Genomic DNA, 72,089 nt, shown 5'->3' on the forward strand with positions numbered 1-72,089 from the left:
AAGCTCACGGGAGTGTTATGGGGCCAAGTGTCCATCAAAAGTATGCTTTCTACAGCAGCAAGAGTTGCTTCTTGGGGAATGTTGGTATATAAGGACTCCACGTCTAGACAAATCAATATGTCAGTAGTACCTGAATCATTAATATTATCAAGTAAAACCAAGGTGTCCTTGGTGTCCTTTAAAAAGGTGGAGGTTGCCTGCACAATAGGTTGTAGAAAAAAATCACAAAACTTTGACAGGGGTTCCAACAATGAGCCGATACCAGAAACTATTGGGCGGCCCGGGGGAGGGATACCCTTGTGAATTTTGGGGAGACAGTAAAAGTATGGAGTCCTGGGGTTCTTTGTATCCAGGAACTCAGCTTCTTGGTGAGTGATCCAGCCAGCTGACTCTGCTTCCAAAATCATTCCCCGTATTTCCCGTTGTAGGCGTGGGGTTGGGTCTGTTGTGATCTGGTGATAGTAGGATACATCACTAAGTAACCTGAGGCACTCCTGTCTGTAGTCAGTTGTATCCATCACCACTATCGCACCTCCTTTGTCCGCAGGTTTCAGGGTGATGTCTTGATTTTGTGATAAAGAATATAGGGCAGCACGCTCCAATTTAGAGACATTCTGAAACGATCGGGGTGGTTTGAGGCGTTGGATTTCATGGCGAACCGCTTTCTCAAAAGTGAGAACCTCTAGTGGGACCGTGGTGGCAGGTGGTGTAAAGGTAGAGGGATTCCTTAGATTGGTGTCGCCTCTTGAATCTGGCTTGGGACGATCTTTAAAGAAAAAATGTAATCTGATCTTACGAAACAATGCTGACAGCTCGCAATTCAATCTGAAATGGTCCTCCTTGGGAGTCGGTACAAACCCTAGGCCTTTCTCTAGAACTGCCTTCTCTAGAGGTGTGAGAGTAGATTTTGAAAGATTTACAACTAAGGTCTCTTTTGGATTGTCATACTGCGACTCCTGGTCACCATCTGCGGTTCCTCCTGTGCCCAGTGGACGTTTCTTCCTCTCCTTCTGTTTTTGCCTCTGCCTCTGCCCCGGCCTCTTCCTAAAAAAGGATTAAAGTTATACTGTGGCTGCGGATGAAAGAAAGGCATAGGCATAGCCTGCCACGGTGGCATCTGTTGGTATGGGAATGGAGGGTTGTAATGGGTCGGCGGATTATAGCGATTGCGGTTCTGTCTCTGTCCCTCATCGCTGCTCCAATCATCCGAGCTAGAGCTGTATTGTGGTGTGCGAGATTTGCGTTGAGGGGTCTCAGAATCATCTGAGGTCTCTGAGGCTCCTTCATATTGATAGTCATCTTTCGTGTAGGGGTAGATCTTTTCTCTGCTAAAACGTTTGATATCCTTTTGTAATTTGTTGATTTTCTGTCTTGTCAAGTATTCCTTTGTCTCATTGAGTTCTAAATTAATCTCAGCCAAACGAGACTTGAACTGAGACAATTGAATCGTGGTTTTCATGGCCGCTTCCGTGATAGAAATCTGGATAGTCATGGAGTCAGCCAACCGTTTGGAAGTGTTGATAATCAAGATCAACCAATCCCGAGTACACTTCCATTAAATTTGTGACCAATCAAGTCGAAATTGTAGGTCCTGTAGAAAAATCCTAGGGGCATTAGTGACAATTAGGCCGTTGGGTGAAATGTTGGCCCTAAGATATTCTGTCATATTCTGTCATAATTGTCCCGTGCAGGACGGTCTTTATAAGTTCCTTCTTCAAAGCTGATAATTTTGTCCAATCTTCTTTAGCACCAATAGAGGGACCACTGTTTTCATCTCCAAGGATGGATGGGGTTTGCAGTATGGCCTGTACCATGCTGTCATCATAACTAAGACCTTGTAGGTCTGACATGTTCACCACCAGATATAATTTTATCGGAGTGTACTTAGGAATGCCCCGTAGCCCAAGGGCTATGCTAAATCATCAAAAAAACAACAAAAGAGGGGGCCAAAAAATGGGAAATTTGGAGACAGGCTTTGCGAGATAATTTACCCGTTGGTCAGTTTCTTAGGATACGACGCAACTGCTCTGATATCAGTGACTTCCACACCCAAGCCAACATGTTGTGTCACAAACTTTCTGAGCGCAACTATCCGGCGAGGAATATTAGACAAGCGAAGAAAAGAGCCAGCAACATCCCCAGGGAGTCGCTGTTGGTCGACAATTTCCGCACACCACAATCTAGACTTACCTACGTGACCACTTTCACTCCTCTAAGCAATTGAGAACTCATACCAATTGCCGCACAAAAGACTGTATCTATATGATCACGTGTCCTTGTGACCTTAGATATATAGGTATGACAACCAGAATGGTGAAAATCCGCATTAATGAGCATCGCAGTACTATCAGATGTAAGAGGTCCTCCACAAAACTGACTAATCACTATATTGATAAACAACATACTCCTGATGACATTAAATGGATTGTTCTAGAGACCATTAAAGACAACAGAGATTGTACCACGAGACTTTTTGAAAAGGAACAGCGGTGGGTTTTTAGGCTTAAGACCCATATCACTGGACTCAATGATGATATTCAATGGACCAGCTTCATCCACTAATTACCTTACACATTGGTTGTCCCTATTCTTTTCCTATTGCCTACTATCTTGGGGTCCGAATCTTGTAAAATAGATCTTTTTTTCAGGTGTCTTGTTTTAAGATACCCGAACTGGGTCCCTTTTTTGTATTCTGACAGACCTTGTAAGTCATCTATTATATCCCTACCTCATAATATCTGCTGTGCTGGTTCCCTGTTTAATAATGGCCGACACAATCCTGTCCGCCTCTTCACTTTTTTCACTAGAGTCCTTCTTCTCTTTTAGTCACTCTCTGTTCTTTTTATTACCCTGACTGTATTCACTCTCCCTAGTTCCGGGGAACATCGTTGAAAGTAGGTCACCCGGCTAGGGCGACTCCACCACCAAGTAAGTGCTTCTTTGGGTATTTTTTGTAGGCCTCTTGGTACCTTTGCCTTGAGGCGATTAGCATAACGTTCTGCACGGCGCTATCTAGCGCGGTTTTTCCTTTACTTTGGCCGTTACTTATACAGCCTCTGTATCCGTTGCAGTTTTGAGGTTTTCATTGAAGAGACTGAGACCGCGCTATACAGCGCGGTATACTAGAGTTCCGGCCGCCTTTTGGTTGCGGACCGGATCAGAGTGGAGACGAGTTTGATCTCCATTTACTTCACGTTCTGCCCTGACTTTGGCTACACCCGGCTTCAGGCTTGAGCAGGGTCAGGACTAGTTTGACGACCTGCCTCTTATTAATATCAGACGCACTCACCGAGGCGTCCCATCTACTAACTATAAATTGGTCTCCTGATATTTTCGATAGTTTTTCTTCCCTTATTCAAGGGGGACAATTAACCCTTGAACATAGCTTTTCTACTCATAGAGCATACAATGGACGAAGGAATTAACTACTTATACATTTCCTGATCAAGTATTCATTAAGTAACGCTGTCAAGCATTCTTTCCATTGACCACGCTTGACAATATTCCGTTATTACAAGTAATGTTCATATTAAACTAGATGGGATATTGATTATGCTTTGACTATTACATGCGTGAACACCTTATCTCACCAGTGCTATCTTATTACTTTCCTGATTCGAGTTGCACAGCCTTATGTCACTATGATATGACTTATGATTGCGTCTAAGACAGGAGAAAGGGTTTGTTGTACTTTGCTTGTCATCATCTTTGCATATTTCTTTGATAAACACCTCAACAACGAACTACACTAATATGTGTTGTCAGGTCTGTTTACTTTCAATTTTAATTTTTATGCTTATGTATATACCTAGACCAGAGTGGATTGCTTCAAATAGATGCTCACCCCGATGAGGCCCTGCATTTAATTTTTGTGGGTAAGCATTGTGATATACATGCATAGGAATTTTATACCATTTCACTTGTTGGATGTTAAAGCGCATGGCACCTTAGGGGTTTCTCACGAGTGTATGGGGTATTATTTCCAGTCATCGAGCACATGTTACTTTTGCCAACAACTATTTCTTTTGACACGTGTTTCTTTTACTCTTATAGACTTTGTTCTCCCTAACATGGGAGGTCCAAGTGTTTAAAGGATTAGGTACGTCTTTAAGGTCCTGACGAATCACGTAAGATCATTTATTGACTATAAATTAGCGAGAAACATGTTGACCTATGATGTAGAGTAACACAGGGGATCCTGTGTCTACTTGTTTTGTTCCTACTACCCCCAATGTGAGAGTTAGTAGCTGTAATAGGAAATTCTTTTTTTATGGGGAGTGTAGACATTATTTTACTATATCCCTATCTATTGTTTTTAATCTTGCCAGAGGTACCTATATTGAATTAAATTTATGATCATATCCTACCTCTAGGTATTTTTAACCATTATCATACCAATCCTCGAATATTTTTTTGACCGGCTGTACATTTTCTTCCAAAAGATCTCCGGCAAAGAGCCCCCATGTGGGGCCCGTCAGGCATTGCAGCGCCAGCCTGACGAGGAGCACAGCCCTATGATGAAGCATGTCACCGGTAGGTGAGTGAGGGCTCGTGCTTCAAAAGAAAAATTTGTTTCCCTTGGTATGCACAACCTTTTGGTCTAAAAGGAACTCTCTTTTTGGAATTGTGTGTGCAATTTTTGATTTGTACTGTTCTGGGAGCTTCACACACGGGACCAGGAGCCCTGTCTCCAAATTTCCCATTTTTTGGCCCCCTCTTTTGTTGTTTTTTTGATAGTGAGAAGGGTCACCTACAGATTGGGGGACAACCATGAAGAGCAATTGGTTGAGAAGGGAGACAAAGAGGATTTTGGGATTACAGTCACTTCCTGATTTTTGATTTTTGAAATAAATTTGTGAAAATGAAGTTCTTCAAAGCTTTAAAACTGCTCTTAGGGGAGATGAGTATATTCCGGCTAGGAGAGGAGAAATATGTCTGCCTGGAGGTACTCCGGCATATATTGTAAAAGAGGAGAAAGGCACCAGAGCATGTCTTTAGTTAAAACATTGGATTAAAATCACAGAGAAGGAGGGGTGTTTAGTGTTTCCTGAAAATGGTACATTCAGTTTGAGAATTTTGGAGAATCTGAGACAGGTGATGTATGGTCTAAGACCTCCACCAAGACCAGCTCAGTTCAAGGCATTAGCGATCTGGGAGCTAGACAACAACAAGTGTTGAAATTTGAGAGAAAAATGAGAAGAGCATAGAAGCCACTAGCAGAAGCTAGGTGGGATAGTGAGCAGAGATAGTGGAGACTCGATACCTTACAAGGTGTTAGGTTGTTTCCTGCAATGTCTGAAGAAAGTGAGAAAGATGCAAAGTAAATTTCAAAGAAATCTAAAAAGACTTCTTCAGTTGAAGAGAAGACATCAAAAGTACCTGAAATGGTCTTTGATTAATGAGGAGGAATCAAACGATGATGAGTTTATTACACAGATTTTGAGACATCATCCGCCACCTTATGTGGCTCAAGAAGGTTTGAGTACAAGTTGTACAAATCCTACTGCATCAATACAAACTGTAGTGACACAGAGTCCAGTACAGAGTAACCATAATATGACTGACAGTTGTTTACAGGTTAATCCTCACTTGAACCAGAGCTCAGTACAGACTAGTCTTTCTGTACAAATACCGCTGCAGAGCAGCTTCAATCTGCCAACAGACAATAGACAGCTGCCACAACTTATTGTTCCTAGGATTTACCCAGATGTACAGATTGTAAGTACAACTACTAATCTAGCAGTATCCTCAGGACACACTTTACAGGAGCCGTTGCTGATTTAATCAGAGCCGGTGTTAATGTCTCAAATGCAGAATGCAGGAGTAATGCAATCTCAGAACGTAGAGACCAGATTAAGTCCAGATGGAGTATTGGTACCTATTAAATTTGGTCCAATTAGTCCTTTATATGCCCAAGGAAAAAAGAGTGCAGATAACTAAGGAGTTCAAAACCAGAATGAAAACACTGGGTTAATGTTGCCTATGAGACAGACTCTAAATAGAACAAGGTTGTTATTAGATTTAACTACTATTAGAAATTCAGAAATGGCTGAATCTTGTAATAGTCCAGAGTTAAAAATCTTGACACCTCAATGCGTGAGCCCATTACAGCAACAATTGTCGCGTGAGCGACCTGGTAATATTTAATAACAGGGTTTGACTGCTCAACAATTAACAAGGTGGTTGGAAGAATTAGATGTTTCAAACATTCCAGAGAGCCAATTCAAAGGTGTCCCAGAGAATCAGTTCAAAGAAAAGGTGTTTATAAACAAAACAAGATTGTCGATGGAAGCAGGTGAGCTTCTTGAGGGACAATGGGAGTAAACCGACTTGAGTCTTAAACAAAAGTTGAGTTGAGATATTTGTGTCCATTAATTAGAGAGGGAGCAGCTGAAGTACATGAGCAACTACAGGAGTTAGCAGATAAATATGATATAGATCTTATGAAAACAAATAGTCTGAAAAGAAGTTATAGATTAAATTCTGAAGCTGAAGATTTTGAACTCATGAGGTCAGCAAAGATGAAAACACATCTTAGAAAGTTACTCGAGAGAGTACAAAGTTTGAGAGCTTTAGAAAAACGGGAAGGCAGATGGTTCAAGAAAAGAGAAAGGCTGAGAAAAGGTTCAGATACTCCTCCTGTAGATGTAACACAAATTAAAGAGCCAGTAAAGGTTTTACCAATGAGAGAGATTCCAGGAGGGAATTTTGTACACGTCCCTTGGAGCAGAAGTGATATTTTATCATTTACAACCACTACCCCAGGTTGAGGGAGAAACCAGTGGAATGGTACCAGCAAACAGATTGGTTTGTGAAGCTTGTGAAATGCCTGTGGGTGGATTTAAATACTCTTTTAGAGATAGTTGTTCAGGCAGACAAGAGGAGTGTAGATTGGCCCACAAGTGAGCTGCCAAGCAATCCATCAACAGGTGCACCATCTCCTGAAGCAATGAAGTATTACGATAAGGTCATTGAATTCGTGAAAATGAGATTTTTGCTGAAAAACATTGATTGGCAATGCATAGATAGGACAGGTCAGGAAGCAAAAGAATCAATTTATGCATACTATGAGAGGTTGTTAAAAGCATTTAAACATTACAGAAACAATTGAGCCGAAAGACATGATTCACTTTGTGTTCAGATTTGTGGAAGAATTGAGACCAGAAATTAGCCAGGTGATTAAGAATCATTTGATTTGCTGGCAAGCAAAGATGATTAATGAAGTGCTGCAGTATGTGAAATACTGTAGTGATGAAATGGAAATGTAACAGAAAAAGTTGAAGGAGAAAGTGATGGTGATGCAGATCAAGGATGCACAGACAAGAACTCAGAGATGTTTTCAGCCACAATAGCAGCAGGGAAATGGGTTTTTTCAGAGTCAAGGTACGTTTCAGAATCAAGGCAGAGGTAGAAGTCATTTTGGAATTGTAAGTGTTAATCTTGATCCTGATTTGAATACAGTAATGTTGCAAGGAGAGCCACAAGGAAAGAGAATGTTTCTTTGTCACATTTGTGAAGGCATTGGACATTGGAAACAGCAGTGTCCAATGTTCAATCAGGGAGGTGTTGTTCAACAGATGAATGGTGTCAATGCTTTTTAGAATATGAGAGGACCAAGAATGAGATGTCAAATTCAAAATGTCCAAAATAATATAAATCCGATGCAGGGTTTTCAGCCTTTACAACCCATGCAGCCTGTGCAAAATGTGCAACCGCAGGTACAACAGGTACAATTGCCCTAATTGCAACAGATGCAGTCACCAGTGCAGATGGTGCCTGCACAACAAATTCAAATGCCTAGACAATTGCAAGAACCGCAGTCTCCTATGGATCAGTAACAGGTGATGCTTTCTCAGGTGGTCACTAGTCAGATAGTAAATCAGAGTAATAATGCAGAACACCAATTTATTTTACACAGTGAGAATGGAATAAACAATGTCTGGCTGTCAGATAGTTCAGATGAGGAAGACTGTAAGATGGCTGATTCTTTAGAAGTGGATCAGAAAGGTCCTTATGTTAAGGGAATAGTCCATGGTCACAAAGGTCCATTTCTGGTTGATACTGGAGCTACATGCTAAACAGTGAGATCTGCGGAGGTTCCAGACCTGCCCTTATAAGGGAAGACAGTTCAGATTGTGGGAGTTGCAAATCAATATTTGACGAACCCAATTACAGAACTAGTTTTGCTTAAAATTGGCAATTTTAAAGGGTTTTTTTCTGCTTTGATGGTTTATGACCGAATAAAGCTTGTGTTATGAAAAAATAAAAATAAAAGGTTTGCACAAGTTTGTGGTTTGTGATTCAAGACCTGTGTTTTTACTGGGAAGGGACTTACTGTGCAAAACACGATGTTTGATTACCTGTTCTGATGAAGGAATTGAAATTCAGACAAACAGTGATGATGAAGAAGACCCAACACGTACTGCAAGCAATGAGTCGGTGTCTTAGGAATTTCCTTTGATTAGTTTTGATGAGCCAGTGATTGAAGATTAGCCAGTGAATGAGGAAGCTCCTTTGATTAATTTCTTTCCAGTTTTTGAAGTGAAAGATCTTCCTGTTGATTTGCAGAAGACTGTTATGTCTAAAGTTTGGGATCTTTTGGGAAAGGACATTGGGTTTGTTAAAGGAGTAGAACCAGTCAGAGTCCCAGTGAAGCCTAATGTGGTTTTCTCTCAGACTCCACAATATCCAATGACAATTGAAGCAATTGAAGGTGTGAAACCCTTAATAGAACAGTTTGTGGAGAAAGGAATTTTGAAAGAAATGTTGAGTAGCCCATGTAATTCACCAATAATGGGTTAACGAAAACCATGTGGGAAAATTTGTCTTGTGCAGGATCTGAGAAAAATAAATGACATAGGCGGTCATTACAACATTGGCGGTAAAAGCCGCATACCGCGGTACAGAAGACCGCCAACACACCGCCACACCAAAGGTCAGTGATAAACTGGCGAAAACAAATCCTCCACCGTCACGCCAACAGAAATACGCCCACACTATCACGACACACGAATCCACACGGCCTGTCTTTCAACCGTGGTATTCCATTGGCGGTACACACCGCCGCGCTCAAAATTCACACACATCTACAAAACACTACCACATTGGACAATTCGAAATACACACACCTGATACACATACACACACCACTCCCACACACCCAATACAATATAAAACACACACCCTCATCACCCACAAACCCCTACGACCACAATTACTGAGAGAAGGCCAGAGAGAGACACCACCATCAACAATACTAGCATCCACAGGCACACAACACCATCACTCACAGAACTTCCACGCACCTCACACTACACACCACTACATATCAGCACACTTATCACCCCACACACCACCCCACACATCACCTACACCACCCCATGGCACGGCAAAGACACCCCAGGTTCTCGGAGGAGAAGCTCAGGGTCATGGTGGAGGAAATCGTCTGGGTAGAGCCACAGCTATTCGGAGCACAGGTGCAGCACACCTCAATTGCAAGGAAGATGGAGCTATGGCGAAGAATAGTGGACAGGGTCAATGCAGTGGGACAGCACCCAAGAAATTGGCAGGACATCAGGAAGAGGTGGAACGACCTACGGGGGAAGGTGCGTTCCGTGGTCTCAAGACACCACCTGGTGGTTCAGCGGACTGGCGGCGGACCCCCACCTCCTCCCCCACAACTAACAACATGGGAGGAGCAGGTCTTGGCGATTCTGCATCCTGAGGGCCTCGCAGGAGTAGGTGGAGGAATGGACTCTGGTAAGTCAAATCTTAACTATTACATCCCCCACCCTACCTGCATGCCAGCACATACCCCCACCCTCACACCCATCACTCTAACTCCTCACAAATGTCCCAACATCACAAACCACACATCCTAACACCAAGCCCTGCATCCAACAACAAAGCATGGACACCCATAACTAAAGCATGCCCACTGCACATACCCATACACCCCCCTAAACCATCATTACACAAGGTCCCACACAGGAATGCAAGCACTGGGGTACACGGTCACCCACCCATTGCACACCATGGCACACACAGATGTAATAAACATCCTTTTATACCCCTGCAGGACCCCTACCCAACGTCACCGGACAGGAGGGTCCACACATGTCCACACCACCAACAGAAGAGGCCCACAGTGATGACAGCACCTCTGTCCAACTGGATCTAGATGACCCGCCCAGCCCATCGGGGACCTCGGGACAGTCTGTTCCCCTCACCCAGTCACAGGCCACCACAGACCTTCCCCCCTCTAGAAACACCAGCACAGCACCCACCCAGTGGGCCCATACCTCTGTCCCCAGGACACGTCAATCAGCAGTGTGTCCACCATTACAGGGAACCCAGGCTAACCCACCACCCCAACAACACCAGGGACCTGGGGACAGTGGTAGTGGGCACACGGTCCAGGGGACGGAGGCCCAGGAACACAGGGGAACTGGGAGGGCTGCTGTGCGACAGGGGGCGGACAGGCCCAGGGAACCCACTCTCCACGAGGCCCTCTCCAACATCATGGGAGCATACCACCACTCCCAGGAGACAATGGCAACGGTACTGGCCAAGTTTCAGGAGACCCAGCGCCTGCAGGAGGAACAGTATTTGGGCTTCAGGGAGGAACTCCAAACCATCAATTCCACCCTGGGCACCATCGTAGGGGTGCTGAAGGAAGAACTCAACACCAGGAGGGACACTGTGGCACAACAAGGGGCCCCTGACACTAGCCTGGACGATGAACTGCTCACCACCTCCGCTGGCGATACTGGACAGGAGGCACCGCCACAGGACCACCACCCCACCCCCTGCAGACGGAGAATCACCTCTCAAATGGTCCCTGAGATCCAGTACAAAGACAGAGCACGATGCCAAAACCCCCGCCAAGAAATGAGACCACCCTGATTGTCATCCTACCATCCCACTTTGTCACCCTGTCCATCCTTAAACTGCCCCAGCTCCACTTCCTATGCCCATTTGGGCAATGCACCTGTGAGACTAATAGACTGGACTCTGACATGGACATTCCTCCGCCATCACCCCTCACCATTTTGCTACCCCCTCCAATTTTGAGCACTAAAATAAACACCCTTAAAGCACAAAACAATCTGAAGTCAGTCTGTGATTCCGAAATAGTGTATTAGCAATTACAGTGTCAAAATGGTCTTTCAAATGTAATGTCAACATACCTATGTCACACAGCTCTAGTCCATGAGGAAACAAAGCAGATATCACACCGTAGGACCCACATATGTGAAATCGTAAGGGAAAGTGACAACTCAGTGACCATACACTGGGTGAAAACGACAGACAGTAGAGAGGTAGTAGTGTTAAAGTACACGTAGTAGGCAGGTTTGTATTCTTCCCTGTGATTCACTGGAAATATTGCTGGATCACTGAGTCCCAGTTGTCCATGTCTTCTTCTTCTGCTTCCTCATCTTCACTGTCCACAGGCTCCACAGCTGCAAAAACACCGCCATCTGGACCACCCTCCTGCAGAAAAGGCACCTGTCATCGCAAAGCCAAGTTGTGAAGCATACAGCAGGCCACGATGATCTGGCACACCTTCTTTGGTGAGTAGAATAGGGATCCACCTGTCATATGGAGGCACCTGAACCTGGCCTTCAGGAGGCCGAAGGTCCGTTCGATCACCCTCCTAGTTCGCCCATGGGCATCATGGGCATCATTGTAGCGTTCCTCTGCCCTTGTCCTGGGATTCCTCACTGGGGTCAGTAGCCATGACAGGTTGGGGTAACCAGAGTCACCTGCAAATGGCGAGGGACAACTGTTAGACACACACTAACCTGTAGGGATATCCCCAGACCCAGACAACCATTCCCACTGTCTTGCTTCCAGGTGCTCACCTAATAGCCACACACGGTGCCTCTGGAGTTGACCTATCACATACAGGATGCTGCTATTCTCCAGGATGTAGGCATCATGCACTGAGCCAGGGAACTTGGCATTCACATGGGAGATGTACTGGTCGGCCAAACATACCATCTGTTCATTCATTGAATGATAACGCATCCGGTTTCTGTACACCTGTTCACTCCTGTGGGGGGGGTACCAAAGCCAGATGTGTCTCATCAATGGCACCTATGATATGTCCCAGGGCATGGAAATCACCTTTCACTGTAGGCAAATCCTCCACATGAGGGAAAACGATGTAGCTCCTCATGTGTTTCAGCAGGGCAGATAACACTCTGGACAACACGTTGGAAAACATAGGCTGGGTCATCCCTGATGCTATGGCCACTGCTGTTTCAAATGACCCACTTGAAAGGAAATGGAGCACTAACAGCACCTGCACTTGAGGGGGGATTCCTGTGGGATGGCGGATAGCTGACATCAGGTCTGGCTCCAACTGGGTACACAGCTCCTGGACTGTGGCATGGTCAAGCCTGTATGTGATGATCACATGTCTGTCCTCTATTGTCGACAGGTCCACCAACGGTCGGTACACCGGAGGATACCGCCATCTCTTCACATGCCCAGCGGACGGTGCCTATCAAGGACAACAGCGAGCACAGAGTCAAACAACTCAGAGGTACGTAGCCACAGCTTACACAGAACACCAATCATATTCTAAAAAGTGGCCTGTATCAGTGTAGAGTCTAGGCCTAGGTATGTGTGACGCAGTTGAAAATGAAGCCATTTGGGCCCCTGAAATGGCGGCTGCCTGACCTCTAAAGTGGGACAATGGGATGTGAGGTAACTGCGCTGGCGTTGTACACCGTCGCGGTAGGTGGTCTAAGACCGTGGCGCAATGCTGAATTGGTTAACATTGGACCCTATGGGTCCCAGGAGCCAATGACGATGTACGCCGGCGGTGATGGTACACACCGCCGCGGACATGACCGCCATTTTCTATCACTTCAATCACTCGATACCTGATCTTCGACAGGAGAGGACCTACACTGCAAGTGCTGCTGTGACCTCGGTCTGGAATAGACAATGGCTCGAGTGTCAGGGGAAAGGGCCCCTGCCTTCACATCGGAGGAGTTGGAGAAACTCGTGGATGGGTTCCTCCCCCAGTATACGCTACTCTACGGTCCTCCAGACAAACAGGTAAGTACACTGGGAGCATGCTGTATGGGCTATGCCTGTGTGGAGAGGGGTGGATGTAAGAAGGAAGGGGGGAGAATGCGGCGTGCATGAAACGACGGTGAGTGCATGTGCCACATGGCAAGGGTAGGGATGGGGGCCAATGACTGTGACGGTGTAGTTGGTAATAAGTTTCTCTTCCCCCTGTACAAATCATGTAGGTCAGCGCCCACCAGAAAAAAAATATTTTTTTCGGGCCATCGCCAAGGACATCCGAACCCTGGGGGTCTACCACAGATGGAGCACCCACTGCCGGAAAAGATGGGAGGACATTCGTTGCTGGAGCAAGAAGACGGCGGAGGCTCAGCCGGGGAGGGCCTCCCAACGTGGGAGGGGTGCCCGTCGCACCATGACCCCCCTGATGTTCAGGATCCTGGCTGTGGAGTACCCGGAGTTGGATGGGCGCTTGAGGGCATCACAGCAGCCACAAGGGGGTGAGTACACTCTCATTCTGCTGATTTTGCACGCAGTGGAGGGGTCTGGGTGGGGGAGGTGGGCTGTGGGTTTCCCGAGGCCAGGTTGAGTTCTGTACGCAAGGTCCCTCCGTAAAGCAGGCCATGTGGCACCCCACCGCACCTCTGTAGAGTGCCAAGTACACCTAGTCATGCTGCTGTGTCAACCATGTGTGCAGATGTCGTCCATAGCCTAGTAGGCCATTTCCCAGCAATTGAACAGTGGAGCCCAAGAGCGCGGCGTAGTGCAGGGGGGCTGTCGTGTCTGCCAAAGGTAGCGGTAATGCATGCACTCAACATGTCTTTCTTCTGTCCCCCCCACTTTTTGTGGTCTCCCTGTTCTTGTGTGCATTAGCATCATCAGGCGGGGGAGCAGTGACATCGGAACACCAGGGGGCTGCATCCCACATGGCCATGGAGGGCCACACTACGGACTCGGACTTCACCAGTGGGACGGAGGGCGAGGGGAGCTCCACGCCGGGGACAGGAGCTGACACCAGTGACACGGACTCATCCTCTGATGGTAGCTCCCTTGTGGTGGCGGCAACATCTGTGCCAGCCCCATCTACAGGTACAGCCGCCACCCCCCCTTCCAGCACCACCCTCCCAGCAGCCCCTCAGCCTTTGGGCCGTGCCCGCTCACCCGGGAGAGTGGGCATCACCTTCGCCCCAGGCACCTCAGCCCCTGCCCCAGTCACCCCTGCTGCCCTCAGTGAGGAGGCCATTGACCTCCTCAGGTCCCTCACTGTTGGGCAGTCTACCATTTTGAATGCCATCCAGGGTGTAGAAAGGCAGTTGCAACAAACAAATGCATACCTGGAGGGCATTAATTCTGGTCAGGCGGCCCTTCAGCGAGCTTTTCAGACTCTGGCCTCAGCACTGATGGCAGCCATTGTCCCTGTGTCTAGCCTCCCCCCTCCAACTTCCTCCACCCAGACCCATTCCCCTGTACCCCAGCCTATCCCAAGCACAACTCTAGACCAGCATGCACACACGTCAACACACAAGGGAAGCTCAGGCAAACATAAGCACCCCGCATCCCACAGGCACTCACGCAAGCATCAGACACATGCAGACACACCAACATCCACTGCCTCCACTCTGTCCCCCTCCTCCTCGTCTCCCTCCTCCCTCCCAGTCTCGTCTACACTCACACCTGCATTCACTACCTCTACAGCCACTAGTACCATCACCAACACACCCACCACCACACCCCGCTCATGTGCAGTCACCACCCCCACTACCATTCGCACTTCCCCTGTGTCCTCTCCCAGTGTGTCTATGACGCCCCCTCCCAAGATACACAAACGCAGGCACACACCCACCCAACAGCCATCCACCTCACGACAGGCTCCAGCGCATGCACCTTCAACCAAAGTCACCAAACGTACACCTCCTACAACCACAACCTCTTCCTCCACTCCCAAGCCCCCTCCAGTTACCCGTCCCAGTGTCTCCAAAAAACTTTTCCTGTCCAACCTTGACCTCTTTCCCACACCTCCCCCGCCCCATCCGTCTCCTAGGTCCCGAACTAGCACCTCAGCCACAACATCTCCGGGACCAGTGGTGCCTGTAGTCACCGGAATATGGAGTGCACCGGCCACCAGGGCAGCCAGTGTGGCACGGAGCCACAGCACAGACAGTCCCCCACCTGTGAAGCATCAGAAGTTGGCCAGTGCCCGGCGGGAGAGGGGGAAGACTCCAGCCACCAAAGCCACTCCCAGGGGTACAGGCGGGAGTGTAGAGTCAGCTGCTACACCTTCCAAGGTGGGGAAGGGGCACAAGAAACTCAGCAAGTCTGGGAAGAGCAGCACGGCGGAGAAGACTGCCATCATCCCTGCATCCCAGGAGACCACCGCCAGCACCAGCCCTGCTGCCCAGGAGGCCACCGCCACAAGCCCTGCTGCCCAGGAGGCCACCACCAGCACCAGCCCTGCTGCCCAGGAGGCCACCGCCAGCACCAGCCCTGCTGCCCAGGAGGCCACCAGCCCTGCTGCCCAGGAGGCCACCGCCAGCACCAGCCCTGCTGCCCAGGAGTCCACCGCCAGCACCAGCCCTGCTGCCCAGGAGGCCGCCGCCAGCACTAGCCCAGCTGCCCAGGAGGCCACCGCCACCAGCCCTGCTGCCCAGGAGGCCACCGCCAGCACCAGCCCTGCTTCCCAGGAGGCCACCGCCACCAGCCCTGCTGCCCAGGAGGCCAACGCCAGCACCAGCCCAGCTGCCCAGGAGGCGACCGCCATCATCCCCGCTGGGACAGAGAGGACTGCCAGCACAAGCCCCGCTGCCCAGGAGGCCACCGCCACCAGCCCTGCTGCCCAGGAGGCCACCGCCAGCACCAGCCCTGCTTCCCAGGAGGCCACTGCCACCAGCCATGCTGCCCAGGAGGCCAACGCCAGCACCAGCCCAGCTGCCCAGGAGGCGACCGCCATCATCCCCGCTGGGACAGAGAGGACCGCCAGCACAAGCCCCGCTGGGCCATGAAGGACCGCCAGCACAAGCCCCGCTGGGCCATGAAGGACCGCCAGCACAAGCCCCGCTGTGCCAGAGAGGACCGCCAGCACAAGCCCTGCTGGGCCATGAAGGACCGCCAGCACAAGCCCCGCTGGGCTAGAGAGGACTGCCAGCACAAGCCCCGCTGGGCCATGAAGGACCGCCAGCAGCTGAGTCACTGCAAAGGAGACCGCCGCTCCAAGCACCGCTGAACAGGGCACCGCTGTCTCAAGCACCTCTGAACAGGGCACCACGTCTCAAGCACCGCTGACCAGGGCACCGCCGTCTCAAGCACCGCTGAACAGGGCACCGCTGTCTCAAGCAACGCTGGCCCATGAGCGCCAAGTGCACTGACGCTACTGAATCCGTCACGGGCAGAATGAAGCACTCTGGACACCATGCCCCCTCCAGAACCAGTGGAGGGATCCATCCACTACCTCTGTCCTTAGCAGGATGAAGCACTCTGGGCACCATGCCCCCTCCAGAACCAGTGGAGAGATCCATCCACTACCTCTGTCCTTAGCAGGATGAAGCACTCTGGGCACAAAGTCCCTTCCAGAACCAGTGGAGAGATCCATCCACTACCTCTGTCCTTAGCAGGATGAAACACTCTGGGCACAATGCCCCCTCCAGAACCAGTGGAGACTGTTATCCACTTGAGAGACTGTGACTTTGCACTCCCCAGGATGGAACAGTGGGCAACCCACCCACTGTAGAGACTTGTGAGACTGTGGGTTTGCACTCCCCAGGATGGAACAGTTGGCAAACCACCCACTGTAGAGACTTGAGAGACTGTGGCTTTGCACTCCCCAGGATGAAACAGTGGGCAAACCTCCCACTGTGGAGACTTATGAGACTGTGGCTTTGCACTCCCCAGGATGGAACAGTGGGCATGTGGCCCTCTCGTGGATTTGGCGCGTGCACTCAACCGGATGAGGTGCCCCCCCTTTCCCTCCCCCTGAGGTGCCTGTTTTTTTCTCTCTGATGCCCCTGCAGTGTTCTCTCTGTCATGGTCGGGGATCTTGTGTGGGCCTCGCCCATACCGTGTGGGCCCAGTGTTCCACGGACTTAATTGGAGCACTACCTGGACTACTATGCTTGGTGTATTTTTTGTTAATGGTGTACATATATATTTTTGCCTACTTGCTTTTAATATATTACAATGGTTACATTCATTTTCTTTTGTCTTTGCATCCTTCCAGCGGGAGTTGGGGGTGTAACTGTGATGTATCAATATGTATTAGTGTGTGTGTTGTAGTGGGTGAGGGTGGGGGTGTAGCGTGGTGCGTGTGTGTGTCCCTGTTTTTTCCCTCCCCCCTCCCCTGTGTCGTAGGTGCAGTACTCACCATGGTCTTCGGCGACGGCGTTTGTGCTCCTGGTAGAGGAGCAGGAAGACTATCGCAGGGAGAATTTGGAGTTCCGGATCCATGGTGTCCTAGTTCCTCGTGGGGTGTGTAGAGGTGAGCGTTTTCCCTTCGGAATCCTGTTTCCGCCGTGTTTTTATCCGCGGTGAATCCGCCCCAGAAAAGGTGGCGGATTGGTAGGTTGTGATACTGTGGGCGATACTTTGTCTTCTGCCTGTCTGTTGGCGGTGACCGCCGCGCTGTTTGTTTGTACCACCGTGGCAATCGGAGTGTTAAAGTGGCTGTCTTTGTTGGCGGTTTCTGCCACGGTCGTAATTGCAAAATTTTTACCGCCGGCCCGTTGGCGGTCTTACTGCCGCTTTAACACCGACCGCCAGGGTTGTAATGACCCCCATAGTGATTAAGTGTTGCCCAGTTGTGCCAAATCCAGCTGTGATTATGTTTCAGATCCCATGCGATACTGAATGGTTGACTGTGTTAGACCTATGTCAAGCATTCTTTTCTGTGCCTCTTCACGAGGACAGCAGATATGCTTTTGTTTTAAATTTCTGAACAAGGTCTACTGTTGGTGTAGAATTCCACAAGGTTTTTCAGTCACCATCCATTTTCAACCAGATTTTGAAAAATAATTTGGAGTCATTAGTGATGCCATACCAATCGACATTAGTGCAATACATTGATGATTGCTGATTGCATCCAAGACAAAAGAAGGCTGTAAATACAATACGATTGCATTGTTAAATTTCCTGGGAGACAATGAACATAAAGTGTCCCCTGCTAAATTGCAGTATTGTCTGAAAGAGGTGAAATATTTGGGTCATCTGATTGAAAAAGGAACTTGGAAAATTTCCTGAGAGAGAGTTGATACTATTTTACAGATGAAAGTTCTGAGTACACAAAAAGATAGGGGATGTTTCTTGGAATGGTAGGTTACTGCCGCCAGTGGATCCCACATTTTTCAGTTCTTTGAAAGCCCTTACAGAAGATGACTCATAAAGATGTTTCTGATCCTATAATACTGGATGCAGCTTCCATGAAAGCATTTACTGACTTGAAAGAAAGTTTGTGTCAAGCTCCAGATTTAGGTATTCCTGACTACACCAAATCTTTCCTATTGTTTTGTCATGAACGTGATGCATGTTCTTTGTCTGTTTTGACTCAGACTTGTGGTAGTGTAAATCGCCCAGTAGCATATTTTTCAGCTACTTTGGATCCGGTTGCAGCAGCCTTACCTGGATTTTTGTGGCCCATTGCAGCAGCTGAGCAAAGCCTTGCTCAGAGTGAGAGCATAGTGATGGGTTATCCCCTTACTATTATGGTGCCACATTCTATTGAAATTTTGCTTACCCGGTCCAAAACACATTATCTGACCAGTTCTAGACTGACCAGATATGAAACCACAATCTTGGGCTCTCCGAATGTTACTATTAGGAGATATGCAGTGCTTAACCCAGCAACCTTACTCCTGATTGAAAATACTTGATTACTTGAAATTATAGAGTTATGCACAAAACCCAGAGCAGATATTAGAGACACCTGTCTGGAAGAAAATAACCAAATTATTTTTGTTGATGGTCCCTGCCTGAGAGATAATAATTTTTTGCACAAGTGGTGGAATTAGTAGCTCTCACTAGAGCCTGCCACATTTCAAATCAAATGAAAGTGACAATTTACACAGATAGTCAATATGGATTCGGCATTGTGCATGACTTTGGCCAAATGTGTTCACAGAGAGGTTTCCTAACTTCTTCTGGTTCACCGAAAAGAAATGGTGAGAGAATTCATGAGTTATTACAAGCCATTCAAAAGCTCGAAAAGATTGCTTAGGTGAAATGCAGTGCACATCAGAGATCACAAGATTACGTGTCATTGGAAAATGCATATGTGGATCAAGTTGCAAAGTTTTGCACCTTGAACGGCATATCCTTCAAAGAAAACAGGGAATTGCTGCCTAAAAAATTATGAGGTTTATGCGAATTTTACCATGCAAATTTTGGACACTTTGGAAGAGTTAAAGGCTCTACAAGATAATGACTCTCATTATGACCCTGGCAGTGAGTGATAAAGTGGCAGTAATACCGCCAACAGGCTGGCGGTAATTACTGCCAAATTATTACCATGCCGGTGATAACTCCCATAGACAGCCAATGTGCCACACCAACCGCCAGAGCGGAAACAACACTCACCACGGCAGTAGCTGTCAACAGCGAGGCCAAAGACAGAGTACTGCCCACCATATTTTGACAGATCAATCAGCCACATTTTCAGGGGTGGTACCAATGCCATCAAAAGCCTGGCCGAAACGCATCACAGAAGAGAAAGGACTCACCATTGGAGACACAGAGAAGAACAACGCCGCCATGGAACCCAAACTGCAAGTCTTTCCGATGCTTTTCTTTGTCATGCTCCACCTGGAATCCCAACGCTGACGAAGACGACGACGGTGAGTACAGCTGCCTAGCACACAAGGGAGGGAGGGAGGAAAACGAAAGTGACACACACGCACGACACACACCGGACACACACACACCATAGACACATCCAGCTGCACACGAAAAACAGTGGCACACGATACACGGCAGAATAATTCAAGGACAACAAGAAGACACTAAGGAGAATGTATTCATATCAACAGCTAATAAATAATCCAATTGTACGTGAAACAGATATGTACAAATGTACACAAAGGGCCACTGCCTAGTCCAATGTACTAAGGGCCCACATCGCCACATGGCACAGTCCAAGGCCCAACTCGAATCTTGACTTCATCCAGATAGAACTCTGCAGGGGCATTAGTTTGCAAGTCGGCAGGCACTTCGGAGGGATGGGGGTGGAGGGGGCACCTCAATCAAAGTTGGGAACAAACTCACTGGTTCTGGAGGTGGTTCCATGCCCGTTACTCTGTGCTGGGGAGTGCAAGGCCACAGTCTCTCAGGTGGGTGTCTTTCCCACTGGTTCTGGAGGGGGCCCCTCGTACAGTAGCCCCTGGAGGGTGGCCTACATGGCTTCCGCAAGTGGTGATGGCTGCACTGTGGTGGCAGATGGAGGTGCCTCCTGGGCAGCCTCTTCTGGTGGTGAAGGATGTACTGTGGTGGCAGATAGAGGTGCCTCCTGGGCAGCCTCTGCTGGTGGTGATGGATGCACCGTGGTGGCAAATGGAGGTGCCTCCTGGGCAGCTTCTGCTGGTGGTGACGGATACACTGTGGTGGCAGATGGAGGTGCCTCCTGGGCAGCCTTTGGTGGTGGTGAGGGATGCACTTCCTCAACTGGTGGTGGTGGCCACGTGACCACTGATGGTGGTGGATGTGTGACCCTGACAGCCTCCGCTGGAGTTGAGGACTTCTTCCCCTTCATGGCAGGTTGTAGCCTTCCGGGAAGGAGTTGAGGACTTCTTCCACTTCAAAGCAGGAGGTGCAGGCTCCTTCCCCTTCATGGCAAGAGGTGTGGGATCCATCCCCCTCTTGGCTGGTGGAGTGGGATTCTTCACTGACTTGCCACCATGACTAGGTGGTGCCACCACTGTCCGCGTGGACTCTGATGATGGGCTTGGTTATTGGGACTCTGTTCTTACGAGCAGGAGGGGGTTGAGGGGGAGGGAAGAGGTCAAGCTGGGCAAGGAAAAGCTTCTTAGGGCCAGTAGGGCAGGAGGAGGGAGTGGTTGTAGGAGGTGTATGTCTGCTGGATTTGTGTGCAGGTGCATGGGCAGTATGTTGATGTGAGGTGGGTGGCTGTTGGGTGTATGAGTGCTTCTGTTTGTGTCCTTTAGGAGGGGGGACAGACAGGGTGGGAGAGGACACAGGGAAAGCATGCATGGATGTTGTAGAGGTGTCTGCTAGTGAGGTGTGTGTGCTGCTTAGTGTGGTGATGCTGGTGGTGGATGTTGATGCAGTGCATGCAGGTGTGAGTGTGAACGTGACTGTAAGGGAGGTGGAGGACGAGGAGGAGGGGAGAAAGTGGAGGCAGTAGATGTGGTTGTGTCTGCAGCAGTCTGGTGTTTGCGTGAGTGCTTGTGGGATGATGTGTGATGCCTGTGTTTGCCTGTGCCACTCCTGGGTGTTGCCTTGTGTGTGTGCTTGTCTGTATGTGTGCATGGGATGAGTTGGGGTTGAGGAAACTGGGACTGAGAAGTGGTAGTTGGAAGGGGGACAGTAGGAACAGGGACAATGGCTGCCATGAGAGAGGAGGCCAGAGCCTGTATCGATCTTTGTTGGGCTGCCAATCCACCGTGGATGCCCTCCAGGAATGCATTTCATTGCTGCATCTGGTATTCCAGACCCTGGATGGCATTCACAATGGTTGACTGCCCTACAGAGATGGATCTCAGGAGGTCAATAGCCTCTTTACTCAGGACAGCAGGGCTCACTGGGGCAGGGTCTGAGGTGCCTGGGACGAAGGAGATGCCCTCCCTCCTGGGTGAGCAGACACAGGCAACTCCATGAGGGGCTACTAGGAGGGCGGTGCTGGTATGGGGGTGGCAGCTGTACCTGCAGCTGGGGTGGTAACAGAGGTGTCTACCACCAGCAGGGAGCTTCCTTCGGAGGAGGTATCTGAGTCTGTTTTGTCACATCCTGTCTCCTCCGTGGTGCTCCCCTCGCCCTCCGTCCCACTGTTCACTCGGCATCGGTGGCTCTGCCTCCTGGGTCCTGTTGGATGCAATTCCCTCTGTCGCCGGTGCTCCTGCTCCTCCGCCAGATGATGCTAATGCACTCATGGACAGGATGACAGAAGAAAAAAGGTGGGGGGGAGAAAAAGAAACACTGGGTCAATTACTGCACCAACACCAAAGTTGCCATACACAGAACTGTCACATACAGGGATCAGGAATGAGCACTATGCATTGCACTGCCAGTGATTTGGATAGATGCCACAGCAGGATGAGGGCCACACACCACCAACTGCACCCCTCCTGGTACCCACAAAGTCCTGACTGAAATAGAATGCTAACAAGCTAGGTTACCTTCATTTGCCATACACCCAACACAATAGAGTTGACTCGCTGCAATGTCTGGCCCTGCCTTAGGGGAACCCACTAACTCACATCCACCACCCGGATCCCACCCCACCTGCCAAATTTCTTAATAATCCCCACTGTAGGCACCCCCTTGTGGCTGCTATGATTCCTCAAGTGCCCATCCATCTCTGGGTAGGCCACCGCCAGTATGCTGGCCATTAGGGGGTCAGGTTCCGATGGGCACCACTTCCTCATTCGGAGGCCCAGCTGGGGATGGCCAATGTCTCAGGTCCTCCCACCGTTTCCGACAGTGGGTGCTCTGCCTGCCATAGATCCCCAGGGTCCGCACGTCCTTGGCGATGGCACACCATAATCCCTTCTTTTGATGGCCACTGACCTACAGAGGTAATACAGACAGGAGAACACCATTCATCAAACAATCCAGCCTGTCACACATATGGCCTACCCATCCTGTTTCCATCACCATTGACACACACATCGTCCGGCGCACACCATGTACACCACCACAAGACATTTCCTCCCGATGACACAATGCTTGCACACACATCTTCATGCCTCCTTCCGACATGCATTGTGCTCAAAGTGTACTCTTTTGTTGGTCTGGAGGCCCGTACAGCAATCCGTAATGGGGTAGGACCACATCCACAAGTCCGTCCAACTCTTCCGAAGTGAAGGCAGGTGCCCTTTCCCCAGTCACACGGGCCATGGTAGGTTCCAGACACAGGTCACAGCAGCATAAGCAGTGTAGGTGTTCTCCTGTTGAAGGTCAGGAAACAAGTGAGAAATCAGATAGAAAATGGCAGTCACATCCGTGGCGGTGTACACCGTCACTGCCGGAGCAGATCGCCATTGGCCACTGTACTCCATAGAGCCCCATATTATCTAATGAGGAATTGCACAGCTGTGCAAGACCGCCTTCCGCCACGACGTCGGCAGAATTACATCACTTCCACTTGTCCCTACATACAGGACAGGCGGTTGCCATTTCATGGGAGAGGACATCGGTCATATCTACATTAACTGCTTCAGAGCCTAGATTAGCACATACCTTGCCATTCCCACTGTCCCATATCATAAATGCACTCTGTACACTGAAGTTATGGTTCCACTGTTCACATTGTGACATCCCTTAGATATCTACCGCTGCAGATAAATAGGAGGTGGAGAGATACCCCGTGTACAGACCCCTTGTGGACTTGGCTACACTTGAGGACAGGCACATTATCATCACCTATAGACTGGACAGGGCCACAATAACTGAGCTGTGTGCCCGATTGGAGCTCCCCCCCTTGTGCAAATGCTATCAGTGCTCCATTTCCTGGCAACTGGTTCTTTCCAAGTGACAGTGGGCTTGGCAGTAGGAATGTCACAGCAAATGTACTCAATCGTGCTGGCAAGAGTCTTGTCTGCCCTGGTAAAACACATGTGCAGCTACATTTCTTTCCCCCAGGTGGAGGATTTGGTCACTGTGAAGTCTGGATTCTATGCAATGGGACATATCCCCAATATTGTTGGGGCGATTGACGGGACACATATTGCGTTTGTCCCCCCCGCCAGAATGAACAGGTGTTCAGGAATCGTAAGAGTTTCACTCACTGAATGTGCAAATGGTGTGCCTGGCGGACCAGTACATCTCCCACATTAATGCTAAGTGTCCTGGGTCAGTGCATGATGCCTTTGTTCTGAGGAATAGCAGCATCCCAAATGTGATGGCCCAACTACAGAGGCACAGGGTGTGGCTAATAGGTGAGCCTTGCTCCCCACCCAATGTATGTTAGTGTATGCCTCCAGGTGTCATCCCTATAGCATTGTGTGAGGCTAAATGGTATCCCACAATACATGCAGGTGACTCTGGCTACACATCCTATTGTGGCTGCTGATCCCTGTGAGGAATGCCAGGAGAGGGGCAGAGGAACTTTATAATGAGGCACATGGGTGAACCAGAAGGATCATCGGGAGGACCTTCGGCCTCCTGAAAGCCAGGTTCAGGTGCCTCCATCTGATAGGTGGATCCCTGTGCTACTCCCTTGGGAAGGTCTGCCAGATAGTAGTAGCATGCTTCATGTTGCACAACCTGGCCCTCAGATGGCATGCACCCTTTCTGCAGGAGGAAGAGACTGGAGATGCCCCTGTGGCAGCAGTAGACCCTGAGGAAAGTGAGGATGAGGAGGCAGAGGAGGAGGATGAGGACGAGGACAACAGAACAACAGTTATACGTCAATACTTCCAATGACACACAGGTGAGACAGTGCAACTGACCATTCCTCTGACTATTGATGTGTTCTGTGTGGCTATAGCATGATGGCATTAACTTCCATTGCATCCCAACTTAATGTAACCTATGGCTTGTCATTTTATAGATGTTGGTGATGTGACAACAGTGTCCTGTTGTACTGACTACAGACAGCTACAGGTAATTATTTCTATGCTCTCACAGTGTTCAGATCATTTGTACAAGATGTGACTTTTTCCATAAATGCACATTTTCAAAACATAAAATACTAGTAGTCAAGTTGTGTTCAACGGTGTTTATTGTAGTGTTATGAAATTGATAGAAAAGTGGAATGGGGTGATGATGGAGGAAGGTCCAGGGTATTGTTCCATTCTTTTTGTAACACAGGTCCAGTGTCCAAGGGGCCATAGGAAGGGGGGCAAAGGCAGATCAAAGTGGACAAGGTGACTGTGTGGGAAACAAGGGGGACAATCAGGAGAGTCATATTTCCTGGTAGTGATCTTGGCAAGTGTCTCTGGCTTCTTTCTGGTTTGCAGGGAATGTTTGTGGGGTGGTTCACCTTTTGCAGGGAAGGGGTGCTGGTGGCCTGTGGGTCCTGTGGCAGGGCCTTCTGCCCACTAGCTGCAGCGGAGGTGGAGGGCTGGTCAATGGACTGACTAGTGGTGGGGACCACTGCTGTGCTGTTGCCTCCCTCATGATGTTGCCCATGTCTGCCAACACCCCTGCTGCGGAGATAAGGGTGGTGTTAATGGCCTGCAAGTCCTCCCTGATCCTCTGATACTGTCCCTCCTGCAGCCACCTGTTTCCCTGCACATTGTCTAGAATCTGGCCATTCATGTCCTGGGAATGTTGGTAGGCTCCCAGGATCTCAGAGAGTGCCTCCTGGAGAGTCGGTTCCCTGGTCCTGTCCTCCCCCTGGCGCACAGCGGTCCTCCCAGTGTCCCTGTTGGCCTGTGCCTCTGTCCCCTGAATGGTGTGTCCACTGCCACTGACCGCAGGTCCCTGATTGTCTTCGGTATGAGGTATGGCCGGGGGTCCCTGTACAGGTGGGCACACTGCTGATTGACGTGTCCTGGGGACAGAGGTGTGGGTATAATGGGTGGGTGCTGTGGTGTTGGATACTGATGGGGGAGGCTCTGTTGTGGACTGTGAGTGGGCTTGGGTGACCGGCTGTCCAGTGTTCCATGATGAGCCAGGTTGTTTGTCCAGATCCTGAAGTCCAGAGTTACTGTCATCACTGTGGGCATCTTCTGTTGGAGGACTGGTTTTTCGTGGCACCTCCTCTCCACTGACAGTGGCTGGGGCACCAGCGGGGATGTAAGTGATGTATTATACTTCATGTCTGTGACATATTGTGCATCCCTGGCTTCCCCTCTATTGTTGCTGTTGCCCTGTCACCTTTTGATGGTGTATGGTGATGTATTGTGTGATTGTTAGTTCCCCCATGCTGTGCATGCTTTAGTGATGGGTGTCCATGCAGGGCAAGGAGGGATGTTTATATGATAATTCAAGACTATGCATGAAAACTAACATTATATGAAATAAAATATTATGGTTAAATTGTATTATTAATAGTTTGAAACTAAATATAGATGATGATAAACCTTGATTTAATTTGAGTGTATAAAAGGTATATATAATCAAGAATAGTATACACTTTGATTCGCAAGACAATTACATAAATTGAAAATGAAAAAATATAGGGATTATTATTAGTAATTAATTTATAATATATTGAAGGAATAGTAGCTATAATTTATTCTCACATAAGGGCTGGGAGGGATGTCCATGCATTGGTATGGCATGCAGGATTAGGTACTGGGGTAGGTCATCTGCGTTGGTGCAGTGTGTGGGGTGGAGTGGAGTGATGGGAGTGAGGGTGAGGGGATGTGATGGCATGCAGGTATGGGGGTTGATAAGTAGTAATGTTGACTTACCAGTGTCCAGTCCTCCGGCTACTCCATCGAGCCCCTCAGGATACAGTAATGTCAAGACTTGCTCCTCCCATGCTGTGAGCTTTGGGGGAGGAGGCGGGGGTCCACCGCCAGTCCTCTGTATGGTGAGCTGGTGCCTTGCTGCTATGGATCATACCTTCGCCCGTAGGTCGACCCACCTCTCCCTGACGTTGTCCCTTTTTCTTGCATGCTGTCCCACGGCATTCACCCTGTCCATGATTCTCCACCATAGCTCCACCTTCCTAGCAATGGTTATCTGCTGTACCTGTGCTCCAAACAGCTGCGGCTCTACCCTGACAATTTCCTCCACTATGACCCTTAACTCCTCATCAGTGAAACGGGGGTGCCTTTGTGGGGACATGGGTTTTGTTTAGTGTGTGTTGGTGAGAGTGTGTGGAGTAATGTGGTGGGGTGTGTGATGTGGGGTGTGTGAGGGATGTATGGATGTAAGTGGTGTGTGTAACTAGTTGTCTCTGTGCTGTTCGTGTCAATCTCCTGGAAGTAGCTGTGGTTTGTAAAGGGTTGTAGATACTGTGGGTGGGTGTTTTACAGTGCTGTGGGTGGGTGGGTGGGTGTGGTGTGTGTACGAGTGCCTGGTGTGTGTTTTTAGTATTGGGCAATATAGTGTTGTTTAGTATGTTGGTGTCCATTCTGAGCACAGTGGTATGTACCACCAGTGGTTTACCGCTGTTGAATGTCCCCTGTGGTGATTTGTGGGTCATAATGTGGTGGGCCTTGTTTTGTTGGCGTATCGGTATGGGTGTTGGGACTGCCACTTTATCATTGACCTTTGGGCTGGCGGATTTGTGTATGTGGCTGTATTCTGTCGGATTGGTGTGTGTGTGTGTGCCCTAATATGGGGAACGGATATTCGCCACCGCGGCGGTATGTTGGCATCCGTCACCGCGGCAGTAAGCGGGATTTACTGCCAATGTCATAATGAGGGCCCATGTTCCTAAAGAGGAACGCAGAGATTGTATCAAGCTTAAATATGTTCAAAGGGATGATGATGTCTGGATAACAGGAGAAGGGAAGGTAGTTCTGCCAAATAGTTACTGACTCAAATGGGTAGATACTATCATGGACAAGCTCATGGAGGGAGAGATGCCATGGTGAGCAGCTTCAAGCAGCATTGGTTCAATTCAAAATTTAGACAGGTTTCTGAAGCAATTTGCCACAGGTGCATTGTTTGTCAATAGATGAATGTTGGCAAAGGGACAGTGGTCAATATGGAACATATTGCCATGGCGGGAGGACCATTTAGCAGAATGCAGATGGATTTCATTGAGATGCCTCCGGTCTCTTTGGAATTAGATAGAGGAAGCCACTTCAACAATGAAGTAATTTAGTTACTATGTTCAGCCTTAAAATGAACAGAAACTCCATTCTAGTTACCGCCCAGAAGCTTCAGGACTCGTAGAGAAGATGAATGGCACTCTGAAATCAAGATTGGCAAAAATGTGTGCATCCATGAATTTGAAATGGCCAGATGTTTTGCCGTTGGTTCTAATGTCAATGAGAAGCACTCCTGACAAGAAAACAGGACTGTCGCCCCATGAAATCCTCATGGGAAAGGCTATGAGATTGCCAGCTGTACCTGAAAATGCTCTTGTGAACATTACAGAGAATATGGTGTTAGACTACCGCAAGGGTCTAGCTGATGTGGTACAATCTTTCTCTCATCAAGTGGAAGCTAACCATCTCAAGGTCAGTGTTACAACCTGAAGGCTGGTGGTTGGGTTGTGATCCGTGAGCATGTGAGCATGTGAGAAACTTGTGTTTGGAGCTCGGTGGAAGGGACCCTACCAGGTGATAGTAATAACTGCTACAGCTGTGAAGTGTGCAGGACTTCCAAACTGGATCCACGCAAGTCGCACTCGGAAAGTAAATGATCCAACAGAGCAAGAAGACGAGCTGTTGAGATTACCTGCATCTAAGCATGTTCCAGGTCAAGAGAGAGAGAAAGAGAGAGGGAGAGAGAAGAGAGCTGGAGGTTACACCTGGAAACGCTCCAGTCGACTTATCCTGGAAGGTGAGAGTGAATCATTCTCAAATGAAACAATAGAAGAACCGGTCCAAAGAGAACAAGAAAGAGAACCGGTCCAGAAAAAACCTGCTCAGAGGAGGGTGTCCTCAGAAGCAGATGGTCTGACAAATGAGACTGAACAAGTGACTGACCCCGATGGAAAAGGAGTTGAGACGGATCCAGGCCAAGAGGGTTTGACTCCTCCTGAACCAGTTGCGGGAATGTCAAAGGAGAAGAATTCAAGTTAAATTCTGAAATTCGCATTAACGAGAAAACCTCTGAAGGGTGATAACTGGCTGGAGAAAAGCTCTTAAGGAGGAAAGATTAGCGTGGTGCCACCAATTCAGGAAGAAAATGAGTTAAACAGAGAAGAAGATCTCAGTGAAGAAGAAGCAAGTAGTTGGTGAAGATTGAAAAGGAAAAGAATTGCCAATAACAGATACTCTGGTCTCGAATGGGCATATGTAACTACTAATGAATGGCAAGAAGAATTTTTGAAATTTTGTTTTGACAGAGACATTCCAGGTCTATATTTTGGCACGGAAATAAGGCTGATGAAGATTTGTTGGAAGAAAAATTGAAAGTTTGAAAACTAAATGAAAGACTTTGTTGAATCGTACCTGAAAAGACTTTGAAAACCTAATGTGACGAGCTGCTAAACTGATTTTGACAACTTTTACAGAAAGGGTCCTGATAGTGTGAATGAACTTTTGGGAAAAAAAATAGAAGGGATTGAAGGTAGAAAGTTGAAGAATGAAATCTTTGTTTTTGTTTTTGTTTTGATGTTTGCTGCATAGCCATACTTTTGTTTTTGCTTCTACTTTTGACTCTTTACAGACCATGGGAAACTTTAGCAATCACCACACTAAGAATTGTCATTGCTAATTTATAGGTATTGGTTTAGTAATTGTTTGTGCAATAGTATGTTTGTTGTTGATTGTGAGTTTGATTGTCTTTGATTCAAATGGAGCCAACATACCATAGCTGTATTATTATTCTTTTAAAATCAATTCCTACTTTTCAGCAATAGATAGGTTTCAAATAGATGAGAGATTCTTACATGAAGAGAAAGAACTTTCTTCTAATGTCTTCTATCGCTTATTACGTGAATATGTTGATGTAATGGATGCAAAAGATTGTAATGTCTGCATGCAGATTCCAGTCTCTGTTGAGGAGGGAATTGCCTATCATTGTCTGCCACTAAGTTATGGCATAAGTTGTAGTCTTTTACTAACACGTTTCTATAACCAAGAGTATATCCAATATTTCTACTCAAACGTAGACATTGTGTTTTCTTTTGTGCCTTTCATTAAGGATCTCAATAAGATAGCTAGGGATAATAGCATAGAGACAGTAAAGGGTTTCTTTGAGCCTACACTAACCTTTAGAACTGCTTTTGCTCATTGGAATAACCTGACCTGTTTACTTTCACCTGTAAAAAGAGTTTTCTAGATAACACAGAGGATAGGAGAAGAGCGCTTAAAGCTAAGATAGATAAGGGATTAGTTTCACAAAATCCTGGGATTGATCATGCTTATACTGACATTACTAAACAAGGGAAACTAACTTTAGAAGCACTACATGTAGGAAAGCTTTATATATACAGGCCACAGTCTAGTATGGATATAATATTTGTGGGAACAATTGAATGTAGACGTGTTTTTCTGTAGGAATAAATGGAGCTTTATGCTGAATGGTCAAGACCCACCAGTGCCTGGGGTCTGTTACATCTGTGGGAAAAATGCCTATTACCGTCTTCCTAGAGGAAGGTATGGTACATGTTATTTGGGAATAGTTTTCCCGAAAATGTATCAACTTGATGACTTGAGTACATTTCCTAAATTTACTGAAATTCAACCGAGACACAAGCAAGAATCTGTTTCTAACATTGTGGGAGACATATTTGGAGCAATAATTCCTTCAGTGGCAGTTGTTCTGAATTCAATGAAAATACAAAAGTAGTCCACGGTTGTGGATAATATGTGAACGGATTATTCAGGAGCTATTCTCCTCTTAGATACTGAAATGTCTGCGACAAGAGCTATGACTCTTCAGAACCGCCTTGCGTTAGACATTCTCTTAGCAAAGGAGGGCGGAGTTTGTAAATTGTTAGGTCTGCTTCATTGTTGCTATTTTATACCAGACAATAGTAAAGTAGTTAGAGGGTTGATATACTAATGTGTGAAATAATCAGACTATAAAATTTATGGTTACAAAAATTGTGCTCTACTTAGTGGTTGCCATAAAAGTGAAAAGGCCTCCACATGTTCTCTAAATTGCATTGACACTGTTATAAAATATATTCTTTCTTTTTAAGAGCGCGGTCTCTGTTAAAATAAATGCTGAAATAAAATGAGTAACTTGTGGTCTCTGGTGGACTTGAAAAAGAAGCAAGGCCACTGTGCAATGTTATCTGTATTTAATGTTTCTAATGTAATCTGTTCTTATTACTTAATCTCCGTTGCCTAACAGACTTTATTCATTGAACTTGCATATTTGTCTGTAGTTATGTTTCTAATCCATGTATTTCCCTCGAGGAAATAGTGCGGCAAGAAATGTTTCCATATTTTGTAATCACTGTCCAACAACAGCGTAATTGGAAGGTGCCAAACAAAAGGGCCTACAAATGCAACTGGAGAAGGAAGCGTGCAAGATACATTTTGTATTTGTTTGAGTTTTGTCAATGGAACAACAGCAAATTAAAACTGTTAGAGCTAACATTTTATATAATTTTGATATCTGTTAACTTTCTTATTGGCCATATTTTTCTCACCTTATGTTTAAGCCAATCACAAGAGTTTAGCAAGTTTAATTTATGTTCAGTCACCATTGGATTTGGTTCTCTTCTTGGGATTCTTTCCTGGGTTCCAGAGACTTTACTTCATGTGATCTGTCACTTTGACATTTCATGCTTTGCCAGTTAGTCTACTGACATTCTGACGTTTTATTATTTTCTGAGTTTATTATGTCTGTTGAATACTGAACTAATGCTTTGATGGTTTGGTAATCTTACAGTCCAAACTCTAAACCATTCCTCTACCCTTGTTCCTGTTCCTGATGCTGACCCCGTTGTCCTTGTAATGAAGTAGGCATTGTTGCTGATTACCTTAGAGATTGGGTAAATGTATGAACTGCATATTGTTATCTGTCTTTTGTTTTCCAGGTACAAACTGCTACTGATTTAATACTGCTGCTATTTTTGATAGCGCCATAGTTAGAAGTTTTCTAAATTTGTTTTCTAAATTTGTTTTACTAAATCTTTTACATGAAGTCCAACATGCTAATTAGTGAATAGGAAACGTCACCACTTTACAGTTTAACATCTTCCTCAAATATGTTTATATTGGATTGGGGAATAGTAAATGTCACCCTTTTAGTGCCCAATACTTTCCCCAACTTAGTTTAGGTTGGAGTGGAAATAATAAATGTTACAGATTTAGGGGGTCATTCTGACCTCGGCGGTAAAAGGCGCTTACCGCCGGTCAGAAGACCTCCATAACACTGCCGCGGCCGCAGTAAACCGCCACGGTCATTCTGACCCGCAACTGGCAAACCGCCAAAAACCCGACATCCACAAGAGTCCGCCACACCAAAGGGCAGCGAAAAAATGGCGACGACCAAACCTCCACCGTCACGCCAACAGAAATACGCCCATACCATTCCGACCCACAAATCCACGCGGCGGTCTTTCAAACGCGGTATTCCATTGGCGGTACACACCGCCGCGGTCAAAATACTCACACACATAGAAAACTCAGCCACATTGGTCAGTTTGAAATACACACACCTGATACACATACTAACACCACTCCCACACACCCAACACAATATAAAACACACACCCACATCACCCACATGCCCCTACGACCCGGAATCATTGACGAAGGCTAGAGAGAGAGCACAGAATAGACAATCCCACAACACAGAGGCACACAACACCATCACCCACACAGAATCCACGCACCAAACACCACGCACCACCACACACACCACACTCATCACCACAAACGCTACCCCACACCTCAACCACACCACCCCATGGCACCCCAAAGACACCCCAGGTTCAGTGACGCAGAACTCAGGGTCATGGTGGAGGAAATAGTCCGTGTAGAGCCCCAGCTATTCGGGGCACAGGTGCAGCACACCACAATTGCCAGGAAGATGGAGCTATGGCAAAGGATAGTGGACAGGGTCAACGCGATGGGACAGCATCCACGCAATCGGGACGACATCAGGAAGAGATGGAATGACCTACGGGGGAAGGTGCGTTCCATGGTATCAAGGCACAACATTGCGGTGCAGAAGACTGGCGGCGGACCCCCAGCTACTCCCCCAGAATTTACCGCATGGGAGGAGGAAGTCTTGCACATCCTGCATCCTGAGGGCCTCGCAGGAGTAGGCGGAGGAATGGACTCTGGTAAGTCAAATCTTCACTACTGCTTCCCACCCCACCTGCATGCCAGCACATACCCCCACCCCCACCCCCATCATCCCAACTCCTTGCAAATGGCTCACCATCACAACCCACCCATCCCAACACCAAGCCCTGCATGCGACCACAAAGCATGGACACCCATCACCAAAGCATGCCCACTGCACACACACATCACCCCCACAAGCCATCCTCACAAAAGCCACCACAAGGGAATGCCTGCACTTGGGTACACGGACACCCACCCATCACACGAAATGCCACACACAGAAGCAATAACCATACCTTTATACCCCTGCAGGACCCGAACGCCACCACACCGCCACGGAGGGTCCAGAGATGTCCATCCCACCCCCAGAAGAGGCCCCCAGCGATGACAGCAGCTCTGTCTCCCTGGAGCCAGACGACCAGCCCGGCCCATCGGGGACCTCTGGACAGTCGGTTCCCCACAGACAGCCACAGGCTACACTAGACCCAACCCCCTCTGGGAACACCAGCACAGCTCCCACCCAGCGGGCCCATGCCTCTGTCTCCAGGACACGTCAATCAGCGGTGTGTCCACCACTACAGGGCACCCAGGTTGACCCACCACCCCAACAACAACAGGGACCTGGGGGCAGTGGTAGTGGGCACACCGTCCAGGAGACAGAGGCCCAGGAACACAGGGGAACTGGGAGGGCTGCTGTGCGATGGGGGGGACAGGCCCGGGGAACCCACTCTCCAAGAGGCCCTCTCCTCCATCATGGGAGCATACCACTGCTCCCAGGAGACGATGGCGACGGTACTGGCCCGGTTACAGGAGATCCAGGAACTGCAGGAGGAACGGTACATGGGGTTCAGGGAGGAACTGAGGAACATCGGTTCCGCAATGGGGACCATCGTCGTGGCCCTTACCCAGATCGTCACCACATTGCGGGACCATGTGGCACCCCAAAGGGCCCTTGTCACTAGCCCAGGCCAGGAACAGCCTACCACCTCCGCCGGCGCTAGTGGACAGGAGGCCCCCACACGACAGGCCACCAGAACCCCACCTCCTGCAGAAGAAGAACCACCCCGCAAGCGGAACCTGAGATCTCACAAGAAGACAGAGTAGGATTGCAAGACCCCCACCAGCCTAAAATACCCCCTGATGTCATCCCACTGTCCCACATTGTCACCCTGTCCAACTTTGGACTGCCCCTGCTCCATCCTTCCCCAGGCATATGGACAATGCACCTGTGCGACTGAGAACTGGACTCTGACATGGACATTACTCCACCCCCACCCATCATCGTTTCCCAATCATGTACCTATATGTAGCACTTAAAATAAATCACTTATTCCAATTAAAAAAACAGGAGTCTGCTTGTATTTTCAACAAATGTATTACACATAACGGTGCAATAATGTCCAGTTACTTTGTGATGACAACATACCAATCTCAATAAGCTTTAGTCCATGGGCAAACAAAGCTGATGTCAGGCAGTGGGTCATACAGCTCTGAAAAGGGAAGGGAAAGTCACAAATCAGTTAACAGGAACTGGGGGGAAACACAGACAGTGGAGACGCATGAGGCCTTAAGTAAATGTAAAATGGGGTGGCTGATTCTTACCTGGGTGCTACTGAAAGTATTGTTGTATGACTGTCTCCCTGTTGTCCGTGTCGACCCTGTCGTCTTCCTCCTCTTCACTCTCCACAGGCTCCACAGCTGCTACAACACCACCATCTGGACCATCCTCCTGCAGAAAAGGCACCTGGCGTCGCAATGCAAGATTGTGAAGCATACAGCAGGCCACGATGATCTGGCACACCTTCTTTGGTAAGTACATGAGGGATCCCCCTGTCATGTGCAGGCACCTAAACCTGGCCTTCAGGACCCCGAAGGTCGTTTCTATGATCCTCCTAGTTCGCCCATGGGCCTCATTGTACCGTTCCTCTGCCCTGGTCCGGGGATTCCTCACTGGGGTCAGTAGCCACGACAGGTTGGGGTAACCAGAGTCACCTATTAGCCACATAAGGTGTTTCTGTAGCTGTTCCATCACATAAGGGATGCTGCTATTTCGCATGACATACGCGTCATGCACTGACCCAGGGAACTTGGCATTTACATGGGAGATGTACTGGTCAGCCAAACAGACCACCTGGACATTCATCGAATGATAACTTTTTCTGTTCCTGTACACCTGCTCACTTTCACTGGGGGGAACCAAAGCCACATGGGTCCCATCAATGGCACCAATGATGTTGGGGATATGTCCAAGGGCATAGAAATCACCCTTCACTGTAGGCAATTCGCCCACCTCAGGGAAAATAATGTAGCTCCGCATGTATTTCATCAGGGCAGACAACACTCTGGTCAAAACCTTAGAAAACATAGGCTGAGACATCCCAGATGATATGGCCACTGTTGTCTGAAAAGACCCACTTGCCAAAAAATGGAGTACTGACAGAACCTGCACCAGAGGAGGAATCCCTGTGGGTTGGCGGATGGGGGACATCAGGTCTGGCTCCAGCTGGGCACATAGTTCATGTATAGTTGCTCTGTCAAGCCGGTATGTAAGTATGATATGTCGTTCTTCCATTGTCGACAGGTCCACCAGCGGCCGGTACACGGGAGGATTCATCCTTCTCCTTGCAAGTCCCAGCGGACGGTGCCTAGGAAGGACAACATGGAGCACAGAGTCAAATAACCCACAGGTTCGTTCACACAGCTTGCACAGTACACGAATCGCTATGCATTAAATGGCTTGTATGAGTGGCAATGCAAGGCCTAGGCCTGTGTGACGCAGTAGAAATCATGCCATGTGGGCCCTTGAAATGGCGGCTGCCTGACCTGTGAAGTGTGACAGTGGGATTTGAGGTCACTGCGCGGGCGTGGCACACCGTGGCGGTAGGCGGTCGAAGACCGCGGCGCAAAGCAGCATTGGTTAACATTGAACCCTATGGCTCTCAGGAGCCAATGACGATGTGCGCTGGCGGTCGCGGTACGCACTGCAGCGGGCGTGACCGCCATTTTCTATCTGATTAATCACTCGAGACCTGATCATCCACAGGAGAGGACCTATACTGCAAGTGCTGCTGTGACCACGGTCTGGGAGATACAATGGCTGCTGCGACTGGGGAAAGGGCCCGTGCCTTCTCTTCCGAAGAATTGGAGAAACTTGTTGATGGGGTCCTCCCCCAGTATGCGCTACTCTACGGTCCTCCAGACCAACAGGTTAGTACACAGGGTGCACGTTGAATGGGCTACGCCTGTGTTGAGTGGGGTGTATGTAAGATGGTGGGGAGGGGAGCGAATGAGGAGTGCAACGCACGAAAGATGAGAGCATGTGCCACATGGCAAGGTTGGGGAGGGGTGGGGGCACTCACATTGACCAGGCAGAAAACTGATGCGATTTCCTTTACCACCCTGTACATGTCTCATAGGTCAGCGCCCATCAGAAGATCGAAATTTGGCGTGCCATCGCCAAGGACGTCCAGGCCCTGGGGGTCCACAACAGACGGGGCACCCACTGCCTAAAGAGGTGGGAGGACATCCGCCGCGGGACCAGAAAGACCGCCGAGTCTCTGCTGGGGATGGCCTCCCAACGTAGGAGGGGTGCCAGCCGCCAATTGACCCCCCTGATGTCCCGGATCCTGGCGGTGGCCTACCCCGATTTGGATGGGCGCGTGAGGACATCACAGCAGACACAAGGGGGTGAGTATCAGCACATTCTGCTATCTTTGCACGCAGTGAAGGTGTCTGTGTGGGGGAGGAGGGCTGTGGCTATCTCCAGGCCAGGGCACATTCTGTAGGCTAGGCCCCTCCGTTAGACACGGCCCTGTGCCCCCGCCCCCACCTCTGTAGGGTGCCAAGTACAGCTATCCATGGTCCGGCCTCACCCATGTGTGCATTTGTCGTCCATAGACCTGTAGTCCTAGTCACAATAACTGAGTAGTGTACCCCCATTGCGCGGCCTAGTTCAGGGGGCTTCTGTGTCTGTCCTCTCCGACAACGGTGTTGCAATGCATGCACTCAACCTGTCTTCATTTCTCCTCCCCCCATCTTCTTTGTCTTCCTGTTCATGTGTGCATTAGCATCATCAGGCGGAGGAGAAGTGGCATCGGCGCACGGGGGAGCTGCATCTCACATGGCCCTGGAGGGCCGTACAACAGACTCCGAGTACACCAGTGAGACGGAGGGCGAGGGGAGTTCCACAACGGGGACCCGTGGAGACATCAGCAACACGACACGTCCTCGGAAGGGAGCTCCCTAGCGGTGGCGGCAACATCCGTGCCCACCGCCACAACAGGTACAGCCACCACCCAGCGCCCCAGCGCCGCCCTCCCAGCAGCCCCTCAGCCTTCGCTCCGTGCCCGCTCGCCCAGGAAGGCGGGCATCTCCTTTGCCCCAGGCACCTCAGGACATGCCCCAGTTACCCCTGCTGCCCTCAGTGAGGAGGTCATTGACCTCCTCAGGACACTCATTGTTGGGCAGTCTACCCTTTTGAATGCCATCCAGGGTGTAGAAAGGGAGGTGCATCGGAGCAATGCATACCTGGAGGGCATTCATTCGGGTCAGGCTGCCCATCAGCGATCGTTCAACACTCTGGCCTCAGCACTGACGGCAGCCATTGTCCCTGTCTCCAGCCTCCCTCTTCTGACTCCCTCCACCCAGTCCAGTCTCCTGTTCCTCTGCCTATCCCATCCACACCATCAGACCAGCCTGCACACACCTCAACACCCAAGGGCAGCTCATCCAGACATAAGCACCACAGATCCCACAAGCATTCACCCAAGCAACATCCAGATGCTGAAATGCCAACAGTCACTACCACCTCTGTGTCCCCCACCTCCTCACCTCCCTCCCTGTGACGTCTCCACTCACACCTGCATGCACACCACCATCAGCCAGTACTTCCATCACCAGCACACCCTCCATTACAGTCCGCACACGTGCAGTCACCACCCCCACTGCCATTTACACGTCCCCTGTGTCCTCTCCCAGTGTGTCTGTCACCCAATCTTCCAAAGCACACAAACGCAGGCAGCCACCCACCCAACAGCCATCCACCTCACGACAGCCTCTGTCACAAGCACCTGCACCTGCACCCAAAGACAGCACACTTGACTCTCCTACAACCACATCCTCTTCCTCCACTCCCATACCCACTACACCTACCCGTCCCTGTCCTTCCCAAGTCCTTTTCCTTTCCAACCTTGAGCTCGTTCCAATCACTGACCCACCCCCTCCATCTGGTAAGAGTAAAAAAAGCACCTCAGCCACCACCAGCCCTGCATCTACTGTGACCAAAGTGCAGGGCTATTGGAGTCCACCAGATCCTAGGGCAGGGACATCGGCCAGCAGCAAGGGGACAGCCAGCCCACCCCCTGGGAAGAGGACAAAAAAGAAAAAGGCCCGGCGCGACAAGACTGAGACGGCTGCCACCAAGGACAGTAGGCTTGCCCCGTCACCTGCCACATCATCCAAGGGAGGCAAGGGCCACAGAGCATCAGCGAAGGAGGGCAAGGGCAGCAGAGTGGAGAAGTCAGGCAGCAGGCGAGCTGCCCAGGAGGGCCCCACCAGCCCTATTACGGGTGTGACGGACGACACCCACGGGCCCAGGACTCCATCACAGGAGGGCGCCGCGACCGCAAGTTCGGATGGTGAATGAGCGGGAAGTCTTGCCCAGGTCTTGCTCCCTAGACACACAGGACAAGCACCGCTGAACAGGGCCCCGCCGGGAGGAGCACCGCTGAACAGGGGCCGCCGTGAGAAGCACCGCTGAACAGGGGCCGCCGTGAGAAGCACCGCTGAACAGGGCCCTGCCAAGACAAGCACCGCTGAACAGGGGCCGCCGTGAGAAGCACCGCTGAACAGGGCCCCGCCAAGACAAGCACCGCTGAACAGGGCCCCGCCAAGACAAGCAGCGCTGAACAGGGCCCCGCCGTGAGAAGCACCGCTGAACAGGGCCCCGCCAAGACAAGCACCGCTGAACAGGGCCCCTCCAAGACAAGCACCGCTGAACAGGGCCCCACCGTGAGAAGCACCGCTGAACAGGGCCCCGCCAAGACAAGCACTGCTGAACAGGGGCCGCCGTGAGAAGCACCGCTGAACAGGGCCCCGCCAAGACAAGCACCGCTGAACAGGGCCCCGCCGTGAGAAGCACCGCTGAACAGGGCCCCGCCGTGAGAAGCACCGCTGAACAGGGCCCCTCCAAGACAAGCACCGCTGAACAGGGGCCGCCGTGAGAAGCACCGCTGAACAGGGCCCGCCAAGACAAGCACCGCTGAACAGGGCCCCGCCAAGACAAGCACCGCTGAACAGGGGCTTCCAAGACAAGCACCGCTGAACAGGGCCCCACCAAGACAAGCACCGCTGAACAGGGGCCGCCGTGAGAAGCACCGCTGAACAGGGCCCCACCAAGACAAGCACCGCTGAACAGGGCCCCACCAAGACAAGCACCGCTGAACAGGGCCCCGCCAAGACAAGCACCGCTGAACAGGGCCCCGCCAAGACAAGCACCGCTGAACAGGGGCCGCGCTGACAAGCACCGCTAAACAGGGCCCCGCCAAGACAAGCACCGCTGAACAGGGGCCGCCGTGACAAGCACCGCTGAACAGGGCCCCGCCAAGACAAGCACCGCTGAACAGGGGCCGCAGTGAGAAGCACCGCTGAACAGGGCCCCGCCAAGACAAGCACTGCTGAACAGGGCCCCGCCAAGACAAGCACCGCTGAACAGGGCCCCGCCAAGACAAGCACCGCTGAACAGGGGCCGCCGTGAGAAGCACCGCTGAACAGGGCCCCGCCAAGACAAGCACCGCTGAACAGGGCCCCGCCAAGACAAGCACCGCTGAACAGGGGCCGCCGTGAGAAGCACCGCTGAACAGGGCCCTTCCTGTCAAGCACCGCTCAGCTGGGCCCCGCCATCTCAAGCACCGCTCCGCTGGGCCCTTCCTGTCAAGCACCGCTCCGCTGGGCCCTTCCTGTCAAGCACCGCTCCGCTGGGCCCCGCTGTCTCAAGTACCACTCCGCTGGGCCCTTCCTGTCAAGCACCGCTCCGCTGGGCCCGCCGTCTCAAGCACCGCTCCGCTGGGCCCCGCCGTCTCAAGCACCGCTCCGCTTGGCCCTTCCTGTCAAGCACCGCTCCACTGGGCCCCGCCGTCTCAAGCACCGCTCCGCTGGGCCCTTCCTGTCAAGCACCGCTCCGCTGGGCCCCGCCGTCTCAAGCACCGCTCCGCTGGGCCCTTCCTGTCAAGCCCCACTGGCCCATTGACAGTGCCGGTTCTGTGTCGAGCAGGGCTTCAGGAAGCACTCTGGGCACCATGCCTCCTCCATTAACAGTGGAGTCGGTAATCCATCTGATGGACTGTGGCTTTGCACTCCCCAGGATGGTACAGTGGGCAAGCCACCCACTGTAGGGACTTGTGAGACTGTGGCTTTGCACTCCCCAGGATGCTACAGTGGGCAAGCCACCCACTGTAGGGACTTGTGAGACTGTGGCTCTGCACTCCCCAGGATGGGAGTGTGGGCATGGAGGCCCCTCATGGATCTGGTGTCGTGGACTCATGTGGCTGAGGTGCCCCCCCTTCCCTTCCCCCTGAGGTGCCTGTAGTTTTATCATCTGATGCCCCTGCAGTGTTCTCTCCAATGGTATCTGGTCTGGTGTTGGTGCACATTGGCCCACGGACTATGGAACTTTGACGGAATGTGCAGGACTTTTTGCCTATGTATATATTGTTGAATCTGTTTATTCCTTATTTTTGTATCTTTTATATGGCATATTTCCCATACCTTCGATGGCGCTATTTATACATATATATTATAGTTCAGTTTAATTGTGTCTTTGCATTATACCGGGGGGTTTGTGTGGTGTCACTCTGACTTGTTGCTCGGCATTGGGGTGTAGGTATTTGTGGTGGGGGGGTGGGTGTATGGCGCATGTGTGTGCCCGTAAGCTTTCCTCCTCCCCCCTCGCCTGTGTCGTAGGTGCAGTACTCACCGTTGTCGTCTGCGCCGGCGTTCGTACTCCTGGTAGATGAGCAGGTAGACAATAGCTGGTAGGATGTGTAATTCGGGTTCCATGCTGTCCTCCTTCCTCGTGGAGTGTGTATGGGTGAGCGTTTTCCCGTTCGTAGTCTGTTTCCGCCGTGTTTTTATCGGCGGGGCTCCCGCCCCGGAAAAGATGGCGGATTGGTGGGTTGTGATAGGGTGGGTGGTACATTGTCTGCCGCCTGCCTGTTGGCGGTGACCGCCACGCTGTTTGTCTGTCCCGCCGTGGCGGTCGGAGTGTTAAAGTGGCGGGCTGTGTTGGCGGTTCCCGCCAGGGTCAGAATTCCTTTTTTTGGACCGCCTGCCTGTTGGCGGGTTGGCCGCCGCTTTATCACCGACCGCCAGGGTTGGAATGACCCCCTTAGTGTCCAGCACCTTTCTCCAGTATGGTTAGATTGGAGTGGGAATAGTAAATGGCACCCCTTTAGTGTCCCCCACCTTCTCTCAAATAGGTTACATTGGAGTGAGAATAGTACATTTCACCCAATTAGTGTTCAACTCCTTCCCCAAAATGGGGTAGATTGGAGTGGGAACAGCAAATGTCACCTCTTAGTGTTTAATATCTTCCTCAAATATGTTTAAGTCAGTTTGCGGAATGTTAGGCCCATATTTATACTTTTTGACGCAAAACTGCGCTAACGCAGTTTTGCATCAAAAAAATTAGCGCCGGCTAACACCATTCTGAAGCGCCATGCGGGCGCCATATTTATTGAATGACGTTAGCCGGCGTACACCAGGCAGCGCCGGCGTAGGGGAAAATGGAGCTTGGGCGTCAAGAAATGGGGCAAGTCAGGTTGAGGCAATTTTTGCGCCTCAACCCGATTTGCGCCATTTTTTTTTCACTCCCAACCCCCATAGAAATTACTCCTGTCTTAGCAAAGACAGGAGTCATGCCCCCTTGCCCAATGGCCATGCCCAGGGGACTCCTGTCCCCTGGGCATGGTCATTGGGCATAGTGGCATGTCGGGGGGCACAAATCAGGCCCCCCATGCCACAAAAAAAAAAAAAAAAACTTACCTGAACTTACCTTAATGTCCCTGGGATGGGTCCCTCCAGCCTTGGGTGTCCTCCTGGGGTGGGCAAGGGTGACAGGGGGGGTCCCTGGGGGCGTGGGAGGGCACCTCTGGGCTCCTTCAGAGCCCACAGGTCCCTTAACGCCTGCCTTTTGCAGGTGCTAAAAAACGGCGCAAAAGCGGCCTTACGTCATTTTTTTTGACCCGCCCACTCCCGGGCGTGATTTTTGCCCGGGAGTATAAATCCGACGCACATGCCTCGGAGTAGATTTTTTAGACGGGAACGCCTACCTTGCATCTCATTAACGCAAAGTAGGTGTCCAAGCTAAAAAATGACGCTAACTCCATGGACTTTGGCGCTAGACGCGTCTAACGCCAAAGTATAAATATGGAGTTAGTTTTGCGTCGAAATTGCGTCAAAAAAAACTACGCAATTCCGGCGCAAACGGAGTATAAATATGCCCCTAAATGTCGCCCCTTTAATGTCCAACAGCTTTCCCCAATATAGTTAGATTAGAGTGGGAACAGTAAATGTGACCTCTTTCGTATCCAATACCTTCCCCAGTTCCGTTTAGATTGGAGTAGAATAAGTAAATTTTACCACTTTGGAATCCAGCACCTTCCTCAAGTATGGTTAGATTGGAGTGGGAATAGTAAATGCACCTCTTTAGTGTCCAACGGCTTCCCCACATTTTTACAATGTTTCCCTTTCATTTTGATGCGGAGATAGTGATTTTTTTGGTTTCACTTAGCAGCCATTTTTTCTGCTACCTTTTATTTTGTTATCTGTTTGTGTCATTCATAGTCTATTGTCCCGAAACCAGGTTGCAGTAAGGTGTTGCTTTTCATTGTAACAGGTAAGTTCTTTTTTATGTTTTTTTTAATGGGTTTTGAGGGTAGGTGGGATTTAGGAGGGAGGTCTAGAAGTTAGTTATAGTCCTGTTTGTGGGTTTTTTGTATATTTAAATTTTTTACTGTCAGTATTTTTCACATGTTTGTAGTTTTGTGTTTTTGTTCACTAATTTAATAATGTACCACTATGCTACGTTACATTATGCCATGTCAGTTATATGTTGATGATTAACTGTTATGTAGATATATTTTTAGGAATGTAATGTGTTTTGCAGGTGTTTTTTTTATTTGCTTCACAGGCTTTTTTCCACAAACGTGTCCTATGGGCTTTTGCAGTTTACTTTTTTTTTTTTTTTTTAAAGCAAATCAGTTTTAGTTTAGAATAAACCAGTGGTTTTTAATTTGATTTCCTTTTTTGGAATGCCCCTTTTTTTAAACACCTTTTCCATTTTTTATGAAACTTAGATACTTTGGATTGCTTCAAGGGGTTTCTACAGGATTCATTATATTTCTGCATTTTTGGAGGCATTTTTTGATATTATTAACCTATTTTTTATTAAGGGAGGCAGAGAAAGATTTGCAGCTATGGAACAGTAAGTTTTATTTCTTTCATTTGTTTTGGGTGAGAAATGTAATATTATATAGTTTATATCAAAATTCTATGATTGTTATATAGAGTATTCTGGCTTATGTGTTGTAATTACTTTAAGTGATGAATTGAGTTTTTTTAACTATCTTGGTTGGTGATGGTTATATTTTAAATAATGTATATATCATTGTATTATATCAGTCTTTATTAACATTGGGATTTGAAATTATTGCTTAAATTAATAAAGTATTATATTTATTATTTAAAATAAATGTTGGTTATGCTGGCTTACAGTTTGTCATAGTTTTTGATGACTTTGGTGGGTTAACATATTTTTATAATCTGCTTTTGGTTATGATTTCTAAGTAAGCTACTCCTTTGGTATTTGTGAAGAGTTTGACTTCAAATTGTAGCATCTCTTGCATTCTTTTTGTTTGTTTGCTACGTTTAGGTGCACGTTGTTGAACAGATTAGGCCATTCATAGTTGTTGGTAGCTTTGCTCTTTCTGTAAAGGTTGTATACATTTGTGTAATGTAGCTTGAGTTCTGCCCAGTGTTGATTGGAAGGTGTGGTGCCATCCTTCGAATTAGTTGTTTGTTTTGGCTTCCCGTGCCAAGGTGCTGACATAGACATAACACTGTGGTATTTGGAATTTTGGCTAGTGTCTGTGTCCGGAGCGATGTAGTCTGCCAAGTCAAATGTGTTTGAAATAGTCCATTAGGGGACTAAGGGGCTGATTACGAGTCTGGCAGTCACAAGACCACCAGACTCACGGTGGTGGTCGGATCACCACAGATGTGGTTATCCGACCGGCACATTACGAGGTTGGAAGGCAGACCTGCCAACCTACTGACGCTCCCACCAGGATCCAAGATCCAGATGCGATACCAGCAGTCCTGGTTGTAATCAGCCAGGGCTTCGCAAATTCAGCGATGCCCTGCTGATTACAACCTTGTTCTCCACCAGCCCATGGCATGGGCAGTGCAGGGATCCCCTTGCCCAGCACACTTGCCCCTGACAGTGCGCATTTCAAGGGTGCTGTTGCACCCTGAGTGTGGCAGCATTGCCGCTGGCTCAGTTATGAGCCAAGAACAATGCTGCTGCACCTTTCCCACTGAACCTTGGTTTCCTCAGTTCAGCTTAGTGGGAAAGTTGTATTGGGGCCAGATGGATGTTTCCTCCCACCAAACGCTTAATGACCCCTAAGTTTGTCTTCATTTTGTTGGTAGAAAGGGGTTTTTATTAGTAAATTGTAATGTTTGGCTATCACTGTGACTGAGACATGGGCTAGTGCTATAATTTTTTTTTATTTCAAAGGCAAATTAACTGTAGAATATTCTACAACTAGTGCAGGTTTTCTGAGGTGTCACCATATACTTTGATTGTAGAGCTGTGTGGGGATACATTTTTTGAATGATTTGAATAATGGTTTGCTCAAAGTCAATGATTTTTTGGGGGTAGTAGTTGTTTGTTTTAAGTTGTGTATGGTTTAAGAGGTTGTAGTAAGTGCTGCTTTGTCTATTTGGCAGTACAGCATTTATAACAGTTATATTTGTGTTTTGATATTCGCCATGTATGGTGTATATCTCAGTGAATGGTTCAGGACACATTTTGAAGGTTCTGCCCATCACCCAGGTGGATACGTTTTATTGTGTCTGTCATATAAAAGGAAAGGATCCTCATTGTATGTTAGATGTTTAGGGATGTGTATGTCTTGGTGTCTTCTAGGGGCGAGTGGCGTCTCACTGGTGGCTTTTTTATATTGTGCATATAAACTTTTTAAAGTGGGCATAGGTGGTATTTGGCCTGTTATGTGTTTGGGGACTCTAGGTGGTATATCTTTAAGGATTTTGCTTGTTGGTTCCTGGGACTTAGTGCTTGTTTCTCTTATATCCTGTAATATCCCTCTTACTTCTATTTCTGTCACATTTGGGTGTAGTTGTGATCTCTTGGATTACGTGAATTACAACATCATCCTATGTAATTGCTTTCCCATAGCATACATTAGAATAATATTTACTACATTTCCAGTTTATATTTTCTAATGATGCACTTTCTTGGCTGTAGGAGGAGCCCATGTGATTTAGGGCCAGATGTAGAAAGCTTTTTGCATGACGCAAACTGCGGAAAATCGCAGTTTGCGCCACGCAAAAAGCCTTTTGCGATGCTCATTCACAAATTGCGAGACGGTACCGACTCGCAATTTGTGAATGCGACTCGCAAATAGGAAGGGGTGTTTCCTTCCTATTTGCGACTCGCATCGCAATTCAGAGTCGCTTTGTGACCGCGAATGCGGTCGCAAACCAACTTGCAGTTACCACCAGTGTCACACTGGTGGTAACTAATTCGCACTTTGTGAATGTCGACAAAAATATTTTTTCAGAGCATATGGACCACTGCCTACTCTGAAAAAAATGAAACCAAATGGTTTCGGTATTTTTTTCATTTTGCAACTCGTTTTCCTTTAAGGAAAACGGGCTGCAAAATGAAAAAAAAACGGCTTTATTTACAAAGCAGTCACAGACATGGAGGTCTGCTGACTACAGCAGGCCACCATCCCTGTGAGTGCAGGGACTCGCTATGGGGTCGCAAAATGCGACCCCCCTCATGAATATTGATGAGGTGGGTCTTTGCGACCCCATAGCGAGTCACAGAAGGTGTCTGAGACACCATTCTGCATCCGTTTTTGCGACTTGCAAATTGCGAGTTGCTCAGACTCGCAATTTGCAAGTCGCAAAAACGGATTTTGCTACATCTGGCCCCTAGGGCCTAATTACGAGTCAGGCGGTCCAAACCCAGACCGCCAGACCTGTGGGAAGTAGACCACCACGAGGCTGGTGGGCTTCCCCGAGCCCCATTATGAGGTTTCCACTGGGTTGACTGATGGAAACCTCTGAGATCAGAGGGTCCTCATGGAGCTGAGCCAAGTGCCATAGCACAAAGGGTGCCCCCAGCACCATAGGAGTGCGCACTGTCTGCTGTAGAAGACAGTGCATATTCCGAGGGTGCTGGGCAGGTGAAGCCCTGCACTGCCCATGACATCATTGTGGGCAGTGTAGGGCCCCCCTGTGGCTACCAGCACTGGCTTTACACCAGCCTTTTCCATGAAAAGGCCAGCAGAATGTGGACTCGTGATCAGCATGGTGGTGCTGAATTTGGCACCGTTGTGGCTGACCACGACTTCGACTGCCACCATCCCATCAGGAACCATGTTCCTTGCAGTGGTGGCTGTCACCTGGCCGTCCGACCACCAGGATCATAATACTGCAGTTGGACCTGACAGACTCGTAATGAGGCCCTTAGTAACTGTTTTCCTTTCTGTAAAGTGATAAATTTGGCAGGCACTGTCATTGTATCCCAAAGTAGTGGAAAAGTATAAATATATATCATATTTTAATTTTTGCATGTTTGTGATTAACATGTCAAAAATGAAACGACTTAGATTTTGTATACTCACATGTAAGTTCTAGATATACCACATGGTTTTGCAGCTTTTCAATGGGGGGTGTTCTAATATAGAGCAAGTGCTTTCTTTTCCGTTGGATGAAAAAAATGTAAGATTCAATTTAAATGTTAATTTGTTGGTAGTTTGTAGAGGTGGATGCCATTAAGTTTATTTCTGCTCACTATTTGGGTGACTTTATACATATTTATTAATTTATTTATATTTATTTTCTTATGTATTTTTACCGACTTGTGATAGCTGTTATTTTCAGGCAGTTTATCAGTTTTCAAGTTCTAGATTTTTTCTTATAGGAAGTCTATGTGCAGAGATAGAAGATGGAGAGTTTGTCAATATTTATTTGCTATTTTATGTTTTTAAGTTTAATAACAGTTACTTTTTAATGTTATTTACCTGTTTAAATCGTTTTTGAAGTATTTTATTGCTTAAATCAGTGTGCCTTTTACGTTGTTGATTTATTAGTTTGTTTTATTTTATTACTGAAAGTTGTTTACAGTTTTATTTTATTGGCTGGTTCAGTTTAATTAGAACTTTTTTTTATCTGTTGCATCCTTTTATTTAATTTAGATTTTATTTTTGGTGTATGATATATAGCTTTATATATTGGAACATACATTATTATATATATACATATATATATTTTGGGGAGTTTATGGATTATATTATAGATGTATTTTTTTATGTGAATGGTAAATATTTTGTTGATGTGATATATTTTTATTTAATGTAAATATGTGAATTACATGTTTTGGACTTATTTAAAGTATTGTTTTATGTTCAAAGTGTTTTTTGTCTATTTATTTATAATTATTTAATTCGTTTGTTGAGAATATTGTAGTTGATATTGTGTGAATCAATATTTTTGACATACTATGGGGGTCATTATGAGTTTGGTGGACAGTTTTTACCATCCACCGAACTTCCAATGGGGAGGTTACCGCCACACAGGTTATCTCCCTACCGGTCCCATTAAGAGTTTCCCGCTAGGTCAGCGGGCAGAAACATGAGTTTCTGCCTGATGCGTAGGGGTAAACAGGCTACAGTATTGTCTCCGGCTCGTAATCGAGCCTGTGACAATGCTGTAGCCTGCAGGGTGTATCAGCACCCTCGCAATGGTCACTGTCTGCAAAGCTGACAGTGAACATCGTGATGGTGTTGGCCAGGGGGCCAATGCAAGTGCATGGGCAGTGCAGGTTCTCCCCTGTGGCTCCCGGCACCCATTCTCTGCTAGCATTTTCATGGCGGTGGTACCGCTATGAAACCACTGGCAGAGAAGGGGGTTGTAATCCCCAAGGCAGCGCTTCTTGCAGCACTGCCCTGGAGGATTAGGACTGCCACCACCTCCTGACCTCTGGGATCTCTGATCCTGGCAGAGCTGGTGATACCCTGGTGGCCTAACCGCCAAGGTTGTAATGTGGCGCTCGGACTGTCGCATTGGTGGCGGTCAACCGCTATCCGTGAGTCTGGCAGTCTAGTCACCTCCAGACTCATAATGACCCTCAGATGTTTAAAGGTAACAATATTTTGATTCTTATATTTCTTTTGATATAGGTACACAAATCTATGTTTTTAAGAACAATATTAAGGTTCTCAATATTTGTGGTTATTGTAGTTAAGGATTTCAATATTTTTATTATCGATATTTAATTTCCAATATTTTTGTTTATCAATATTTTATGCTTCAAGATATAGTTGAAAGTTCACTCTACACTACTCTGGCAGGCAGGCATTCTTTAGTTTAGTGATGTAAAGGGAAAAATTATCTCTTCTTTGGCTTTGGCTTAATACTGTTTCTGTCCTAGTAATTAGAGTATAATGTGTGGCAACAAAACTAAGATTACCTTTCTAAGCAGCCAAAAACCAAATATGATATTAATTTGTCAGCTGCGTAGAGATCTCTCTTATCTACCAAGTCCATCCTTGTCCATGTTGAGTAGCACACTGCTCTACAAATTCATACCGAACCGTGATATCATCCAAAAGGTCTGAAGTACCTAATCAGCATGCACCTCACTTAGAAGTCCCAATGGGCTTCCTTGCTTGCATCCTGTATCTTGAGTGAGAAGTCAATTGAAGTAGCAGCTGGCAGGCAACAGGAAGAAGCCAACAAAATGTGTGAGAATGCACTGATCATACAAAGAATTTGTATGCCTTTTAGAAGGTGTATCACCTGAGTTCACACAAAAACAGATTGTATATTCCAAAACAAATAAAAGGAATATAGGTAATCAGAACCTAAAATAGTTGTTGATGGTTCAGCCCAGATCAACTATACATTTGTTTTAATGGAACATTTCTATTAAAATGTATTAAATTAGGGTTTTTAAATGTTTTAGCAGGTAGGAATATGTCCAGCATCACAGGTATATTAAAAAAAAATAGGCAATGCAACATCACATGCTATGTCTAAAGAGGAAATGGGAAAATATTTTGTCGTCTTCTGTTACCCATATGTGTATGCTGTGCACCTTCACAGCAATATTGTTCAGAGACAATAGTGTCATCAGAGTGATAGTTATTGCAACTTGGAAAAAAAGATGTTTTTTCCAATTGAAGAATGCATATATTGCTGGGGCTATTTAGAAGCCCACAGCCACTAGACATATTACAATACGTGATGTGCACAGGTAAAACAATTGTTGGAACAGAGCAAAAGAGAGAGATTTCCTTACTTCCTCTTTAAGCATATGGTATGTGGCAGGAAGGCACAATAGTCCCACTTGTAGCCCACTGTTGCGACTCACAAGTTCTACATCAACTATCAGGAGGTAATGGCTGATATGCTCCTTTGTTCATATGCTGAAACAATCTTCCCTCCCCCCCTTGACAGTGTCATACCTGCTTGGTGGGAACAGGACACAAGCAGACCACTTGCTGGCGTACCATCTGCATTAAGGCATGTTCCTCTTGAGCAAAGGTTCCTTAGTCAGGCCACTGGGTTCTTGTTTCTCAGGCAGATGCCCTCCAACTAGATTTTTGGTCCTGGATTCCAGCCTCGGAGTATATCAACCTTGTGCGAGTGGTTCATTTTTATTCTTTACCCAAACTCCTCTCCTACTTCTGTTGCTACAAATGATTCAGAGATAGAAAGCAGTGGTTTTCATGTTTATCCTATCCTGGTTTTGCCCTCCTTGGTTTACCCTATTATTAAAGATGATCTGATTCTTCCATTTTGGTTAGCCGTCCCCACTGATGAAGACTACTCCCTTCATCTTCTTCTGAAGGCTTGGGGCTGAATAGCAATCCTTCATAGTATAGCTTTTCAAAGAAAACAAGGAGATATAGTTTTCATCCGTTGTCTTGATTAAGTGCAGTCCTGTAAGCATGTGGTGGTCATTTGCAGCATATTGTCAAGTGGAGTGAAGCAAAACCTGCCAATAATAGGAAATGGATTCTGTTGTGAAATATCCTCAGGCCAGAAAGGCAAGGGAGGGCATAACTGCCTTTTCCCTGTTAATACAAATGGCAGCATTCTAAGTGGTTCAGGCCCAATGTCTAAAGAATTTATACACTGGCAGGATGCTTCGCTGGAAAATTTGACGAAAGAAAATCATTGTTCGCGCTTTCCCATCCATTAGTAGCTTGGCTGCAGGTATTTTGAAAGCTCTCTTTTTGACTTTTGACAGCAAAAGACTATTTTTGATGGCCATTATGCCAGGGCTGACAGAGTTTTGGGGAAACTAGTGATTGCAGATCCATGCCTAAAGGCTGCTCCAGACGGAGTAACGTTAAACATTTAACAGAGTTTTATCTAAAAGTATGCTGTAGGCCTCATGTAGAACCAAAGATGGTATAGTCAGGCTTATTCCAGAACATATCTTTCCTGAAGAAGTATTGCATACCCTGGATGTGCATTAAGCCCTCCTCGAACACAGGGATGTTTTCCCCTGAGTCCGCTCCACTGGTCCAACTTAAAGCAGCTGTTAAGTCAAAAAATATCCACAGCAACAATTACCAGATTAGCCAAGTTTGCTATCAATAAAGTGTATGAAGTGACAGACAGCTGCTTCAGTGGGAATCACAGACTAACATGGCAGCTTTGTGGGCCGAAGTAAAAAAGGGGTTCTGCTACTGAGATCTGTATTGCAGCAACTGGGCTTTCCTCAAATGCATTTATCCATTACTACTGGTTGGATAGTCAGTCTACCCAATCTAAGGAGTCTGAATTCCAGACTGAGGCCCTCATTATGACCATGGCAGTCTGTGGACTGCTGCAGTGGGGATGGCAGTCGCACTGCCAGGGCCCCAGCGGTGTAGACCACCATACTACAAGTATGGGGAAGGCACCTGTAGAACACAGCCAGGTTTCCATCCCAACCGCCACTGTGGATGGACGGTGGCTGACGGCAGCACGCATCTCCAGGCCGGTGATCAGGCAGTTCCCAGGACCGTGTTACAAGGCTGCACATCGTTAGGATTTCCAGTGCAGTCTCACCGCCACGAAAGCATGATGGAAACGAATAACAGAAAAGGGAACACTCACCTTCAGGAACACAGGCACGTCCGAAGGCACAATGGCACGCAAATTGTAAGTCTTCCCAATGCTCCTGCTGGCCATTGGCCTCCAGGACCAGCGACGCCTACCAAGACACCAACCGTAAGTACACCAGCCTAGCACACACAGGAGGGAAGGACATTAGTACACACACACACACTCAAAATCGCACATACATGTTGAAGGAAAGCCAGGACAAGGTTGTAACCATTGACACCAATGGTGCAGTAGTGCAGATATATTAAAAAATTAAAACTGTAACTGATTACTATGTAAATGGGCCGAAGGGCCAGTCCAAAAGTCCTGCAGTGCCCGAGCACACTGGGCACAAAATGATGCCCCAATTTGACTCCTGACTGCAAAGTGCTGGCCTCCAAAGGGCAGGGGCATCAATGGGGTATGCAAGCACCTCAGGGGTGATGTGGGGGTGGGGGTGGGGGTGGGCGCAGGATGGGTTGTGTGCCTGGAGAGGGGTCCTTTGGTTTGTTTTTTGGGGGGGGAATGGTTGGACTTCCTCTAGAAGGGGGTGGTTTATTTGGGAGGGTGGTGGGTTTGGGCTTGGGCTTGGAAGTGGAGGGAGTGGGCTTGGCCCTGGAAGTGGAGGTAGTGGGCTTGTCCTTGACTTTGGGAGGAATAACTATTGACTTGGTGGGGGTGGAAGTCTTAGGCCGGGGAGGGGCATGGCATTGGCCTGGGAGGTGGAACGCAAGGGTTTGGGAAGGGTAACCTGGCGTATGAGGGGAACAGGGATTGGATCAGTGGTGGGGAACAGGGAAAACTCTGTCAGGAAACATTTCTTAGGGGCACAAGGTAGGTCGTGGGAAGGATGTTTAGGAGTGGAGGAAGAGGGTATGGTTGAGAGGTGTGTACTTGGAGGTGCCTTGGGTGCAGGTGCTTGGGCAGATGGCGTGAGTGTACTGGGTGACTGTTGGGTGGGTGGGTGTGGGCATTTAGCTGTCCTGGGAGGAGGGGAGAGGAGATGCAGGTAGGATGGATGTGCTGCATGTGGGGGTGTTGATTGTCATGGTGTGTACGCATGTGGTGTATGGGGTGCATGTATGGGGTCTGATATTGTGGTGACAGTGGGAGTCAGGGCAAATGTAGTAAGATCTGGGACTGATGAGGTGCTGACTGCAGGTGTGAGTGGTGTTGTGACTTTGAGGGGGAGGTGGTGGGGGAGTCGGTGAAGGGTGTGGATGTTGGCATGTCTGCATCTGAATGTGGTTTGTGTGCATGGCAGTGGTGACATTTGTGGTGCTTATGTCTGGCCTTGCTTACTGTGTCTGTTGATGTGGATGCATGTTTGCCAGTACGTGTGCCTTGAATGGGTGAGGGGAGAGGTATTTGGGTTCGGGAATAGGTAGGTGGAGGAGGGACAGAAAAAGAAGGGACATTGGCTGCCATCAAGGAGGAGGCCAGAGCCTGAAACAATCTCTGCAGGCCAGACAGGGCACCGTGAATGCCTACCAGGAATGCATTGGTCTGCTGCATCTGTGATGTCAGTCCCTGGATGGAATTCACGATGGTTGACTGCCCCACAGAGATGGACCTCAGGAGGTCAATAGCCTCCTCATTGAGGGCAGCAGGGCTGACGGGGGCAGGGGCAGAGGTGCCTGCGGCAAAGGAGATGCCCAACCTCCTGAGCGGGCATGGGCATATGGGTGGGGAGCTACAGAGAAGGCAGTGCTGGTAAGGGGGTGGCAGACAAGGATGATGCAGGCAATGGGCCTGATAGGTCCACCACCACCAGGGAACAGCCATCAGAAGAGGAATCTGATGATATAGTGGTTGATCTGGTCCACCCCATGGCACTCCCCTCCCCTCCACCAAATTTGTCCCCTCGGCTCGACTGCGATCAGCCTCCTGGACCATGTGGGCTGTAGATTCTCCACTCTCCAGTGCCCCTTCGCCTTTGCCCGAAGATGCGGATGCACGCAAAGACAGAGGAGGAGAGGGTGGTAGGGTGGGAGAGAGTGAGACAGGGTGCAATCAGTCAATGCCAGCACAACAGTCAGACAGTTACTACATCATCTTCTGATGCCATGCCATCACACACCATGCCCTCACCTACGCATCCCATCACAATGGAACACCATGGGGGAAACCACAGCTATGCACATGTGTACCTCTGACGGTGATACAGATGCACTCGTGTACATGATTAGAGGCATACCAGCCACACGTGCCCAGTACCTGCCCACTTCACAAGCCCGTTGAGCCACACATTCCTGGACTACAGAACCTACTGATTCCTCCATGGGTAGGCGGCATGCCTACTAGGCCATTGTCAAATTGCACAGTGACATCTTGGCCCACCTTACCTCACTACACATAAAGTGCCTGCCAGCAGATTGAGGACTCTACATTAATCCCTGGCACAGTGATTGACATGAAATTATTACAATGGCCTGACACCCCAAATGCAATGATCCTGATGGCATGAGCTGCATTCCTCATTTTAGTAGTAGATGACAACACAATTACTAACACTGGAGGTAACTGCATCTTTATACACTGACAGCATGGCATGGCCACACATCTATGATGCCAATCCTGCCCGGTTGTCTACCCATAGTTTACATAAATCCACCTAGTACCTATGCTACAACTTCCCAATAGTGCTGACCTAGAGCCACTATGGCAACACATAATGTACGTGAGAGTGTGTACTCACCCCCTTGTGGCTGCTGTGCTGCCCTCAAGCATCCATCCACCTCAGGGTAGGCCACCACTGAAATGCAGGCCATTAGTGGGGTCAAGGTCCGACGGGCACCCCCCCTCAATTGGAGGACATCCCCAGCTGGGCCTCACTGGTCTTTCTGGCCCAGCATCTCAAGTCCTCCCACCTCTTTCTACAGTGGGTGCTCTGCCAGGCATGGACCCCGAGGGTCCACACTTGCTTGGCGATGGCACGCCATATCCCCTTCTTATGATGGGCGCTGACCTGCATGGGTGCCACAGACAGAAGGACAAAATCATGGAGAGTGGCATCACAGGGAGAGCAGTGGACACCACACTCACATGTCATCAATCCATGTGGCCTCAGACTCCTCACCCATGTCCATTCTCCAGTCACACAACCTTGTCCGAAGGCCCCCATTCCCATACGCCCAACTCACAGAAAGGACAGTCACATTGGCCTCACATGCTGCTCTGGTGCCACATGCAACTGTCCATACAGGGGTAGGACACTCTCCACAAGCTTCTCCAATTCTTCCTGGGTGAAGGCTGGGGCCCTATCTCCTGCAGGACGTGGGATGTTGGCTACCAGAGTCAGAGCACAACAGCACACGCAGTGGAGGTCTTCAGTGCACGTGTCAGGAGTCAAGTGAGCATGAGCACATGAAATGGTGGTCACGGCCGCCACGGACATCACTGCCAACGGCATCGGTGATCAACATTGGCTCTTGTCTCCCATAGGTAACCATGTTAACCAATAAGGAGTTGCATGACGGTTGATACCGCCTACCACCATGACATGTTAGATGTGGGATGAGCCCACTTCCATCTGTCCTGTGCATGAAGGACAGGCGGCTGCCATTTTACATGTGAAATGTGTATTGAGGGTGCATTTAAGGTGTGACATGGGTAACATTTGGTGACCTGTGCACAGCTCAACTACGTCTACACAGTCAATGCTGCACAGCATGATTTCTACTCACTCCTATTTGCAAGTATGGTGGAAGGTTGAGGGTGAGGAATGCTCTAGTGTACAGGCCCCTAGTCGACCTTGCCACCCTTGAAGAGCGACACGTCATTCAGACCTATGGTCTGAACCATCAGACCATAATGGAGCTGGTGACCCAATTGGAGCCAGACCTATTCCCTGCATTCATCATCCTTATGCCATCCCTCCCACTGTCCAGATGTTGTCAGTCCTCCAGTTCCTTGCCTCAGAGTCGTTCCAGATTACAGTGGGCTCGGCAGCAGGCATGTTACAGCCCATGTTCAACAATGTCCTGAAGGACGTCCTTTGTGCCCTGCTACAACATCTACATCAGGTTCCATAACGTGCTGATTTGGCCACTGTCAAAGCTGCCTTCTACAATATGGCACATGCCCCTCTTGTGATAGGGGCCATAGATGGCACCCACATTGTCCTGGTGCCACCCAGGAGGAGTGAACAAGTGTATAGGAACCGTAAAAACTTCTATTCCACCAATGTACTCGCAATATAGCTCACAAGTGACGGCCAGGTTCCCTGGGACTGTGCATGACTCCTAAATTCTATGGAACAGCACCGTCCCACACATGATGGCATCAGTATAGAGGGACCGGGCCTGGCTCATCGGTACGTATCCTTTCATATGTGTACCACCTGCTCTCAACATTCTTCACTACCTGCCCTATCTCCCTCCCGGTCTTGACATGGCTCTAACCATTGTGCACACACGTGACTCTGGCTCTTACAACCTTCCCTGGCTACTGACACCCATGAGGCATCTCACTACAGATGCTGAAGACAGTTATGATGAGGCTCATGGGAGGACAAAACGGGTTGTTGAGAGGACCTTTGGCCTGCTGAAGGCCAGATTACGATGTCTGCACATCTCCGGAGGTGCCCTACTCTACACACCACAGAAAGTGTGCCACATCATTGTTGCTTGCATGCTACACAATCCCATTGCTGGATTCAGAGGAGGCTGCAACTGTACCAGTGGCTGATTAAGGGGACATGGGGAGTGATGAGGAGGAAGATGATGAGGATGCAGCTGCCTCCAGAGCAGAGTTGATACAACAATACTTCCACTGAGACACAGGTATGTGTCAAATGAATGGTATGTGTCCTATACAACTGTCTGCCTTGTGCCATGCTATCACCTGGTGTCTGTAATCATTGGAGGTACTGGGTGCCGCTCTGACTCTGGGTGGGTTGGGGTGTGGGTTACATGTGGCCATGAGTTGGGGTCTTCTTGTGCACAGGTCAGTGCTATTCTCAGTCTGTTGTTATGCTGATGCACTTGTGACATCTATGTGCATGACCATTGTTCACTGAATTGCCAGATTCAGTGCAATATGTGTGCTATACTAGGTGGTATCTGCTGATTGCATCCTATTCTCTGAGTCGACATTGGGAGACAGTGCAACATTAGTGTTTGTGGCAATGGGAACTGCCTCACGTCTGGCGCTGTTTGCTGTAAGAGAGGGACCAATGGGGAAGTATGTCTTGGGAATGTGGATATGTTATGGCCAGATGGTTTGGGACCTGCCTTGCCATCTCAGCCTTGGGTTCATGTACTTACAGTGCATGTGTGTTGAGTTGGCATATATGACTCCTACAGTGATTGATGTCCCTGTGTTGTTCTACTTTCAGGACATTTTTGTGGTGCACTCTGGTCCCTGCCTCACCTGTTGCCTCCCTTGAAAGATCTCTCCAGCCACTGCCTGCTCCACTGTAATCCTTGCTGCATTTTGCTCCCCATTGGTCACTCTCACATACATTAACAGGACATTGGTTTGACTGTTGCACATGTAATGGCAGTATCTGTTGTACCCATTACAATAAAGATGTATCCAGTGACCGTGCTCAACGGTGTTTATTTGGGAGGTACAAGTGCAAGGGGTGATGAGTAGGGTCATGGTGTGTGGGATCATTGGAGTACTTAGGCTAGCTGTAGGTAGTCAAGGTCCAGTATGGTGGCCTCGAGAGAACAGAGAGATGACAGTGGACAGTCAACAGGGTGTTTCAGTAACACACAAGGATGAATGTTCAGGAGAGGGTCACTTCCTGGAGGTGGTCTTGGCATCAGTTCCGGCAGGTTGTTTGCTTGGACGTCCACAATTGCATGGAGGGTCCTCGGCTACAGGGGGAAGAGTGCTGGTGTCCGATGGTCCTGTGGCAGGGCCTCCATTCCACTAGCTGCCACTGACAGTGATGGCTCAGATGGGATGTGGCTTTTGGAAGGGGCCTGCTGGTGGGAGGTGAACTCACGCTGGATGGTGGTGAGTTCCGTCAGCACCCCTTCTATGGAGGCCACAGTGGCACTGTGGGTCTGCCACTGCTCCATGGCCTCCTGATGTTGTTGCCTCAGCAGCCTCTGGCTCTCCTACACTTTGAGGATCTTGGCCATGGTGTCCTGGGTTTGGTGGTATGCACCCAGGACTTGGGTGAGAGTCTCCTGGGCAGTCTGGTGTTGTGGCTTCCCTGTCCCTTGGTACCTTTGATCCCCTCCCCTAACCCCCTTGTGCCTGTGCCCCTGGCACAGTGTGCCCACTCCCAGTAGCCCCAGGCCCTTCATTGACTGGGGTGTGTGCCCTTGACTCTGGCCTCTGTACTGTGGGGCACACTTCCGATTGAGAGGTCCCTGGGGCACAGGTTTGGGGAGGAAGGGCTGGCTGAGGTGTTGTAGCCACATGGGAGGGGGAGTCTGGTGTGTCAAGGATGGGGCTGCTGGGTGTGGGCTGACCAGTCGCCCCAGATGGCCCAGGCAACTCCACCCCATCCAGACATTCACTGGGGCCTTCATTCCGGGCGGGGGGCTGTCTGACCCTGACATCCTCTGCTGGGTTGCAGGATTACCTGTGGAGGGAAAGAGGGAGAGTTTGTATGTGGATTTGCAGTGGTCATTTTCATGGTGTGGTGCATGCAATGGCTCAAATTGACTAGCTGGCAATGACAGCTGCAGCACTGCAGATATTGATTTGGGTATGGGGATTGTGCCATGGTTTCTATGTGCCATGGTGGGTTGTGGATGGTGGTTGGCATTGCTGTCATTGCCATGTGTTGGGATGCTGCAGTAGCAACCAGTAGGTGTGGGCTATAGTATGGTTGTCCATGCAGGTATTCCACTCTGAAGTTTGACCACGATTCTTTTGCTGTGTGTGTAGTGATGCATTGTGGGAGTTGTGGTTCCTCACATTGTGATTTTTATTGTGCAGTGGGGGGAGTGTGTGGGGATGGTGGGAGTGGGGTGTTGTGGCATGCAGGGGAAGGGCGTGGTAGGTGCCTGGTTGGGTATTGTTGACTTACATGAGTCGAGATCTCCCATTGTACCAGTAAGGCCCTCTGGATGCATGTTGTCCAAGACCTTCTCCTCCCAGGATGCTAACTCAAGGGGAGGAGGTGGGGGCCCACTGCAAGTCTTGTTGAGGGCGATCTGGCACCTGGACAACATGGAATGGACCTTCCCCCTGAGGTTGTTCCACCTCTTCCATATATACTCCCTTGTGTGTGGATAGGTGCAGACTGCATTGGCCCTGTTGATGATCCTCTGCTGGACCTGGGCTCCCATCAGTTGTGGCTCTACTCTGATGAGGTCATCTACCATGACCTGCAACTCATTGTCTGTGATCCCTGGGTGCTTCTGGGGTGAGATATTGTGGAGAGGTGTGCTGTACGGGTAGGGTGCAGTGCGGGGTGATTGGTGGTGTGGGGTTCTTTGCATGTGGCTGCTGGTGGGTTGTGGTGGTGGTGTGTGCAAAGTCTGCAATGTGAAGGTGTTTGTAGTGTATGGGGTCTGCTTTGTGGCTCATGTCTCTGTGGCTGGTTGTGGAAGTCACTAGGGATTGTAGGTGTGTGGAGGTCTGTTATGTAGTTCCATGGCCAGATGTGTGTGGTGTGTGAATGTGTTTCAGATGTAGGGTTTTCATACTGTCCAATGTAGTGTTGGCTACAATTGGCGGTGCCTTTTTGTACCGCCTTCGTGCAAACTGCCAATGGTTTACTGCCGTGCATGTGCCAGGGTTCAGAAAACTGACTCTTAATAGGGCAGTCGGAATAGGCTCGGCATGGAGGGGCCAGCGATAGGACAGTCATCATTTCCCCGTCGGTCGGCCTGGTGGTATAGGTTTGGTGGCAGGATTTCTGAGGTTTGTTCTTTGTGTCTCGTAATACGGCAGTCGCTGTAGTGCCACCACTGGCGGTATGGTGGCAGCATTTTGCATGGCGGTCTTGCACGCAGACTGCCAAAGTTGTAATGATGGCCTGAGTGTACTTGGATTAATGTTTTTGATTTTCGCCATATTTCACTAGTACTACAGTACATTGGTGACTTCACGTTTCTTGCATGCAGTTTGGAGCAGAGTGCTTAGTATCTCCTTATGTGGTTAGGATTGTCTTGAACCTGAAAAAGAAATGGAGGAGTTCATTATTTACTGGTATTCCTTATTGCTCCAAATCTAGGTCTTCCACTGCACAGTGTGGAATCAAAACCTCCCTTTCCTATGCCTTTTGTTCTATATCCTAAGCTTGTTAAGGACAAGCAGTTCAGGAGGAAAAAGTTGACTTTATGAAAAGATAGGAGTGAATCAGAAACACTGCAAGGGAAAAAATACTCTTCCTTTGTAAGAAAAGTGAAAGGAAAATTACATGATTTATTTAAAGAGAAAGAGCTTGCTGATTCCAGGGTGACGGTTCACTTGGAAGGTTAGGACTGTGATGAGGAAGGCCTGGGCTTGAAACAAGGAAGATTACTGCTAAATTACCAAACATTACATTGGTCTCCGGTGGACCACAGACAATTATATACCTCTGACCTAATTAGGAAAGGCAAATTTATGGTCAAGGAACTCAACACATGTATATTTATGTCTTTGATTGGGTGTAAATGTCCACCCTGAATGAATTCAGCATTTCCAGGCAGAGATTTATGCCGAGGAGCAGGCGTACTTGACCTCACCTCTTTAAATGAGTACAGGTATAAATGTAGGAGTTATTCCACCAAATGCAGTTTTACAAAGCATAGGCAGAGATCTCTGACTGTGTTATGCAGAAGTATGAATTGAAATGAACAAGTAGCCATGAAATGAACAAGTAGGCCTTGGCGAAATGTAAATTATGCAGGATAATTTAAGTAATTTTGGGAAGTTCCCAAAATTATGCCATTAAATCAATATGCTTAGCTATGCCCATTCGTGGAAAAAATCTTCCACGGTTGCACCATTTGCTGTAAAAATTTACTGCAAACACACAGGAAAATAGGACACGAGTGGCTGTTATTCACAATGTTTTTGTTTTTTGCCCTATTTCTCATTTTCCACTTAAATGTAGTGCAAAACGAAAGCTTTATATTTTGCCTAATTTTGTCAAAATTTCACTTTATCATGTGAAGGCAAATTATGTCAATTTTGCGTACCTCTAGAAATAATACACAACTGATAATCATCGTAAGTAGAAATATAAAAAAACATATCACACACATGTTCTCTTTCCCTTGTGCTGTAAGATGTTAACATAACAGACATCAGCTACAGCTGTGTTGAGTATCATTGTGCGTGGGCATGTGCGCTTGGTTGGGACATGCAGGGCCGTATTTATACTTTTTGACGCAAAACTGCGCTAACGCAGTTTTGCGTCAAAAAAATTAGCGCCGGCTAACGCCATTCTGAAGCGCCATACGGGCACCGTATTTATTGAATGGCGTTAGCCGGCGCAAGCAGACCGGCGCTGCCTGGTGTGCGAGAAAAACCACGTACACCAGGCAGCGCCGGCGTAAGGGGAAAATGGCGCATGGGCGTCTTAAAATGGGGCAAGTCAGGTTGCGTCGAAAAAATCATCGTAACCCGACTTGCGCCATTTATTTTCGACGCCCATCCCCCATCAACATGACTCCTATCATTGTAAAGATAGGAGTCATGCCCCCTTGCCCAATGGCCATGCCCAGGGGACTTCTGTCCCCTGGGCATGGTCATTGGGCATAGTGGCATGTAGGGGGGCACAAATCAGGCCCCCCTATGCCACAAAAAAAAAAAAAAAAATACTTACCTGAACTTACCTTAATGTCCATGGGATGGGTCCCTCCGTCCTTGGGTGTCCTCCTGGGGTGGGCAAGGGTGGCAGGGGGGGTCCCTGGGGGCAGGGGAGGGCACTCTGGGCTCATTTTGAGCCCACTTGTCCCTTAACGCCATCCCTGACCCAGGCGTTAAAAAGCGGCGCAAATGCGCCGTTTTTGGCCACGCCCACTCCCGGGCGTCATTTTTGCCCGGGAGTATAAATACCACGTAAAGGCCTGGGAGTCATTTTTTAAGACGGGAACGCCTCCCTTGCATATCATTAACGCAAGGAAGGGGTTCACGCTAAAAAATGACGCACATTCCGGGAACTTTGGCGCTAGACGCGTCTAGCGCCAAAGTATAAATATGGCGTTAGTTTTGCGTCGAATTTGCGTCGAAAAAAACGACGCAAATTCGGCGCAACCAGAGTATAAATATGCCCCGCAATGTGGTATTATGTTTTGAGTGTCTATAGAGTACTGTTAAATGCGTAATGATATTTTTTATGATTCTTCAACAATTTACACATTTTTTAGTGTGTGCATCTGTATTTTTACAATGTGATTTATATATTCGTCATCAATATATAAAGTTATATTGCCATTTTTACATCCATTCTATCGATTTTATTTTTTTAACATTTGTTAAATGTGACATATGTGGGTTTCTGCAGTATCTAAGATTGTTTACCATTGTTTACATTCATTTTTAATTGTGGTTTATTTGTTTAATTTTTAATTGTTGAACATGTGTACAATGTGATTTATATAGAGGTCTGCAATGTTTAAAAATATTTGATAACTTCCTTATTTCTTCCTTTTTTATGTGTGAGCTTTGTGCTGCCAGTTTTATTACCTGTGTGTGCCTTTCATTTTTTCTCTTTCCTCATCCTTCTCGCTTTGTAGTAAATATTCAACATTTTCAAGCCACTCTCCTTGCCACTCTCACTTGTACACCTAAAACATAGGACAGTGTGCCTTGTTTTGTATGCTCTCGTCAGGTGACTTCTGCACATAGGAGACAGGACAAGGGTAGGCATAAGTATATACAGGACAAAGGTAGGCATCAGTATATACCTGTCCCTATGTGAAAGTCATTTAGGAGTGCAGGAACTAGTATTACAGGAATACTACTTCACATACTTGTAAAAGTAATTCTTCTAAATCATCTGAGGATTACAATGTCTGAATGAATGCACTGGCTTTGTATATTTGTGCTTTACTTAATGCTGTTTCTCATAGTTTGGTTAACTTCACACTACAATGTGTTTTCATTACACATGTCTGGAACACACATATGTCTGAAATCCAAGGCCACAACTGCTTACACAATCAAGTAATTGTACGTTGCGCATTGTTCAGCTGCATCCTGTAAAACTGGTTTCACTCTTGTTCCCCTCTCTCTACATTAATGTTCGACACAGTGGAGTAACGAAACTTGAGAGGTACTGCAAAGTAAATGGAGGCACCTCTCTATGGACTCACTCAGGAGCTCTCAGGACAGGATACTGTGCTGAGGGGGCCCATGGAGCTTGTCCCTCCCGCACCGCAGGGAATGCAGGGGCCTTTGTTATGCCACTGATTCTGCCTCATCCCTTCTTTGTGTACCTCAGTGCTTTTTTCCATCTGACCTCCTTGTAGCTCTCCTATGTGTACTTTACTACTCACACAACCTGATCTCTATCTTTAGCCCACTTCTCTTCTTGCCTCTACAATATATCTCCTCTCTATCTTACACTCCCAGAAATGTCTTTACCCTAACACTCTCGTCTCCTCTCCTCCCCTCTCATCTCTTTCTCATTTTTCTCTTTACCTCAGCGCCTCATCTCTTTCTTCCCCACTTCTGTCTCTCACAATCTAACCTCTCAGGTTATCTCACCTTTAGTTCACTACCTTGTCTCTTTACCTGCCCTTTCTCTCATTATATAACTGTTCTCTTTCGTTCCCTACTCTATTGACCTGACTACTAGTTTGTCAATGTTTTCCAACTCCTGCGTAAACCCCTGTTTGCACAGTGGCCAGAATTACGTGTTGGATGGTATTTACTGCAGCCATTAATTACAGGGTGCACTATATATCTCACCCATTGTTAAGTTCCAGCAGGTCAAATCTGCCTGAATTGAACAAGGGACAACTGTACAGTATTTACCATACTGTTTGGAATTTTGTGCAATGAGCGCAAAAACTGAATGTTATTCACAAGAAATTCATAATAGGTACTAAATATCGTATTGCACCTGATAATTACCGTAACCCAGGATATCATTATATGTATGATGTGATGCAAAGGACTGGGGTTCTGACAAACTTTAAATCAGGGCCTGAATATTTTACTCCTTTCTGGCTATCTTTAGTAATCGATCTTTATTCCTTTTTCACTTTAATACACTCATCACCTCCTCTATCTCTACTATTATTCTTACTTTCTTACTTTGTAGACTTCTCTCTATCTCATCAGCTCTTACTCTCACAACTCTTTGCCTGCTTATAAATCTCACTTCTCTTTCTTTAATTGAAGTATGGCTTTGGACCTCCTCTTTTTGCTCTACAGAATATTTGTCTTTTACCCCCCTTTGCCCATATATCTCTCTCACTTCCCCACTACTCCCTATACCTGTTTTTCTATACATCTAATTTTGTTTTCTCTCTACTTTACATGTGTTTGTTTTTCCTGAAGTCGCTCCGTCTGTTTCTACTGCTCCCTGCATTTACCTCTCATTCATCTCTTTTTCTACATTTCCTTTCTCTCTACCTCACTCCACGGAGTAATGTACTCCACTGCCTGTCTCTACATTTCCTTTCCCTCATCTCATGTGATTGCTCTGTTAACCTTTCCTCTTTTCTTCCCCACTTTCTCTATCTACATCATCCTCTTTCAAACTTCTCTGTCTTTCCTTGCTGTTCCCTCACATTTTCCTATTTAGTTTACTTCTCTCCCTACCTAACATATCCCTTACACATCATCTAAGTTTCAACCCCTTCTCCTTCTAGCTATAATGTCCTCCTTATGTCTCTGGCCAACTCGTGTGCCCTGCCCTATCCATTTCCCCTAGGCGGCAGGATCACAGGCAACTCTCTAAGAGCCAGAGAAGTTCACGCTTTTGAAGAGAAGTGAGAAAAGGGAGGGGAAGACGAACTGGGATAACAATAGTAGATTCTATCCAATGGAATGGTGAAAATCCTCAGAGCTGCACTTTGATTTTCACTGTTACAGTAAGAATGCCTGTAGTAAGAGGGAATATGTTTGTGATTACAACTAAAGCTTCAGTTTCAAGTGCTCTATGGGTATACCTTATTTTAGTCCACTAAACATCTAAGAAGTCACCTATAACGTGCTTTCCTACACTTGGAGTAGTAATCAAATGTCACACTGAATTCCACGTGGTGTTTCAAGTAAAAAAATCCAGATCCATACTAAAAAAGAAATGGGTTTATCAAGGCTTGTTCAAGCTTTCTTATGGTAGAACTTGGCTGAAGGCTATCAGGGGCTTGAGCTTTCAACTGATTTTGCATGCCCGTGTTTCTTAAAGGTTGAGGTATAATCATTTTATTTCGGCATCAGGACAGCTGGTTTGACATGAAATGGAGAAAATAATTAGGGGTGCGCGTAATTTTTAATCTGCTGGTGGAATTTGAAAATTCTGTGTTACTCTGTAACGGAATTACTAATAAATTCCGCCCCTCCACTGGCAGAATTAATCTGTAGTGTTTTTAAAGAGGTCTGGAAGCGGGAGCATTCCCTCCATGTTTGAAAACCACTGCTGATTAAACTTTAATCTGCAGTAATCTTTAAAGATAGAGGGATAGCACCCTCTTCTGGCCCTGTGTAGAACCCACTAACTGCACTGCTGTGCATATCCCTCGGAGCATTTACATACTCAGAATATATAAAATGTATTATCTCTGAGTATATAAGTGCGCCGAGGGGTATGCACAGCAGTGCTCACCCCTCGGTGCCTTTTTATGCTCTGCAGTAGTATATAAGGGTTCCAAGAGGCATGCACTGCCTGCATACCCCCTGATGATGTTACATATTATGCAGTGATTACTGCAGAGTATGTAAGGGTGCATAGGGGAATGCACAACAGTGGCAAATACCAAATGCAATATAGTGCACACCCCTTAGCGCCCTTACATACTTTGCAGTGATTACTGCAGAGTATGTAAGGGCGATGAGGGGTGTGCACAGCAGTACATACCCCTAGGCACCATTACTGGGCATACCCCTCGGCCTCTTACATAGTCTGCAGTAATCATTGCAGAGTATGCAAGGGCACCAAGGGGTATTCACTGCTGTGCTTTTGGTATTTGGCACTGTAATTTATTAGCAGAAAATGCGGCTTGGTATCCATCTTTGGACACAAGGGTGTATTTTGCACTGAGAAAATAGCACCAAATGCCCAGTCCGACCCATCGCAAATTCCACAGAACCTGGCAGAATTTCACCGTAATTCTATGGAATCCAGTTCTCCCACTCCTTAAAATAATTCAAAGTGATGCCCAACAAAGGACCCCAAAATATATCTGCTGTGTGGCCCCAGAAATCCTCAAAATGTCACTACTTCTATGCGTAATATCTATTCTACTGATTTGTTGGATCATGATTAGATTCAGTGAGGGAGCTACTGGTAACTTTGCTCCCAAAAACGTGCAATGCAGTGTCTACAGCTTCCCACTAAACCCATATTGTCAGAGTTCACAAATCCCCATTACCCGTCTTTTACCTCAGCCTCTCTAGCTGGCTTCTCTCCTTAATCTACTCATTTCCTATCTCTGTTTAGTTTCAGCTCTTCTCATGGCCCGCTTTTCCTCTGTCTTCCCAGTCTTCCGTCTCCCCTCTGCGATCCCTTCACAATAGTGGCTATCACAGTCTTGTGTTTTTCTTTTGGGTTTTTAATACTATGATCCGCAGAGAACTTGCAGGCATGCTTATCAAAGCAAAGGTCAGAAGCACCAATTACCAGCAGAAACTGTGCCACTTGTATGCATATGAAAGATGAATAAGATGACTGTCATATTAGGGGTTTTCACTCCTTCTGGTACTTCTAAAGAGATAGTGCAGAGCTTTGTCTCAGCATGTTATAATACAAATATAGGGGCTGCGATCCCAAATACCTTTATATTGTGCATAATCCCTGTTTCAAATCGGACAGCTCGTTCTGACTCACAAAAGAGCTTCTGCAAACATGTCTAAAATGCAAATAAGAGGGGACATGAAAGGAATGTTTGCCTCCAATCTGTGATTTGGAGAGGAAAGTATCAATGTTTTATCATCTCTCTTGCAGTTGCAAACCATTGATCAGAAACTGACAACTAAAAAGGGTGTTATCTGGTTTACAAAGGGGAACAGGTCTCCTAGGACATGTTCCACTTTGGTAGTCATTGTGACCGCATCAGAAAGAGCAGGTGGTAGTTCTGACTCTCCCTTATCTTCCCAAACAGTAAACTCTTTTTGTTAGAACCACTCCTTTAATTGACACAGACAGCTTTATTTTTTCCCTTAAAATAAGTTCACGTTTGGGAAACGTTTTCGGACATGGAAGTCTACGGTCTCATATGGCCACCATCGCACACACAAACTGAAGTACATGTGCATTCATTCAAAGGTTAAAAAAACAAGTGTAAGTGCCTACAAATTACCTTGCGGACTTTAATGTGGATAATTCTGTAGGACGGAGGGAGGGGTGGGGGGGTGGTCATTTAAGCACCTTTAAAGAATTAATTCCAGAGCGAAAATGATAACTTTGGCCGTGAGGAAGATTACTTAGAGCCTGTTAAGCTTTTGACTTATCACAAGTACCTCTTGCTCCATAAAGCTCCCAAACAGAAATCTGTATTTTAATAATAAGTGCATTTTTGGACGGTTTATGGAATTAGGGTTCAAGAAAAATTTAGGCTATTTACTCGGATTTTTGATGTACTGCATGGAAACAAGTGAAATATGTGCCCCACTGAGAATAAAAAGTAGGAAAGTATCGAATGAATCGAATGTATAATGTTAGTCTGTCCATTATAAGATGGAGTCCTTGATCTCGTTTTGGCGAAACTACCATCATAAGATGGGGGTAAGGGCAAGGGAACTAAGCAGGGACAATTGATGGAATGTCACATTGGCACTGTTTTATGATAACTCCAAGTTCAATGTGCTGATTTTGTATAGTTAAAGTATGTTGCGTGACATTTCTGCACTTAGCTTGAATGACAGTTTGTTGTCTTCACAAACATAAGTTTTTTTATATATATTATATATGACATTACATTCATGTTAAACAAGTTATTATTATATATATATATATATACATATATATATATATATATATATATGCAATATATACTGAAATAACAAAGAAAAAAACACTGAAAAAAACAAAGGTTACAGGGACGTTATAGTAAGGCTCTGAATTTACTCATTGAAAGCCTTAGAAATTCACCAGTTATAGTTATAGTTATTCCAAGTAACTATACCTCGTGCCCTAAGGTAACTATAACTCATGCCCTCACCTTGCACAATTTTTTGTGAATAATTTTACAACAAATGTTACAGTGATAGTATCAATGATGTTATAAAAATTTCATGAGTGCTGTAATATCTGTAGTAATTAGAGGTGCATGGAGAGTGCTCACGGTATAGTTACCTTAGGGCATGTGTTATAGTTACTTGAAATAACCACAACTGGTGAAATCTAAGATTTTGTTAAAGTCAATTCAGAACCTAACTATAATGTCCCTGTAACCTTTGTTTTTTTCAGTGATTTTTTTTTTAATGTCAAGTAATTTTTATTAGTAGTATATGTTACTATGGGGGTCATTCTGACCTTGGCGGTCCATGACCGCCATGGCGGAGTGCGGCGGTAGCACCGCCAACAGGCTGGCGGTGCTTCCTGGGCGATTCTGACCGCGGCGGTAAAGCGGCGGTAAAGCCGCGGTCGGAAAAGGGAAGCCGGCGGTTTCCCGCTGGCCCAGGGAACCCGCCATGGCGGCGCTGCTTGCAGCACCGCCATGGGGATTCCGACCGCCTTCCCGCCAGCCCGTTTCTGGCGGTGTCCACCGCCGGAACCAGGATGGCGGGAACGGGTGCCGTGGGGCCCCTGGGGGCCCCTGCACTGCCCATGCCACTGGCATGGGCAGTGCAGGGGCCCCCTAACAGGGCCCCACAAAGATTTTCACTGTCTGCTTAGCAGACAGTGAAAATCGCGACGGGTGCCACTGCACCCGTCGCACCCCTTCAACTCCGCCGGCTCAATTCCGAGCCGTCTTCATTGTTGAAGGGGCTGTCCCGCTGGCCCGGCCGGCGGTCTTCTGGCGGTCGCCCGCCGGCCCAGCGGGAAAGCCGGAATGACCGCCGCGGTCTTTTGACCGCGGTGCGGTCTTTCGGCGGGAACCGCTTGGCGGGCGGAGACCGCCGCGGTCAGAATGACCGCCTATATGTTAATCCAACCAGCGCTGAACATGTCCTTCAGATGTCTGTGGTGGCAGTTGGCCACAGGCCCTGTGGCCAGTCCCCTATAACCACCAAAACTTGCACCACTGTCGGCCTTCAGCCTTGTGCCGTGCAAGGTCTTTGGTCTGCGGTCAGTCCCTGCGGCCAACCCCTCTAAACACCCAACCCTGAGAGAGAGAGAGAAAGTGAGAGATTAAGAGAGATAGAGTGATATAAGCTTTGATTAATGATAAATGTACAAATAACTATTTCCTTACAATTTGAAAAGAAAAATGTTTTTGTCAATTAAAAATATTGAGGTCATTTTTCAGTATGAACCTTAAACTTTTGAAGTTTAAGGTAAATTAAAATAGCAAAATGAGCACAAACACACCTGTAGTAAAACCCTCAACTTTCAGGGGGAGGGTCTGTGACCTTAACCTCTAGGCCATAGGTGACTCCTTGCAGGGATGCTTCCAGAGATACCTATGACAGTCAACCAAAGTATGTAAATGTTCCATCACTAGGAAGGTTTAACAGTCAAAACACTAGTAAATAAACAAACACACAGTCAAGCGATACCAGGATTTTAACCTTAAGCCTTATGAGTGACAGCACAAGACTTTGATCGTTAGGCCAGAAGTGTCTGTTCTGCTCTGTATCCAAACGTAACTATAACATTCATACCAAACATCTTGCTGGTCTGAGTCTTTAAAGTCATTGTAAGGAGAGACTTTTGTAATAGCAGTATCTCTTTCTCTTCCATCCATTTATGGGATGGAAGAGACAGAGAGAGAGAGTGACAGGACTGTGAGTGGAGCCTCACGGTCCTAGCCAGCTTCCCACAAACTGCAGCAGCTGGCATGTTTAAAAAGCAGCCCCCTGCTTGTGGGAGCAATGTTTTTCATCTGTTTCCCTGCATGCAAATATAAAAAACAGTAAAAAATATAAAACAAATGAAAGATTCACTTTCTGCAAGTGTGAGCTGTTTGACATGGGCTGTGGGAAGGCAGAACGGCCTCCTGTATTCATTCTAAATAAGCCCCGGGGAGGTGGTGGTCCCTGGGGCTTCAAACTGCCCTAGGAAGGGCGCCCCGTGTGTCCCCTCCTTCATTTCAAATTGCCCCCGTGGCCTGGCCCATGGGTGCTTCCTAAAGACAAGCGTGCTCTTATATTTATTTTTTTTAAATTGCAGCAAATTTGTTTATCCACTTTAAATTTGTGTCAACATTTTTGTAAAACATGTTTTTTTTTCCTGGTGGGCCCTATGGGACCCAGCACCAGAGCTAAAGGGTCAGGGTGACCCTACCCTACCCTGCCCCCTTTTTAAAAAAAATATTTTTTTGTGGGACTCGGCTGAGGCTGAGTCCCAAGACGGCTGACAACACTTTCTGGTTGAAGTGTTGGCAGCCAATCAGAGCTCTGCATTTCACTGTGCAAGCTCATTATTATTTGTGACCTCTTCACATATCTAGATATCTATATTTAGTTTTCTTTAAATATTTCAAAAAGCATTGAACGGATTTACATCACATGACTCTTTCTGGACCAAGAGCTACCTTTCTGCAAAAGTTGGTGTAATTCCATCCAGTGGTTCAGGCTGTAGTCGTATCTAAAATCCCTCTCGAAATTATAATGGGAAACACATGTTTTTTACCCCTTTTTTTCTCGGCCCCAGGTGACGGATCACCCCAAAACCTGCCATGTACAACAAGATTCACTGTAGCACTTTAAAAAAAAATCAGTGAAAATTTATCAAACAGCACCAAAGAAACAGGCAAGTCAAAAAACGCTTTTACAATGGAAACATGGTCCTAACTATAACTACTTCCTACTGGTGACCGCCAGTAGGTACTGTAGCTATATATATATATATATATATATATATATATATATATATATATATATATATATATATATATTTATGCAATTTTCCCCTGTCATGGCATCTTATGGTGCACTTTTTCCATTATTTTGGCGGTGCTGGTTTCTCAGCTGGGGACGCCGAATTAAATCAACAAGAAATTATTTCCTTTTCTTTGTTATCTGGAAAATAAATAATCTACACTCAGAGGTCACTCCCCTGGCATATATTTATTCAGAAAAATGCTCATTCTGTCAGTGAACAAAAACATTTTTTTTTTCACTCTGCTGGCATATATTTTTTAGGAAAATGCTTGTTCTGGCAGTGGCAAAAAGCTTTACGTGTTTTGGTCTCATCCCATAATGGCAATGCAGAATCTTTTGTCCCAACAATGCTAATATCAATGTAATAGTAACACTTGGGCAGAGTATACTGTCAAAACCATTAAAGATGTAAATCGCATAGATAGGCCATCAAGAAGAACAAAGGTAACAAATTCCAAAGTGGGTGGCAGTCACAAATCAGAGTACCCGAATCAAATTCCCCAATGGGCCCTGGGCCATGGGGGAATAATATATCAATATCCTAATGGATCCATGTTGGAGAGCATAAAAAACATATATGTGAAAATAGTGCTACTAAAGACTAATAGCACAATATACTTCATTCATCTTAATTATCAATAATCAAAGGTGTATAACCAAAGTTGTATATAGGGTTACACAAAAAAAGTGTCAGCTAAGTGGCAGGCATTAAAACAGGCGAGTGTACATCTCCTCGTCTATACTATGACCATGTGATGTAGCATCAGGATATCCCCTCTGTTTGGAGCATTACATCAACTGCACTTCAACCAGATTATAGTCTTCATTGGTGCTACGTACTCTACGAGCTCTGTAAAATTTCCCAAAGGGGATACTTTTGATCAGAGGGACAGGATCTAAACTACTGGCCTGGGGAATTGTGTTCCCCACCACAGGTTTCCAATATACACTTGTCTCCAGTTTTACTTCTCCTACCCAGACCAAAACATCTAAAAATGCAATCGCTGGTTTACTGGGTATTGCGAATGAATTTGAGGTTAAGGTCATTGTTAATATTTTCTGTAACAAATTTGTTGGCCTCACTCTCCATGCTTTTCCAAAGCATGAAGACGTCATCTATAAACCTTTTCCATAAGGCAATATTGTCTGAATATTATGCCATGGTTGTGCCCCCGAACACCTGCTCCTCCCAACAACCCATATTCACCTTCTCATAGCTGGGGTGAAGCCAGTGCCCATAGCTGCTCCCCTCTATAGCTGAAGTAGCTTGTTATTATAAAGGAATATGTTCTTAGCTAAGCACCACTCCATCATTTCAAGTAGCATTCTGAATTTTATAGGTCTCATTCTTAAGTAGTGCTGTATAGCTGCCAAACCATCATGGTGTCCAATGCTTACATATAACGTGGACACACCAAGGGTTATTAAAAGCATGTAATTCTCCCACTTTACAAAGTCTACCATATCCTTAATGTAGTAAGGCAAAGTAGCTGCTATCGGGTTAAAAAAAAAATCAATATTCTTGCACACATTTTCAAACATACTGTTCTGCACAGCTATGAAAGGTCTCCCTGGTGGTGTTATCTTGTTTTTGTG

This window comes from Pleurodeles waltl, chromosome 7 (genome assembly GCF_031143425.1).
Source record: "Pleurodeles waltl isolate 20211129_DDA chromosome 7, aPleWal1.hap1.20221129, whole genome shotgun sequence".
Taxonomy (NCBI): domain Eukaryota; kingdom Metazoa; phylum Chordata; class Amphibia; order Caudata; family Salamandridae; genus Pleurodeles; species Pleurodeles waltl.